The 72089-nt window shown below is 43.0% G+C and overlaps 1 protein-coding gene, 1 long non-coding RNA gene and 1 other non-coding gene across 3 annotated transcripts in view; 2 read left to right on the forward strand and 1 right to left on the reverse strand.

Moving 5' to 3' along the window:
- Positions 1–12183, forward strand: part of Cpvl (carboxypeptidase vitellogenic like) — a 104274-nt gene extending 92091 nt beyond the window's left edge. The window contains exon 12 of the mRNA XM_029478808.2: positions 12063–12183. Within this exon, the coding sequence (XP_029334668.1) occupies positions 12063–12173 (111 nt within the window). The 3' untranslated portion in view covers positions 12174–12183. The remainder of the gene's footprint in view (positions 1–12062) is intronic.
- A 1346-nt stretch (positions 12184–13529) lies between these two features.
- LOC115031405 (small nucleolar RNA SNORA17) lies at positions 13530–13665 on the forward strand. The gene has a single exon (XR_003837045.1). It is a non-coding gene; the product is annotated as a small nucleolar RNA SNORA17 (small nucleolar RNA).
- Positions 13666–18490: 4825 nt separating this feature from the next.
- On the reverse strand, positions 18491–28334 carry LOC147003978 (uncharacterized). The gene is made up of 3 exons (XR_015047516.1): positions 28227–28334; positions 26609–26765; positions 18491–18919 (listed from the first exon to the last, which is right to left on the reverse strand). It is a non-coding gene; the product is annotated as an uncharacterized LOC147003978 (long non-coding RNA).
- Positions 28335–72089: the final 43755 nt, after the last annotated feature.

Here is a 72089-nt window from a genome sequence, read left to right on the forward strand (position 1 = left end):
AGCTTTCCAGCTAGAAATCAGAGAGCACAGCTCTACTCCTGAAACACCAGCAAGTGGTCAGACACATCACAAGATTAGATGACTCTACTGCTCAGTGGAGTCCACATTACAGCCTCGATTCACAAAAACCTTTAGCCAAAACTTAAGCTAAATTTCCACCTTCAGTTCTTGCCATTCATTTTTGGTTTACAAGTAAGCCTTGTTCTCAAATCACTGGGAGACTGTTGATTTAGATTTGTAGGGAAAAAAAAAGCTCTTATTTATTCAGAGCGTCAGCTTCCTTTCTCAAAAGCTAGCAGTTTTATTCTGTGCTGCAATTATGGGGGGTTTGGTGTGTAGTGATCTTAGATAGTAGTGCATCTGTGTTCCTCTCTGACAGAGAAGGGCTTGTATGGGGCAGTGTCTGCTTTAAATGCCAACCAGAGTGTTGGTTCTCAACCAAAGCACTGGCCAGGGGCCACTGGACACAGAGGATTTCTTTCTTTTCATTGTTGCTCAAATACTATAAGAGGCTGGTAGATTTCTATGCCAAAGGGGAGAAAGTCTATTGTTTCAGCCTGTGTAGTCTTTTAATGAGTAAACTTAATGGTTTTTTTCCCCCCAGTTATTCCACAAAGCTTATTAGCGTAGGACAAGGGTCTTCTATGGCTTGTCTTCAAGAGGTTGCTGAACTTAGAAGGAAGAAAAAAAAAATCATGTCTTTATTTTTACTAACCCTTTGCTGAAAGAGTATTTCCTTCCATTATGAATTATGAAACTTGGCATTTCCTTTTACTTTTGAATGTAGGAAACACATCCCAGTGGTGCTGGCAGTGTCTTTGAGTACCTCACCAGGAAAGAAGAGCTATTTTCATATCGGATTCACTGTCACAGATCCTGCTTTTGACATCTGGACATGACTTTTATGCTCACCATTAGTTGAAAGCCACAGCCTTACTAAAGTGCATGGGACAGTGGCTGGGACACGCCCTTCGATGGCATGCTGCTCCCAGTCACCTGCTTCCTCCGACTTGGCCCATCCTCTCAGTAGTGCCATTCTCACTAGTGAGGTTTCAGACTCCTCAGTAGATTGAGTTGTCTGTTTATTTGTTTAGACCTGAATCCAGATGTCCATTACTTCTCCAGTGATTTGATCCATCACCCAGGGACAAAGGCATCAATACTTGAGCCTTTTGAGGGATACTTCCTATCTAACCCATGCTATGCCTGGGCAGGTCACTGCTCTACTCCCTAGCTGGGTGACATCAGGCAAGCTATTTGACTTGTCCCAGTGCTTCCCCACCCATGACACATTAGATTTCTTAAACTGGCTGGCACGGATAATAGTGTTCATCTCTGGTCTGTTTTCCCTTGCATGAGCATTGTTATTGTTGTGTATACACTCAATATCTCAAGACTTAGTCTTAAAGAGAGAAGGAAAAATTCACAGGAAGATTTGGTATTGCGATTATTGACATAATGTACACTGATTACTTTGCATGCTGCTGGACACCCAGTGAACACGTGGTATTTGCCTCTCTTTGTGTGGACGTCTCCTACATTAGTCTGTTTTCGGTGGGCAGGAAACTCCCCTCTGTGTTCATGGGGTCAGTCACTGATATTACGTGTTAAAAGTTCAAGCGATTAGATTACTTCAGTAATGCTTATCAGATTGACCTGGAGCTGTGTCCAGTTATTGCTTCTCTGCGGGGGGGGGGGGGGAGGGTTGAGAAAACCATCTCTATTTGAATTAGAGGTAGGGAGAGCCGAGGTGGAGTTTGCCATTCATTTTTCTATAAAGTGCTCCATTGATAAAAATGTCTAAGTTAAGCAAGAAGTTAGTTATTTCCTATTTTCTTTTAATTGCCTGTTTGGAGATAGGGGCTCACCATATAGCCCACACTGGTCTCAAACGTACATTCCTCTGGCTCCATCAGCGCTGGGAATACAGATGTGTCTCACCATGCCTGCATCCAGTATTGAATTATTTCCAAACCCTTGAGTCTCCCGGTTCAACAATGATCTGAAACACACCTGTTGACAATAAGGGAAGAGCACCCAGCCTTTCATTTTCTTTTCATTTGTACCAAATTTCTAACATATGGCGGGGGGGGGGGGGGGGAAGGGAACTGTAGCAGGCAGCGGGCAAGCATCAAAACAAGAAAGCGAGCTCCCTGGGCTTGCACTGTCCAGGGTGGGGAGCTCCGTATTTATTTTTGTTTCTACTCTTTATTTTTTTACACAGCAGCCTGAGTCCCAAGGTTTAGCTTCTGGCAGCTCTGCCTTCCTGGAGCTGCTGTGTGAGGGGACTTCCAGCTTTGGTCTTTGTTTCAGCTCTGTTGCTTTGCGGAGTCCTTCCCACCTACTGGGTTGAGACAGGACCTAACCTCATCCTCTCTCTGATGGGAGACCAGAAAAAGCCACAAGTCTCCCACCAATCCCTGGTTGAGAGCTTGGCAGCATCAGTAGGCATTTTTTTTTCTTTTTCTAGTTTAAAATTAAATAGTGAAGGCATGCTCCGTAGTCACAACACTGTGGGAAGGTGAGACAAAGCAGAGATCAACGCCATTCTCTTTGCTGGCAGATTAAGAAATCCAGTGTTCCTATAACCCTGGCCTTCCCTCCCCAACTCCCTCCCTACTACCTCTGGAAGGAAACTTCTTGTGTTTGAAGTTTATCATTCTCTTCCTCTGCTTATTTGTGTTAACAATCCTTTATATACATAATCTTTTTCTACAAGTATGTGTTTTGTCTTTCTGTGCTTAAGCCCACATAAAGGGACCAGTTGGTGTGTGTTTTGTGGTAATATAACTTGTGCCAGCCTACACTGGCCTGGCGAGGTTCTCCCACATTGATGAACTCAGTTCTGCTGTTCTTTTTCAGTGCATGATCCGGTTGTGTTATTTACCCATCTATTGCTGGTGGACCCTTAGGCCACTCCCAAGGCTTTGTGCCTACAAATGGTCTCACTGTGAACATTCTTGCTCCCAACTCCTTGTGCCTATGACATGACTAGATAGCATGTGTCTTCCACATTGGTTGTATCCTTGAGTCTAAGAAGGTCGGGTTATTGAACACTGGTCTTCTTCCTTGTTATCTTTTACTTACCTGGGCTTTTTATGTGAGGGAGGCTTCACATCTTCTCTGTGTCTTAATGCTTGCAGTTAGTATTCTCTTCCTCTTGCCTTCCTGCTGCCTACTTTTCTGGCCCCCATCAACTGCACTGACTGTGGAACGCCCATGTCTCCGGGTGCTTTGGTTGTAATAGTGTTTGTTTCTTTCTATGTATCTCCTGCCAAAGCTGGATTCTAGAAAAAGTAAAGTCAGAAATGGCTTCCTTCAGCGCCCTTCCAACTCAACTCCATCAGCCAGTGGTTCTGCAATAAAAACCAACTAGTCAGTAATAAGAAACAACTAGTCAGTAACAAGAAGCAACTAGTCAGATCATCGGGTTCAGCTGTTCCTTGCAGCTACAGCCCAGCCTTAAACAGCAGGAGAGAGAACCCGATTCTTTCTTTCAGAATCCTTCTCATTTCCATCATCTGCCCATCCAGACAAGGAGGAGACAGGATCCAGCTGGTTTGCTCTGCTGAGATCCTACTTTGCCATAAGCCTTACCAGAAAATGAAGGAGAGCCATCATTGCCCGTCCCACCCCCCACTCCCCCACCCCCACACACACCCGGTCCATCTCTCACATCTGCTTTGTAGTCTCCTGCTCTTGTTGGCCTGGTTCGATTCATTCCCTAATGCTCGTCACAGAAACCGCAGAGAACTACTTAAAAAGCACAGCAGTGCATTCATACAAAGCAATAAAAATAGTGCGACGTTTAGGGGAGCATTGAAACGCCATCAGGGCTTTCCCACACTGAAAATTCCCAAATGGAACTCAGTTGCCTTGTGGCAGTGTTCTAAAGGATGCCGCACAAGAGCATGCTAAATTTGTATTTATAACTGCCATTGTTTAATTCTTTCCTTTCCCAGGAGCTCCTTAGCTGATCTAAACTCATCCGTTGACCCTTGCCTCAGTACTTTTCCAAACTGCAAGTCTGGTCGTGCTTAAAGCCTCCAACTTGACTCCCTTGGCTGAAGTCTAAACTCTACTTGGCTTAAAGAAGACTTGCTCAGACTACAGACCTGCTCCCCTCCACCCCACCCCACCCACCCCCACTTCCCAGTTAGAACCAGGAGGGACAAAGCAAGACACCATGTCACAAGTGCTGAGCCTAGCAAGCCCCACGGGTTCTCACACCTGCCTGATTAAGTGCTTGCTGCTTGAGCTACTGAACTATCCCCCTTTGCCTATCAAAACTCAGTTCCCATGCTCAGTCCAGGAAGCCCTCCTTGATTCCGCTCCTTCTCTAGGATTCTGATTAGGTACATGCCCTATTGCATGTACTACGCTGGACACCACTGAGAGCCAACTTCTGATGGACATGAAGGCGCTTGAGGCTAAATAACGTGTCATGGTTGGTTACACACCACTCACCATAATCCCTGGCACTGAGTGCATTCAATCCAAACTGCTTCCGTTTCATCCTTAGACCTGTCTCTCCTCTCCTTCCCTTCTCCCTCCCTCATCCCTCCTCTCCTATGACGTGTGCATTTTTGTGTGCATTTTGATACATCTCCCAGTGAAAGTGATGTCTTCTCCACACTTAGAGAGGGCAGGGTGTCTTCTAGGCACCAGACTAGGCATGCAGAGATAATGAATCATTTAGAACAATCCGGGGCTGTGTTGTTTATTTCAGCCACAGACCATTTCCCTTCTGTGTTCCCCGTTCTGAAACATGGAGTTATGAAAGAACTCGCAGGCTTCGTTATCCTGCTGCTGAGGACAGCATCCTCTCCTTTCAAAGACTGGATTCTTGACTCTGGTTTGGTTTCCTTAGCTAGAAAAAAAAAAGCAATCTGCACACAGAGTTTGCTTCCTGAAAACAAAGGAAACCATAAACAATAGCCACTCCTAAGTCATTAGCCAGCAGCAGCCTCCTTAGCGCCCTTGGTTCTCTTTCATTAGGACTGCTTAGCACAACAAGAATGCTTCTAAATTAAGCTGTCTGAACTGCACTTAGTTAATACTCTGGGAACTAATTTATTGTATGATTTAAAATATACACTGGCTAGCAGATCTATTTATTGATATATTACAGCTAGGCAACAATGCATATTTTCTCTTATCTGTTGAGTGGCTTTTAATAATCTATTGAAATTTGAGAGAGAACCATTTCATTAAAGGGGAAGTAAGTCCTGTGAGGTCTACCATTTAAAGAATTGTCTATCCATGGAGAATGGTTTTTAAAAATTAATGGCATTTTCGGGAACCAGCAAAGAATTGGGTTTGCTTTTTAAACTTTTTGTTGTTTGGATTCAAAGTGTAACCAACAGTTCCCGAATCACTGTGGAGAAGCTAAACCGAGTCAGACAATAAACAAATGATGGAGAGTCTAGCAGGGTGACTGCCACGCTGTTAGTTGGACCAAGGAACTCCCTCTCCTCACAGTTTTGGGCTCTGCATTCAACTGTTTTAGTTCAGGAAATGTCATCAGGAATATTCTAACCTTTAGCAAATTCTCCACCCCAAATCTCTGAGACCCAGGAACAGTTGTGGATTCTGGGATCTGTGTAGATAGTGGGTCAATACTACAGTTAAATTCAAATACCCTGGTCTGATGTTACCCTGAACAGCACAGTTTTGGAGCCTGCTCAGTACTCTACTGTAGATGCAACCAGCCAGGATGTGGTGGATAACCTTGACTCTCCTTCCTGCCAGTTGCACCAGAATCCATGCGGCAGGTATGGACAGGCAGGCAAGCAGGTAACAGGTCTTTTCATCTTTCTGCAAATACTTGAAATCTAGCCCATCTGATTTCCAGAGGCAGGGTTTCGGTGAAGTTTGGGGCCTTCTAACATATGTTTCAGTGAACATTTCTTAGTGTGATGGTAAATTTCCATCGCAGTGACAAAACCACCTAGAGAGAACTGAGTTAAAGGAGCAGAGGCCACTCCGATCACACGCTCAGTGGTCTGTGAACACGGTCAACCTAGAGAGACTAGAAGAAAAGCAAAACTGTATACTTCATGGTGACTAGGAAGCAACAAATAAACAAACAAACAACAAACCAGGAAGAGGCCAGAGTCCAATATTCCTTTGAAGGCAAGAGCTCCAGTGATCTTTCCTTCCACTGAGACCTCTTAACCTTCCCACTGTGGCGACCCTTTAATACAGTTCCTCATGTTGTGGTGACCCCCAACCATAAAATTACTTCTGTTGCTACTTCATAACTGTAATTTTGCTACTATTATGGATCATAATATATGATGATATATATATATTTGGAGATAGAGGTTTGCCAAAGGGGCTGCCAAACTCTACCCACAGGTTGAGACCCACTGTCTTAAAGGCTCTGAGGGCCAGGGACTAACCCTTCAACACATGAGTGTTTGGGGAATACTTTATATCCAAACAACGGCACTTAAGTTTACCTTGAAAAGAGAAGACGTATGCCAGAATGTACTGTTTGGGAAGTACAAAGATGTAAGAGAGCCATTGTCTGGGAGTTTATCAAAGGCCTTCGTTTGCACCGTTTGTCAGGCTCTGTGGTCTTGCCTACACTTCAGCTAAGTTTATGCCACCAAGTCTGGAGCTGGGAAACGAACAGTCCATTTGGCTCTTCTGATTCTGAAGGAAGGCCCACCCGGCACAGTCCTGTGAGGACCACCCCATCCTGCTTTGGGCTGGAAGTAAAGTCTGGGTGGGTTGGCAGGCTCACAGTATGTGATAGCCAGGGCACTTCGAGCCATCTCCACTGTTAGAGGACACGGATGTCTCAGCTGCCGCCCCCACCCCCACCCCCACCCTCACACAAAAGAAACAAATACAGATCCTGAGGTAAGATACTGGGTAAGGGTAAGAATGGGCTGGGTTGTGCTTTCTTCCTTCCTACGGATAGCAAATATAAAAACTGGAAGCTTCAGTCACTTTTTAGTTGCATCAAACATTGTGTTATAAAGTGAAGCTTCGAAAAAGGGACAAGGCAGAACAGTTTCTGGCCACTCTGTTAAGACAAGTAAGGTCTTGCTTCCTTGCCTGCTTGTCATTTGTCTGTTGTGCAACAAGAGGGGGGTTGGCACTACCTGTGGGGGGTGGGGGGAGGGGAGGGAGAGAAGGAATGGGATGGATAATGGGTCTGGCAGTGGAAGGAATAAGTCAGCCCCCAGGGAGGGCGTTAAGTAGAGCATGCTCATGGAGGGACGCTCTCCTGAGCCCAAGGGCAAGAGGGATCCCTGATATGGGAGTCAAAATACATTTGAAGATTAATATATATATATATTATATATATATATATTAACTATATATATATATATAGTGTGTGTGTGTGTATGTATATATATGTGTGTGTGTATGTGTGTGTGTGTGTTAATTTTACTGCTGCAAATCCTTCTCTTACTCTGGTAATTAAAAGGGAAAATATTTATTTGACCATAAAAACTTCAGACAATAGTGCCGCGGCCAATCGAGTGCTTATGTTTCTCTATCAGCAAATGGAGTGGAAGACGTGTGTTGTAGACAGGCTACCAGCTATTCTTTCATATGCACTCTCTTTGATTTCTTTTAATTTTTTTCCTTTTTTTGGAAATTTTTTTCTCACATGCTACCTCCATTAGTTTCCCTTTTCTTTATTCCTCCCAGTTCCTGCCCACCTCCCCTTCCATCCATATCCACCCCTTTCTGTCTCTTATTACAAAATAAACAGGATTCTAAGGGATGATAATCAAGTCAAGTATAATATAATAAAAGATAAGATAAAACGAAGACCAACACATGGGGATTGGACAAGACAAGCAAACAGAAGGAAAAGAGCCCAAGAAAAGGCACAGGAAACAGAGACCTGTTTGTTTGTACACTCAAGAATCCCATAAAAACATTGAACTGGAAGCCATAAGATATACACAAAGGACCTGTAGAGTAAAAAGAGAGGAAAAAGTATAAATAAAATAAAGTAAAAATAAAAATAATAAGACAAAATTTAAGAAAACAAACAAAAAGAAAGGCCGGACATGATATTGTGAGACAGAAACCTCCAAAGGCACCATGGAACCCTTTCCTCCTTAGAGTGACCAGCCATCCCAGATAGTCTGACACTTTTTATATTTAAAACTAAAGTCCTATATCCTCCAAATCCCTCAATCCTGAGCCAATGGGACACCTGATGACCTGAAGTCTTACCTCCATTTTACAAATAAGAAAATAAAGGTCAGTAAATACCCCAAACTGGGCTCAACCCCAGCTGTGCCAGGCTCTGGGTTGCTCTGCACTGAACGCCCTCCACACTGCACTGTCCCTTTCCGTGTCAGCTGACACCAGTGTCCAGGGAGAGAGCAATGCTGATGCTGACGTTAGTCCCCATCAGGACCACAGAGTGAGCGAGAGGCTCGAATGATGATGCAGGAGATGAAAACTGAAGTGAGTGGGAAGCTCTCTCATAGCATGCTGCCAACCTGGCAGGTAAGGCTGCGCAACCCGATCTGTGGGCCTTTGCCTCTCAGCTATCATGGGATATCTGAAAAGCAGTCTGTTTCTTGATGGTAAGGGTCCGTCTGTCCTAACACCTGATCACAAACTTTGCTTTTCATCTCATCTGTGATGTCTCTTCCACATTCTCTTTGCATCCTTTTATCCCACCCAATAATTCAGAGCCATTGTGTCCCCCATTATAATTTACTAGTAACGTATATTTTTACTATCCACCCACAATTAATATTTGCCTAAGAATCAGGGCACAGATATCCTAATTTATAAAGTAGACCTGGTTTGGTATTCTTGCCACATTCCAAGCATACAAGGAGACCTTTAACTGTTTTTGCTCAGTTTACAACACTTTTGTGTAAATGGTGTCTTTTCCCCGTTATTATTAATATTCATTATTTTTGTCCATCATTTAGGGATCAGTTTTTTTTCTTCTGCTTTATGAACAACCTTTAACATCCTGTTGCCAAAATATGCCCTCCACCCCTATCTCTCATTTCCTTGAAAATGTCTCAGTGAGCCTCTGTGTGTAAAGAGATGCCAGGCTGGCAAATCTTTTAGAACACTGGGGACATTTTTTAACGCTCCAGTTTTCATCATTTCTATAATTAACCCTCCTTCTTTTCCTGGGAAAATGGTTTTCCTTTTTAAGAATATTTTATTTCGTGTGTGTGTGTGTGTGTGCCTGAGTGTATGTATATGTACCATGTGTGTGCCCGAGGTTGTCAGCAGAGAGAATCGGCTCCCCCGAGTTAGAGTTACAAGTGGTTTTGTGTTGCTCTGTAGGTTCTGGGAATCGAACCCCGGTCTTCTGCAGGAGCAGCTGGCATCTTTGATTGCTGAGCCAGCTCACCACCCCATCCTGTCTTCAGTTTCCAGCACCAGACTGTTATGTGCTTAGATGCCATTTTCTCTGTATTTATCTGATTTAGCTTGAGCTTCCCCAAACTGAGAACAGGTAGCTTTTATAAAGTCTGAACAATTATTACCAATCAGTATTTCATTTGCCTGGTCCCTTATGTTTTTATCCTTGAAGTCCAGCCAAGAATAGTCAGCTTCTCTGATGTCCCTGGCCTTTCTTCTCTGTTCTTTGTACGCTATGCTGCTATTCACCATGCTTTAGCCTGGATGTTGTTGACTAAACTATTAACACGAGCTTCTGTTTCTAATGTATTTTACTTTTAGTATGTCTCATCTACTATCATACTGTCTGTTCTCAGTTTTAGTTTTATTAGAATTTATTTTTGTTATATGTGTATATGAATATATGTATGCATTGTATGTATCGAATGTATTATAGGATAAGTTTGCCTGCATGTTTATGAACCTTGTGTGCGCATGTCACCTATGAAGGTCAGAGGAAGGTGTCATAACTTTATTCAGCTCAGTGGTGAGCAGATTTCAGTGGAGCTGACAGCTGGATTTCTGAGGCTTTCCCGTCTCTGGCTCTTCCTCCTTCTGCAGACACTCATGGATTTAATGGGAAGTTTACCGTTTCCCAGTGCCAAGCCTGCACTTTCTTTTCTTTGGAGGTTTTCTTTGGGTTTTGCTCTTCCTCATACCCCTCAGACCATAAGGTCCTTTCTCTTATACCCATAACGGACACAACTCATACCAAAGCTCCATCTGGATTCCTCTAGGAATACGTAATACTGTGTTAGCTACATTTGGATCCACTGAGGCATCTAGAAGTCACATTTCACCTCCTGTTCAATAATCATTGCTAATCTGCAAGTGTATGATGGGAAACCCCTAGGATGGCTCTTGCTGTGTGTTGCTGAAGCAACCCTGCCTTGATCGGTGCACTAGTTATCTTGAACACTTCTTGCTTCACTCATAGTTAGAGGTGTCTGCTGACGATCCGTGGCTTGTTTCTGATGCTTGTCTTCAGTTACTTTAGCTTTTCAATGTGACTTTTTCTGAGTGTATATTTATTTTGGTTTGACCAGTAGTTACCATCTGATAGCTAGAAGCCAAGATTTCATAGATAGGGTGTATAATGAAGGTAGTAAAAGGACTTAAGTTTAAATCAGAAAGTCTAACTAGTAGGTGTCAGCAACTACAGGGATGAGGACTAGGCAGCCAAAGGATCAGCTGCTGTTTGTTTTGGGACAATGAAAATAATCCACAATTACCTACTAGTGATAGAGAATGCACTAAATGTGACTGGATCTTATACCTTAAAGTGATTAAAGATGTAATTTCATGTTAACTATATTTTTACTGGAGCTAAAAATAAATCCCAAAACATCTAATTTGTTCATCGCAGCACATCCCAGCAGGCCTGTATCATGTGGTTGTTTGCCATTTCAGCTCTTCTCTATCTTATCCCATTCCTTGATGAGTGGGGCTGCATATAGAAGTGCATGCCTGTTGTTTCCTGAACATTAGGGAACAAATTCCTCTATTGGCAGTGCATCTCTGTACCCCTGCACCCCTGCATCCCCTGCACCCCTGCATCCCCTGCACCCCTGCATCTCTGTACTACTTCATCCCCTGCACCCTTGTACCCCTGTATCCTACATCCCTGCACCCCTGCATCCTGCATCTCTGCACTCCTGCACCTTTGCATCCCTGCATTCCTACACCCCTGCACCTGTGCGTCCCTGAATTCCTGAATCCCTGCTCCTGTGCCTACTCACCATTGTCAGTCCAGGAATCTTTTCCCCCAAAGATTCCTGAGAAGTCTGCCCTGACATGTTTGCATCACAAGCCAGTTGTGACTTCCTCTGTGTACTGGACTCTGAAAAAAGCCCCAACTGAGAAGCCTCTTCTGCTAGGTCCACATCTGTAGGTCCAGGGAGGATTGAAATAGCTTACTAAAAACTACCTTAGAGTGATGGTTTAAGTGCTTGCATAACCCTTTTAAAATTCATGGCACACTATGACCCCGCAGAACATCTGGAACACATGAGCTTAGAGGCTCCCAAAATACATCATTTCTGAGGATGAGGCTATTTCCATCTGTGGAGCCTTGAGATTAATCTTGTCACATTTACATATGTAATCACAAGCCTACCACATTTGGTCGCTCACCTCTGGGAGCTGCTGAGTGACTTGCATCCTTGATTTGTGAGTGGTGAGACTTAGCTGGCTAATTAAAAGACAGAGTATGCTCTGATCAGGTGCCACCTGACCTAGATGGGAAAACCTTCCTACCTCAAGCTCCATCCAGGTAAAGTTTAAGAGCGCAGCACTCGCTCTCAGCTACACTCAGGAGCAGTGAAGTGAGAAAGAGAAGTGATTTGGAAAAAGATGCAAATTGGTATAAAAGCTAAGAACTGGAACTGAAAAACTTTCTGGACTCTAAGGTAACTTATCACTAGAAGAGCATACAACTCCCAGGCTTGGGGAAGGGAATGCTCTGTATTTATTTCTGTTTTCTGTCTGGGGACAGAACTCAAGGACACCACCTGCTAGGTAAGGGCTCTACCAGCTGTAGCAACACCATTCTGAATGTCACATATATTTAAACTAGAGCTTAATCTGAGTTTATACTTTCCATGTATTGAAAATATTTATTTCCCTGTGTAATTTTGTCTTTGCTCTCCAAGGTAATCGTCCGAGGTGGAGGACACATTTTGCCCTATGACCAGCCAATGAGATCTTTTGATATGATCAATCGTTTCATCTATGACAGAGGATGGGAACCTTATAATTTATAAGCTACTTTCCTGAAACAGGAGTCTCAATCACAAAAGAATATTGTTTTTTTAAAAAAAACTAAATATATCATGTAAATTAAAAATGTATCATTTTTATATTTTCAAGGTACTTTTTAATCAATAAAAGTCTCCCTGAAACAAGTGACCTTTTGAATAACAGTGAGGGATCATGAAGCACACTTACGTGAAAATCATGTGTGTTGATTTATGGGATGAGAAAAATGGGGTCTGAGGCACTAATGGAATATCTAATCCCTTCCAGAGCAGAAAGTGCAATAAATTGATAGACTCGTAACAGCATCTGGTTCTGTAAGTACTAAGAGGGTTTAACCTCATGATACATCTGTCCTAGGGACTCTATTATTGTTCTTGGCAGCCAGAAACATCTAAGGAAAGGTAGACTAACTTTGGCTGGAGGTTTCAGTCCATCTCAGCAGGAAAAGCAGAGCAGGGCTCAGCCCCTGGCAGCAGGAGTGTGTAGAGAGGCTGTTCACATAGTAGTGGGCCAGGAAGCAGAGCAGGGCTCAGCCCCTGGCAGCAGGAGTGTGTAGAGAGGCTGTTCACATAGTAGTGGGCCAGGAAGCAGAGCTAAAGCTGGGCTGGGTCACATCCATCCCAGAGTTCCTTCAGAGTTCACCCCTGGGTCCTCAGAGCTGAGCCCCAGACATCCTGGGTTCCACAGCCTCCAGAATGGGTTTAACCACCTGGTAAATGATTGTTCACAACATGAGCCTGTGGAGACACTTCAGATTCAAACTGTAACAGCCTCTGATGATGCTGATGAATATTACAGAAAAAAAAAAAAAAAAACAGCTGAGCAGTTCATCCCAAAGAGAGGATGTAGGTATAAGAGTCTCCAGAGGGGATTTTAAACACAGGAAATCTCCTCATAGAAGTTACCTTGCAATTCTCAGAGACAGAAACCGTCCTTGGAGAAGAATGGTCTGTCGCTAACTCTCTGTAAGCAGGGACTCTGATGCACAGAGAGAAATCAATCTACCTTCTCTTTTTTTTTTTTTTTTTTTTTTTTGGAGTTTGTAAGCTTGGTTGCGTTGCACACATTCAGTAAATAGCCTGTAGGGCACACTAGATGAGTCATTTTAAATTCTCTGCTTCCTGCAATAATTAAGGAGCAACCTAACTTTATGTCATTGTTAGAAGTAAAATTTAAGCTAAGGTGTTTGGGAATATACATTCACTGGCGTTCTTCTGACTAAACTGTCACATCAGGGCTTATTTCTCTTTGGCACACGTGTCTTTGAAATTCTACAGCATACTTAGGTTTTGAGCATGCATCACTCAGGTATGATTTGGCTCACTGGAGAATTAATTTTTTCCCCTTTATTTGAAAATAGACCTGCTCCTAGAAACACTGCAGGTGTGGCTGCCTGCTATGTCACATGTACATCAGTAGGTGGCAGAGAGGAGAGACGCTACATCTATGTTGAGTGTTCTGATTTGTGAATAGATGAATGTTTAGTAGCCTAAGACTCCCTGAAAATAAGGAAAGCCTTAGATGACCCTCTGGTGCCTGGAGGCCTGAACAGGGAACCTGAGATGGTCATCAAGGCCCAGACGGGCTCCCAGGATGGAGTGTAAGCTGGAAACTAGAAACCCTCCCGGGACCATAGGCCTTTGGTGAGAATAAACCCAGGAGAGACAATCCTCCATACCTTGGGGTGGGCCAGGAAAGGAGCAAGCCCAAGATGACTGCTAGACAAGAGCCACGGAGCCTGGACAGAAAGCTAGCCTAAGATGTCCAGTGCCTCACAGGCCTGCAGGGTAGGCAGACCATACCCAAGATGATCCCTGCCCAGCACCATAACACATGAGCAGGGCAGAACACTTCTGAGACCACTCCTGAGATAGCCTCAGACACTCAGGCCACCCCAGGCACACTAAGAAGAGCAAGTAAGTAGTAGAGAAATGGGACATAAAGGGAAACAGAAGAACGTGGTCACAGCAAGAGGGGCAGAACTGGAGACTCGAGGGTAATTAGGAACAGCCTGATTCGAGTTGCCAGTAATACCTCCTGGGACCTTGGCTTGTGCTGCTACTGGAGGCCACATCTTGTACATAGCCCTGCAGCAGTGGGGTCTGTTGTCACTGAAGGCCAGGCAAACGTCTCTGATCTGAGCTGCCACAAGCCCTGTACATCTCTGGAGTTGCAGGTGAATTGCCCCAAGGATACAAGCATTGGAGCTGGCCCTGTCCTCCCCTTGACCCCTCACCACCTGTGGAAGGTAGGAGACCTGACCCTGGGGTCATCAGAGCTGGAGCGCTGGCCCTTCCCCTCTCCTGCTGTAGCACTCAGGAGAGCAGACCCTGCACCTTGTCTAGACAGCATGGTAAAAATGGCTCTGGATATGGGCATTGTGGGTAAGCTGTCCTGAGGGTGTGAGTGTGGGAGAGCCAGCCCTGCCTCCTATCTGCTGTACACTAGTGTTGAGGGAGAGATCCCCTCCCATCCCTTTTGCCCTTGCCACCTGTGGTAGGTGGGAAAGTTGGCCCCAACAAGGTCATGAAAGCAGGAGAGCTGTCCCTGCTCCTCACCTGTTGACCTGGGCAGCAAGGTAGAGCTGATTCTGATGGAGAGGGTGGAGGTGATGGGGAGGGGGGCAGAGTCAGCTGGCCCTGAGGATATGAGCTCTGGAGAACCAGTCCTGCCTCTTGTCTGCTGGGTGATGAGGTACAGGTGAGGGAGAGACACCCTCCCCTAACACCTTTGTCCCTTGCCATCTATGGCAGATGGGAGTGCTGCCCTGGGGTCATAAGAGTATGAAAACTGGCCATGGGCCTCACCACCTGCTACACTCAGGAGAAGGGACTCTGTATCTCAGCTGGGCAGCAGGATAGAGCTGGTCCTGGTTGCTGGGGGTGGGGTGTGGTTAGTGAGCTGACCCTAAGGGTGTGAAAGCAGAAGACCTGGGCGCTGACCAGCTCAGATACCTCTCAGCACCAGACTCAGGGCTTTGAATAGACCCATTCCAACATGGACTCCATCAATGAACTGTGCAGGAAGGCTCTGGTGCAGTTCTACAGATCCAAACTACAGGATTTTTGTCAGACAAACATCTATTTTCTTTTTTTTAATGTTTTAGTGGTTATAATTTTTTTATGAATTTCATATCATGCACCCCAATCCCACCCACCCTCCCTGTGCCCTCCTACCCGCTCCCCACCCTTGCAGCCTCCCCCCACCCCTGACAAAATCTCATTGTGGAAGCTGTAGTGTGTCAGAGTGTGACCTACAATAAACCCTTTGTCCACACTTCTTTGTCCTCCCACTTTTTCCTCCCCTCCCATCTGGATCTACCCCCTTCTGTCTCTTATTAGAAAATAAGCAAGCTCCAAAGGAATAATTAGGAACTGATATAAGATAAAATACACTATGACAAAACAAAAAAACCTCAAATATTGGAGTTAGATAAAAACAAACAAACTAAAGGAAAAGAACCCAAGAAAAGGAAGAGACCCACTTGTTTGCACACTCAGAAAGCCCCATAAAACCATTAAACTGGAAGCCATAGTACACACACACACACACACACACACACACACACACAGAGAGAGAGAGAGAGAGAGAGAGAGAGAGAGAGAGGGAGAGAGGATCTGTAGGGTAAAAAGAGATAAGCAAAAAATATTGAGAGATAAAATTAAGATTAAGATAATTTTAAAAGAAAGAAAGGAAAAGCCCCGACAGGCCATTATGAGACAAGGGAACGCCAAAGATACCACTAAGCTCCTTCTCTGTGGGCATCTCCTGCTGTGCATGCGTCCTGCCTGCCCTTAGGAGTAGTTTGTTTCCCCAGTGAGATTCCCTTGGAGAAAACTAAATTTCCATTTGCAAGTGGTTATCAACTGAAGCAGCTTCTGTGTTAGGGGTGGAGGTGTGTGCCTACTTCTTCCTTCAGCTCTAGGACCCCTGGGGCAGACCATGCTAGACATGCTAGACCATGGTAGACATTCAGTCTACCAGTTGTTTAAAACTGTGACCACTCTCAGGCTGCCTCAGTCTCTGTGACTTCATATAGCTGACGATCATGTTGATTTAGAAGGACTCGTTTTGTTTTCTTGGTGTTCTTTCCCGCTTGCATAAGTGTAAGTGACTCTTTGACTTTCTTCTTCCTCTTCTGCATGTTTCCCTGAGGAGGGAAGGGTTGATGAAGACATGCCATTTAGGCTCAGTGTTACAAGGTTTCTTACTCTTCTCACAGTGTCTGGCTGTTAAGTTTTTATATTTGTTTTCATTTGTTTCAGGAGGAGACTTCCCTGCTGCTGGCTGAGCAGGTCATTGATCAATGAGTATAGTAGAATGCCATTAGGAGTCATTTTATTGCTGCCTTGCTTTTATTTTTGTTTGTTTTTGGTTTTAGAACAATAGTATTTGGTTTTACCCTAGGTTCTAGGTCACTCAAACAGTGTTGGGTATGGGTTCCATCTTGTGAACGGTGTCTAAGTCAAATCAGATATTGGTTGGTTACTCCCATAAGCCTTATGCCACTATTGCACAAGCATTTCTTGCAGGCAGGACACCACTGTAGATCATAGTTTGTGGCTGAGTCGGTGCTTACATTTCTCCTCTGACAGGGCAGAGTTCCTTCCTGTACCAGAGACACTAGAACAAGGGGGTAAAGGTTCTGCCTAGGCCCAGCTTGACGTCTCCATGTTCAGTGAGCTGTGTAGGTGTTGCCTTCAGTAAGCGGGCCTTGCTGTCGGTTTGTGGAGAGCACCTTAGAGTCTCAGCACAGCCTGGGTTGTTTGGGAATTGCCATAGACGTCTTTGGCAAACGTCTCAATTAGATGCACTCCAACTCCAGTCCTGGAAGTTTCATTTGGTGACAATAGACAGCCAGTTGGAGCTCTGTCTCTGCTATTATTTGGTGATTTCATTTAGGTATTCTCCATAGATAAGTCTATTTTAAGAAGCTTTTACTGTATTAGGTTTCCTCTTAAATACTCCTTAATTTTAGTTGTCTCTCTCTGCATTTCCTCCTTCATGCCCCCTCCCCTTCCCTGTTTGATCCTCCCATTCCAGTCCTCCCTCCCTGTCCATCCACAGCTATCTTTTCTATATCCCTTTCCTAGAGAGACCTATCTGTCTACCTCAGCCCTTACTGTATATCTAACTTCTGCGGGTCTATGGATTGTAGCCTGGACATCATTGAATTCACCACTAAGATTAGCACATATGCAAATACATAACATACCTTATCTTTCTGGGTCTGGTTTATTTCACTCAAGATTTTAAAAGCCACAGTTTGTACTTGCTAAAATCCTGGGATTATACTTTACATTTTAAATTTCTCGTGCTGTACCTGATTTATTCAGGTTTTTGTCTTCTTTTCTTTTTGAGTAGCAGGTATGTTGTTCATTGTGTCCATATAAGTCATAAAGTCAAGCAGACTTCATTATCCCAGAGAGCACAGGGAAGGTGAATTGTTTTGCCTGTAGCCTATTCTGAAAGATGCAGTGGGGAGGTTGGATTTGGTTCCATGACCATGTAATGGGAAGGGTACTGAGCCTGGCTGAAATCCTGGGACTTTGTCTCAGTGACCCTACCATGTACTTGGTACCAAACACTTTTCCTACCAAGAATGTACTGTTGTTGTGTGCATTGTGGCTGTTACGATATGTGTAGTGGAGATCATAGGGATTGTCTCCATCTCTTTGTTCTCATAACAGGAGACACGAGGCAGTATTTGCTTAGGGAAGGTTAGCTTGCCATGGCCCCTGGAAATCACACTCATCAGCCCTTCCAATGGAGGTGAATCTGTAGATAATTAACTTTAAGGTATGTGTGTGTGTGTGGGGGGGGGAATCAGCCAAAATTAAATATGAAAATTCCATAAAGAATCCTGCTTCTCTTTAAGCTAACTAAAAACTAAAACTGAAAATAAAGGGGAAAGGTTAGCTCAGAGGCAAAAGAAAACCGGGTTGTTAGGGTTAACTGCAAGGAGTCATTTTTCGGTATTTTACAAGTGGGGTGACTTCCCCTTGCGAGATGTCCAGGGGTAAAGCTCTAGAATGTCTATATATTTGTTTCATTTTGAAATGAGAGCATAAATAAGCTCTCTCATATTGAAAGCTGATGCTCACTGTGCCCTTCCAATCTATAAACCTGTGACATCTACAGAGGGTGGCTGTCATGGGGAAGGGCCCATAGAAGCCACTTCTGGAGTTTCAGGGTCCAGCATGTTGCCAGGAGCTGTACTTTATAGGAGACACAACATCACCAGAGATTAATTTCTTCAAATTAACTTCATAAAAGCTTCCCAATCTTTGCAATACTTTGCTCCTTTCTCAGTGTTTGGATATTTGTGATCAACAATTATAGTACTTTGTCATGAAAACTGTGGTCCCTATATGAATGAGAACACACTAATAAAATATATCTCATCCGGTTTTCACCTTGTTATGGCTTCGGAATAAAAGTGAAAAGGGACAGTCAGAAGAATGTCAATCCGTAGTCATCATGGAAGTCTACGATGGTTCTGCCACACAATCAGCTTAACAAAAACACTCTTTGCAAACTGTAGCCCTCAACTCTTGGTGGGGAGGAGACCAGTGGGTCACTGTGTCACTCCATTACTTTGTGACAGCATCTCTGTTAGCCAGTGGCCAATTGCAGCACGCCACCTCACATGCATTCTTCTCAAAGGAGGCTCAGCTTTGCCTTGCAAGGGAGAGAGAGAGCGCAGCGTGCCACAGTTAGAGAGGTGCTGCTTTTTTCTCAAGACTTGAATCTATAATGAGAGAATGTAAAAACAGATGTTTGCAAATGTTTCCATTTTGCTATAAGGACATTACCAAAACAAAAGCAAACCCTTAAAATCCAGAACAATTTCAACAAAACCTTTGCACGAGAGAGACAGGACGGGGAAGGTCTCTGTCTGGTTAGTGTGGCTCCGCAAAGGAGGACCGGCTTCTGCTTGCAGCCCGCAGCTTTGTAAAGTGGCCTTTGCCATTGCTGTGGACTTCAAAACCATGCAAGAAAATAGACAGAACACACGACTAGACACAGCTGCCACATTAACTCAAGACTGCCAGGCTAACTCAAGGATTTCCCCAATGGCAAAGCATAGCCACACACTGATCCCATTAAAGGTATGAACAGTGACATTCCAGAATGCAAACACTTTGTACCTTGAAAGTCAAACACATTGGAAAGAAACTAGATATTTCATATATACATATATGTGCCTGTATTTGTGTGTGTGTGTCTGTCTGTGTGTGTGCATGTGTGTATGTGTGTGTGTATGTGTGTGTGCATGTGTATATATGTGTGTATGTGTGTGTGCATGTGTGTCTGTGTGTGTGCATGTGTATATGTGTGTATGTGTGTATGTGTGTGTGTGTATGTGTGTGTGTCTGTGTGCACGGTGGGGGGAGCCTGAGCACATACCTGCCTACATGATACACTTGTGGAGGACACTTGGTGGTCAGGTCTCTTTCACTGTGACGTTCAGGCCATCAGATTTATTTGCAAGAGCTTTTCCTGCTGAGGCTTTGGCTCACTTTTTACTTTACTTTTTAAGTTTATTTTTGTGAGATAGGTTTTTATTTAATTTGATTATTTTATTGTATTGAGAAAGAATCTCACTATGTAGCCTTTCATGGCCTTAAAGTTCTGACAATTCCTCTGCCTCTGCTTCCCAAGTTCTGGAATTATAGATGTGAGCCACCATACCCAGTAAGAACTTAGATATTTTAAATTCCATATTTATTTCACCTTCTGCAGTCTCTAGTTCAATTAACATGTCCTATGTTTGTATTATCCATATGTTAAGAATGTAATTATATACTTGACTATACCATTAGTGTTTTTGTTTTGCGGAGCCAAGTGAACAAAAAGCCTCCTACATGTTAAGCAAGTGTCCCACCAAAAACTGCACGCATAAACAACCATGTATTTTTAATGAAAAGTCTTAATAGCAACAATGTTTGGACACTGCTTTTTAGGAGGCAAAAAAAGACTCTAATTTAAAAGTCGCTTTAAATTTAGTGCTGATTTTCTGACATTAAAAGAGGACAGGGAGAAAAGGAGAGAGTGGGGAGGGAAAGAGGGAGGGAGGGGAGAAGAGGGGGGAGGAGAGAGAAAGGGTAGGGAATGAGGGAGGGAAAGGATGGGCGGGAAGGAGAGAGGGAGACAGGGAGGGAGAGAGGGAAGAAGCAGTGGACACACTGTTTACTTTGAAAGTTGTCTCCACTGGACTCGGAGAAGCTACAGAGGCAATGCTATATATGTGAGTGCATTTGAGTTATGAGTCTCTGCAAAGTTCGAAGATGTCTCATTTAACGAATGCTGCCAAATTATCTTGTGTTGTGCCACCAGAAATACAATACAAATGGCCAGAAAACAAGTCCTGGATCTTGTCGTGAGTCACAGGTGTGTGACTAAAACACCTGAGGAGCAGAAAGTCCCGTACGGCTCCCTTTACCCCTCTCTGCTCTGCATCTGCTGATTCATAGGCCGTGGTGTTGTGTCAATCTTACACTGTTTAAAAAATGTCCTGTTCTTCATGCAAGGTGCTTGAGGGGTAACGGCTGGCTGGGGACTCCTCAGCTCCACTTAGAGAAGGAGCCTGTATCTGGGGGATGACATAGAGCTACTTGCACAAGTGTGTTGACTTTTCTCACATAGTATCATGGTTGTTGCTATTATAATGCTGGAGATTTAAAAAGTATTCAGGAAAGAAAAATAACCCTGAGCGTGACTAATTTTTGTTGTCCTTAGCATACTGAGCCTAGGAATTAAGCAGGGGCTGATGTGATTCATATCTACTGGAAACCAAGAGAAGACATCCGCTCAATCATTTTAGCAGGACTTTTGGCAAGCTGGGCTGTATGATGTAGGGCCGAGTGCATCCCCTGGGCTCTGGCTGCATGAGGAAGGCAGGGCTGTAGCTGCTGCCTCAATGGATCTTACAGGAAGTGTTGTTGCAAATCTTTGGGGGTGAATACTCACCTTTTTCTTAAATGTTTAAATTGCAAATTGTGATAGTAAATAAACAATTTCACAGCACACGCAACTGAGTGACGGCTGTGAACTTGTACCTATGTTTCAAAGACTGGCATTTGTGGGAGAGATGGGGAGCCACTACCAAAATATCACACACATACACACACACACACACACACAGAGAGAGAGAGAGAGAGAGAGAGAACCTCCAGGAAGACGCTGTGACTAGAAGAAAGGCAAACAGATGCATCAGATGCTATGGCAGCCAGCAATCAAAATCTTCCCGTCACACACTAGTGTGGAATCTCAGCAGAAGGATGAAGGGCAGAGTCTGCCTGTTGTTGACCTGCAGTGGAAATATTAGAGAACTTCCCAGTGGATATTTTCAAGCAGAACTCACGTGTATATCTACAAATGTCTTAAAATAGCTGAACTTGTCACACATGGAGAAAGAGAGGGCAGAACAGGAGATACTCCAGGACGGAGGGAGAAAGCAAGTGACACACACAGTAGAATTGCCTATAGCAGTCAGCCGTGCTCACAGACCTTTCTCCTGCTGGGTCCTTCTGCTGCTGCACACCGTGATGAGCCACACTAAACCAAGAGGCAAAACTTATTCCTTGTGACAAGGACCTAGGGGCAAATCTGGCCTAGTGCCCTGCCCTTGAAGCCTTCTAATGGGGAGAAAGTGTTTGTGGATACTACTTCAAGAATGACTCCAGAGCCTGTCCTCCAAGAGAGGAAGCTCCAGCGTGGCTACAGAGTGGAGGATGGAGTGTCTACTCACGCCCCAATGAAGAAGTGTGTGCTGCCCAATACTGAGCCTCAGCATTGCTGTGCAGGAACAGTGAGGCTCTGTCTCTTAGCTTTCTCCTCTTATTCCCAATAATTTTTTAAAATATGAATTCACAAATAACTTCCCTAAACCCCTTTAATTGAGAGAGGAAAGGCATCAGGTCCACAACCAGCTGACTGAACCAGCTTCCAAGTAACCTTGGCTTACTGGTCCCCTTCTGTGCCTATATACCCAGGAAAAGATCTGGAAGTTCACCTACCACATGGTATTGAGAGAGTGCGAAGTGATGTTTCTGTATTAAAATCCCCACACAGGGGTGGGTAGGTGGCACAACAGCAGCAGCTGGCACGGGCTGTCATTTACCAAGCCCAGTCTCCCCAGGGGAGAGAACTATTCTTTAAGGAGGACATTTTTGAAATGGCCCTATCCTGTGATTCACTGGAGGGAAGTGACAGAGGATCAGGGGCCAAAATCAACAAAAGTTCAAAAAATATACTTGGCTTTTATGACAAAAGCTTGGGGTGCCTCGGCATTCGAAAATGGGAGTTGACTTTGGACAGGGTGGAGGGGCCATGGGCAGGGACTTGTTTACCCAGGCAGCAAGACCTTCTCAGTGGCTTTTCAGCCATGGTGGTGAGCTGTAGAAGAAATAAGATCTCTAACACATCATTGTTCACTCAAACAAGCTCTAGTGTCCCCCCAAACCCCTTCATATTACTTAGGCTTGAGTCACAGAACAGCTCCTCAGAGGTCTGTTCAAAGCCAGTGAGATACGTGACTCTCATATGCATAGCAAACTCCGAGGAGCCTCCCTTCTGCACAAAAGCTCAGGGCCCTTCGGAAGTTTCTGTTACTCTCACTTGTCAAAGGCTCCTCCTTCTTCTGCCTCTTTTGCCCTCTTCCTCTCCCTCTTGTGCCACTTTGTAAAGAGTTGGTTGTCACAGATTCAAGTCAGAAGCATCGTGAGAGCGAGAAAAGGAACCAGGAATCCTGGAGTTGGAGCAATGGCTAAGACTACTGGTTGCTCTTGCAGAAGACCTGGGTTCAGTTCCCAGCATCCAGCACCCAGGAAGCAGCACCCAGGACCCAGCACCCAGGAAGCAGCACCCAGGACCCAGCACCCAGGACCCAGCACCCAGGACCCAGCACCCAGGAAGCAGCATACAAACAGCCATTACTCCAATTCTAGGTGATCTCATGCCCTCTCTTGACCTCTGCTTGGCCCCAGCACACACATGGTACATATAAATACATGCAGGCAAAATAATTAAATGCATAAAAATAAAATAAAATACTTCACAATCTTTGTGTTCAAGCATTCTGGCCTTGTACTTGTGGGCTAAAGAAAAAGTGATTATTTTCTAGCAAAGATAGTGTGTGGGACTTAAAGCCCCAAATTTTATTCCCAGCGTAAAGGTCTTTCCCCTTACATCTACCTGGATAGGTCTCATACCCGGACATCAGGAGACCTTGTTTACTGGAGAAGAGACTTGAGATTACAGAGAGGACTCTGTTCCTCAACAAATGACCGGTTTTTTTTACATTCAGTCTAGCAGTTGGTTAAAACTGTGACCATACTCAGGTTCCCAGGTGACCCTGTGGCTGGCCTTTCCTCTCAGCAATGACCTTGTCTCTCTCTTGACTGAGAAGGCCAAAGGAATAGCCTGACCTGAGCTCACTGTCTACAGCTCCATGTGTCCATATGGAACCAAATCTAACATAAGCAGATATGGCATCCTCTGTCTTCCTCAAAACCAGCAGCGTCCTGGCTCCTGCTGAGAACAACCCTCTTCGCATAGCTGCCAGCCTCCCCTTGTGCCCAGCAGGTGCCATGCATGGTCTGTGTGTTCTCTGGAGTGCCACACAACTCCTAGATGGTGTCTTGCTGCTGGCCACTCCCCAGCCCACTTCCACCCACCTAGACCATGCTGCCATTGTGCTCTAGAATGCTCAACACAAAGACACCCTGGCTCAGTGACTGCCAGGTGCTAACAGATAACATCAAGCCCCCTGGCTTGGAAGTCCTTCCACAAATTGGCTCCAGCTGCCATCTTTTAGTTTCTCCTACCTGCAGTCAGGTGAGATTATTTACCCGCAAGCACACCCAACTTCCATTTCTATCTTGCTTTTGACTGTCTATTGATCATGCTGTATCCAAGTAAATTGACCTTCAAGATCTAACTGGATGTGAGATACCTGCTTCCTCTGTCCTCCCACCCCTGCCCAGTTTAACTACTTTCCCATACACTGCTTCTCTGGTGGAACTCGAATGCTTGCCCTCTGTCTAAGCTCTTGGGCGTTTTCTGCCCCACCCTCACTCCACCCCATCCTTCTCCATTTGTGCAGGCTGCTGTCTTCACAGCTCACAGTCCTTCCTGCAGGAGGAGAAGGGTGAGGAGCAGCAGGGTTCTGGAAATTGATCTGACTTTTATTTTCCATAAGCCAGAGGCCCAAGAGGAAGATGGGGTTTGAGGAATCAGAATGAGTTTGAAAAACAGGTGAGAACACCAGACTGAAAATAAGTCTCTCAGCAGAGAAATTCTGTGCATCCTCTTCCTGGTGGGGCCCAAGATGGATTGGCTTCAGGAGAGAAGGAGTTGTTGGGGGAGGCTCTAGAGAGTCAAGGATTTCAGCCTTGCCCAGGAACTGCAGAAGGCCACCAAGTAGGCATGACCATGGGGACTGGCACGGGTAAAGACCTCATTAGCAGAGGCTGCTCTCCAGGTCCAAGGCTCTCTGGCCTTGACACAGCCCTGGGCATGTAGGCAGGGTGGAATAATTGAGATAAGTCTCCTACTTGCCAGTGTGAACTCAGCATGTAAAGGGATATGGTGTAAAAATGAAAAGATGTAAGTTTCTTCTCATCCAACTTGTGGACTGATGTATTTAATACACAAGTTGTAGCTATTTCCCTATGAGGAAGGGAACTCAACTTTATTGGACAATATTAACTAAATGCTTACTGTGAGCTAGGCACTGCTGTAGATAGTAATGAAGAAGGCTGTAGATTCCTCCTGAAAGACATGACAATTGGTGGAATGTCACTATTCTAATTATACATATCTACATATATCATATATATACATATTCACATATACATTATATATATATATATATATATATATATATATATATATATATATGTGTGTGTGTGTGTGTGTATACCAAACACACTGATGAGAGCTGGTTATGTTTGGATGACAACTGTCCCACCACAGTGGAAGCACTTAGCCTCCCATTGGTGGATCTGTTCAGGAGGTGGGGCCTAGCTGGAGGATGTGAAGTCTACCAGCTGCAGCTCTCTCTACTTCCTGACCCCTGTAGTAGTATCATCCCAAGATGCCTTACTTCTGGTCCCAATGCCATGCATTCCTCTTCTCTATTTTTTTTTTCTTCTGTCACAATGATGAGAAAAATAATTAATTATAAAGAACATATTGTCAGGGTCAGTGGAACACAACAGTTGTGCAGGCCTTCCTGATGGCGGACATGGGCTTGCAGGAATGACCAGGTTCTGCTTATAAGGGGAGCTGTACATAGCAGACACTGTGGAACCAACAATGGAAGGGGTCCCAGGCCCTGGGAAGGTTGGGATGGCAGGACTGTGGGAGATGGCTGGTCACTGGTGAAGGTTTAGGACTTGTTTCCCTCCCTACTCACCCTTAGAGTACCAAGTACACAGTATGAACTTGGGAAATAATTATTCAATAGAAGATGGACTGCATGTGGCTACTTATGCCTCATTGAAAATAATACATAGCACAAAAATGTAAGTATGTGGAACTTGAAAATTTACCCATAAGCTCACAGCATAAATAGATCCACTTTTAAACATTCAATATGCTTCTTCTTGTTTTAATTTGTAGAGTTTTCTTTTTCCATATTGAAGAGATTGTGCTCTATTTTCCTCACTTTAACATGTATGGTTTTTTAAATTATATTAAAAGTGTTTTTCATACATATTTTGACCAAATTCTTGTGTCCCACCCAATTTCTGTCAGATATTTCTTCACCTTTCTATCCAACCATCTTCATGTTGTCTCTTCAAAAAGAAAAAGAAGGAAAAGAACAAAAAAAAAATGAGCATCAGACACACACACACACACACACATATATATATATACACACAGAGAGACAGAGAGAGCGCACATAGAGACAGTTGTTCATTTGAATTACTCCTTTATTCACACAAATCTTGGCTTCAGCAATTTGGGCCGAGTTCTTCTGAGGCCAACAGGATACTCAGCCACTGAATAGGAGGAGGAGCCTGCCTGTGGCCACCAAACCATTACTGGAGGTTGAGTGACAGCACCAAAGACTGGCCACTACCTTAGGAAAATGCTTGCTTCAGGACGCACAGGGTTTGTCATCATTCGAGAGACCAAATCTGTGAAAATCCCCTTCTGGGTTTGGGTTGAACCTTGGACTCGGTCCTAGAGAGCCATTCTCTTCCTCAAGCCCTTGTATTTACAGCTAGTGTCTGCCCCCAGCTGTTCCTAATTCTGCCATGGAGTGACTCAGCTTGCTTCAATATCTGCAACTTGTGACTTCTTAAAGGAGCCAGGCAATATCATTTTTAACAAAAGAAAACAGATCACCCCCAACTTGTATCACCTACGGTTCCCTCCATAAAAACAAAACAAAACAGAACAAAACAAATCCATAAAATATACTTACTTTCAGTGTGTAGGTAATAACTCTCAAGTTTGGAGATAAAAACGTGCCTTTAACACAAATCAGGGTGCAGTGGAAGCCTCGTGTTCTTCTGTGTGCTTTGGAGACAGCCTTCCAGAAAACTGTGGGGTCTGTGCTGAACGGAGTCAGGAGGCGTGTTCTAAGGAACAAAGGGGAGGCACTGTTAAACATTTTTCAGAGCAAATGCAAATTCTACAGGTGAACCAACATTTTAATGGTCTGAAGATGTATTTTGGCTCTGGTGCAACAGTTTTTGCCCATGAGCAACAAACAAATTTATTCAAGACTTGCATTATTTTAAGGAAAACAAACCAAAAGCATGGCAAAATTAATGGGAGATTGAAAGAGAACCCCATTCCCTATGAGTGACAAATAGTCACCTTGGCCAAGATGATTAGAGCCAGATGAAAGATGGACCCCAGGTGCCTAGGTGGGCGGGACGTCCAAGGAGAGAGCAGCTTAGCTTCCCTGGCAAAGCAGAGAGACTTTCTTATTCTCCCTCCCCCTCCCCCTCCCCCTCCCCCTCCCCCCCCTCCCCCTCCCCCTCCCCCTCCTTCTTTCCACTCTCCATCCTTTCTTCCTTCCTTTTTTTCCCTTTCCCCTCTTCTTCCCACCTCATCCCTTCCTTCCTCTTTCCCTAGAGCAATGAGGCTCTTCTAAGGACCTTTTTAAAAGTGAAGAAAGGTACTGTACAGAGGGACTGGAACAGGTGTGACAGCAGAGTTGCCATCGCTTAGAATCAAGAGCTAATCTGGTCAATCTCCCCAAACCATGGAATTCAAAATAACATTTCCATTTCCTAGATAATAAAGGGCAGCCATAGCTGTCTTGCAGCCGCGTCAGTGGGTTATTGGATGCTCTGAGCCTAACCAGACCTGCAGAGAACCCCCAGTCTAATTCCATCATGTCGATTCTAATGTCATCACACAGAGCCTCTGGCAAGAACCCATTTTCCAATTGCTAATATCCTTTCCCTCCTGCGCTCATTCTGCCAGAATCACTCCCAGCTCAGTGTCTGAATCTCCCCAGAAAAGATCATTTCTTTTCTTTGGCAAAATGGTTTCCAGAGGACAACTTCCATGGGGAAAACATGAATTTAAAGCTCATTCATTGCAGTCAGTACAACAGAATTAAAACAAACAAACAAACAAACAAACAAAACACTCAAGGCATTGGTGCTGAGGGAGATTGCAGGAATTCTTTGCATAAGATTTTTTTTTATTATTATTATTTCCCTTTTAACATATTGGCGACCACGCCCATTTAGGGAAGGACAATTTGGTAATGTTCTAATTCAATCCAGAAGCCATTCAGAAAAGCAACATGAGGTGAGGACTAGGAGGACCTAGCTTTGCTCCTGCGTAGTCCTGGATCCATAACTCCTAATAGAGGGCCTGGTTCTTGGCACTCATTTGTTCGTATTTGTTATTGAATGAACTGGGGTATTTTCTAATGGGAAACTGTGTTTAAACATCTTTTGGATTTTGTGGTATACCATGTGAAAACAGAGCTGTTTATCTACCTTGAATTAAGGGCAATCTGGGCTAGTTCCACTCTTAGAAGACAAGGAGGTCCTTAGAATGTTTAAAATCCAGCTTACTTAGAATGCATAAACTTCCTCTCCACATTAGGAAGCCAGCCCCGTTTCCATGCCATGGAACGTCAATGTAGCGTCAAAGCAGAACGCGAGGCACTCTCAGAACTTGTGGGTTCAGTCTCGCTGGAAATGTTGTATGATTGTCTCCTCTTTCTCTCAGTGGCTGAAGGAGACAGTTCTGGATTTGGGTAGAACATAATTCAAATTAGATATGCTAAGAAGGTATTTCCTCAACTCCCCTCCTCTTTGGGTACATAGAAAACACCCGGTTTTAAAATCTATTCCTCTTTTCTTTACCGGAGCCAGTGGTTAAAGAGCAGAGTGTACAGTTCCAGCCACTGAGTTCTCCTTGCAAGGGCAGCTGATGCCAGCATTAGAACTCCAAGAATGACAGGCCCCATGCCAGATGAAGTGGGGCAGCCCTTCTTGAGCAACTTTTAAAAAGTCTGTCTCACTTATAATGAACTAAATAAGTCCAGATTGCTGTATGAATTTCCCCCAGAGAGATGAGTCTGTCTCAAATGTACTCATAGATGAGTCCCTGGTACCCTAGCAGCCAAATGGGATAAGGATGGGAGAGATAGAATGGAGTCTTCTGAACAAAAACAGATGGAGACTCAGAATCTAGAAGTTTCTTTGCCCCTGACCTAGTAGGCCTGTGTCATAAGGGCAAAGCTAATACAGTGATCATGTCAAACCTGGGACTCTGAGGGATGGTCTTGCATGTTACAACTTATGTGTGAAATCCTAGTGAGAAAAATGAAAGCAGTAAGTAATCTCCAGTGTGCCACCACGGCTGGCGGAGGCACTTTCATTCCTTCTGTTTTGACCGTTTAAAACCTATTTCCAATTGGCTTGGTGATGTGGTCTAAGCCTATAATCCTTACTACCAGGTCGGTTGTGACAAGAACTTCACAAGTTCAAGACCAGCCTGGTTAATTTAGCATGATCCTGTCTCAAAATAAAAAAAAATAAATAAAATAAAAACAGGCTTGGGATTAGATTGGCCTGGTCTATGTGCAGTTCTAAGTTTAATCCCCAGTCATGAAAAAAAGTGTTAAACATGCAGACGATCCAGTTCTAAGCTCATGTGTACATGTAGCCACCTAGAAAATTAGCCAAGCAGGGTCATCTTATCTTAGATGATTGAGGCACGTATTCAATACTCTGCCTTCACTGTTCTGTACAGAGTATTAGAAATGAATGCAAAACAAACAAACAAACAAACAAACAAAAACAAAAAACAAAAAAACCCCCAAAACCCCCAAAACCAAAACAAACAAAAAACAAACAAACAAAACAAAAACAAAAACAAAACAAAACAAAACAAAACAAACAAACAAACAAAAGAGATGAATGCAAATGCTAGGTGTCTGTCCCCAGGGATGAAATCCAAAAATGAAAGAAAATGATCCTCCCAAGCCTCCTGACGTTTTAGCTGAGTGTTTAGAAATACAACTCACGCGAATCTTCTAGAATTCAGCTCCGCAAAGAAGAGATGCGACTCAGCCATGTTTAAGCTTTTGGAATCAGCAGTGGTTTTGACTGTTGGTGTGTCTTACCAGGATTAGCTGATTAGTACTAGTAAGTCATTTTGTTATTGTGGCTGACAGTGAACTTGACCATAGAACAGCTTTCCTTTGCAAAGCAGCTTTGGCTTTAACCTTTAAATAGAATTTCCCAATGGATTTGGCAAGCGTTTCTGCCTCATGGGATTGTGTTCAGGATGATAGAACATATATGTCCTTGTGGAGTTTGGAGGAGACTGGAGGCTCATCTTAGGATTTGGTGCCGTAGGCCTATTGGGTGCAATGCTTGCGGATGTTTGAGGATTCCTGCCACACATCAGGTTGCTATGACAGCGTGGACCTGCTGAAGAGAAATCCTGCTAGGAGAAGCCACTGAAAGTTGGCCTGGCAATTGGAAATGCCTTCCCCACTTTGGAACACTACAACAACTGAGGGAACAGGAAGTAGGATGGGAGGAGCACCATCTGAATACCTGAGAGTTGAGAAAGCCAGATGGCGGAGACAAATAACCCAACAAGCAGAGCTTCGGGCACTGTCAGCGCAGAGCTGACCTTCATAGCTGAGGCCTTCTGTCTCCAGCGAGTGGAGGCAGATTACTGCTTATTGGAGAGGAGACTGGTGCAGCCTCAAAGGATGGAGAATAATGGGATGGTCTGGGCAGTCCTCCAATATGCATGTAACTGAATAGGCAGCACTGCCTACAAATCATTTAAAAGATTGTAGCCATTCCACCCATGAAAGGGATGCTGAGCAAGCTCAATAATAAAACCAGCTGAACTGACATGAACTGACAGCTAGCTCTGTGAATAACTCCTTCGCAAGCTGTAGTCACGTGAAGGCAAGGCAGAGGTGGGGCTCTTTATACACCACCAGGTGAATAACCTATTCATTTGATGGTACCCACTGAGGGGAAAGCAGTGCTTACATTATTTCATAGAATGGAGGAGAAGCAAGCCTTGAGGTGCTTAATCCATTGAAAATATAAAGCCAGGGCATACGTAAACAATACTTTCAAATAAATAATGAGCTACAGATGGACACACTCTGGATTCCAGTGGAGCTTAACTCTATTTCTTAACTCAGCCATTCAGCTTCCGGCATAGAAGTGTTAGCATGTGTGATTCCAATCAGGAAGACACAACAAATATTGCCTAGTAAACTGGACCACTCTTTCCTAAAAAGGGAATGTCCTTATTGCTCCTACTGATTGAAAGATAGATACCAACTAACTACTCACTTGGGGGAGGGGGAGTCTCATGAAAATGAAATTTATTCTTTAAAACAAAAACAAAAGCAGAACCCTAGAATGAGGAAGCTTGTACTGTGACATGGAGAGATCTCTATCCAAACATCATTCAGTGTCCAAACAGGAAAGCAGAAACTACTTTATAGATTCTAAGCAGCAGAGAATATAATATAAAGCATTGGTGTGAAAACTGCTGGAAGAGCTGAGAAGCAAATAAAACAGGGACCTCTTACTGAAGTCTGGGAAGCTACCTCCCTCCCTTGGCAGACATGAGCAGACTCTCAATGCTGTCTTGCTAAAACTATGCTTAGGCTGTCACAGCTTGGAGCACACACAATCCAGCCCTGTTACATGTCTTCTGCTCCCATTGTCGAGGGAAGAAAGCAGCCAACCTCTTCTCTGACACTGGAGTCTGCCTTATTGCTTCCACTTGTGGTCATCTAACATGAACTTGGCTGGATGAAAAGGGAACAGAGGAGGTCTGGAAGCCACGATGTGGAGTTAAGAAACCACACAGCACCTCTATCTTAGGCTATTTAGCTACATATATTCCATTGTGTCCACACATCATATTTCAAACTTAACATTATCTGAACCTTTCATATAGATGGAACTAGGTTCACTCTCTATCCAAAAGAGGAAATCATAAATCATACCTCTGGAGGAGGTAGCATCAGCCACTCTATGCCCCTAAGAGCTATGTCCATTCTTCTCTTCTAGATATCATGGCAGCTTGGACATTCTCCTAGCTAAAGGTTGAGTAGGACCGTTAACCACATATGCATTCTGGGCAGGCAGAGGCTGCCCTGTTGGGTTGTTTGTTTGTGTTGTTGTAGTTATTTTGTTTTTTTTGTTTGTTTGTTTTGGTTTGGTTTTTGGTTTTTTTTTTTTTTTTTTCAATTTGACACAAGTTAGAGTAGAATTATCTGGAAAAAGAAACTTCCCAGATGGGAAACACCTCCATCAGACTGGCCTGTTGGCAAGCCTGTGGAACACTTTCATTGATTAATGATTGATGTGAGAGGGCCCAGCACACTGTGGAAGGTGACACCCCTGTGCAAATGGTCCTAGGTTGAATAAGAAAGCAGACTGAGCAAGCCACAAGGAGCAAGCCGGTAAGCAGCACTCTTTTACAATCACTTGCTTCATCAGTTTCCTGCCTTGATTTTCTGCCCTGGCTTCCCTGTGTGATGGACCACAACTGTAAGCTATAAAGCCCTTTCCTCCCTGGTTGTTTTGCTGTGGTTTTTATCAGAGCAATAGAAGGTACGTGGAACAGAGGCAAAGGAGAAAGCACGTGAGCTGCTTCAGTTCTTGTTCTGATAACTGGCAAGAACTCAGCAGACGGATGATGCTCATCTGTGGATAGCACTTGGTAATGAGCTCTCCTTGCTTCATGACCTCTTCGCTTCAGCCTGCACCTTAATTGCTTGTGTCTCCTTACTTTACTAGGGTGATTTTAACCTATGTCTCTTAGATGGCTGAGTTTAAAGGCCTTCCATCTTGGGCTCCTATTCTTGTGACTTCTACTACTGGACACACAAATCTCAGAAGTACCTAGAAGATAATAATCCCAGATTGTGTTTGAATGGGTCCCTAAGTAAGTGAAGTGGAAACTTAAGAGTTCTTTGGAGAATCAGTTGTGTTGGTTGGTGCTTTGCTGGGGCAAAGGAGTGTTTTCCTGAAAAGGACACAGATGAAAGACTAAGGCAGACTTGTGAAGGAACACTCCACTGAAGCAGACACAGGAGAGAGGATGTTCTGCTGAAGCAAACACGAAAAAGGGCACGGGATAGAGGAGGCTTTGCTAACAACACGCATGTATTGGTCTGCCTTACATTGTGTAGTTGAGCTGCATTTGTCAGGACTCCAAGGACTGGGGCTGACTGGATGCATGTGCTGAGGCAAGACTTGTGCTGTAGCAAGGCACATGGAGGACACGTGGGTGTTTGGAGGGTATAAATAGGACTCCACAGAGTAACAGAGACAGAGCTTGGCTTGCTGGTATAGCTAGCTGTGTAACACTTGTGGGTCTTGAGTCTCTGATTCTCTGAGAGAAGCACAGCTGAGAACTTCTCTGTGTCCCTCCAGGTCCCTCCTGCTGACTTGAGCTGAGGCTGAAGCCTGGCTGTCTCCGCTCAGGTCATGTCACCGCTGTTGCTAGCCTGACTCTACTGAACTGGACTGCTGGTGTATCCGAAACGTGTTTGCAAGTGGATTGAGCTGCTGCCTGCTAACCTGTGAACTGAACACAGCCAGGAGTTGCTTCAAAGAACCTTCCTAAACAGCTCCACTTCCCTCGTATCCTCTGACTCACCTAGAACCTAGTTTTGTTGTCATTTCTCCGTCAATTCACATCTAAAGCCTCTTGGGATAAGCAAAGGAAGAAGAGATTTGGACCTGGTTTACAAATTAATCCTTATAATTTGGAAGCATCTACTATATGTGGGCTGCTTATACAATACACCTCAAATTATGAATGAGGCACAGAAGTTCTCCCAGGGACACCCACTGAGTGTGTGTGGTGTAGCTGGAGATGTCTGGATATTTACTGGTCATTGTTTACTGGGCTCCAATTGCAGGCCTCTAGGCCACAATGTACAACCTACCTAGTTACTTCTCAGAGATTCTGTTCAGACATCCCAGCCAAAACAGTAAATCTCTCCTTGAGTGTTGACTCAGTGCAGGGAAGGCAAATAACCGAGCCACCCCTGTACTCATTCCTTTGCCCTCTGTCTGAGTATCCTCACTTGGAATGACTTGTTTGTTGATGAGTAAAAGCAACCCCACTTTCTAAAAGAAAGCCATGAGACTTCTGGTGCTGTTTTTGAAACTTCAATGATCTATTCTTATATTCTGTAACAACTGCTTGGGCCAATGGGATTCATAGCAGGTAGTCATTCTCAGAGCATGGGACCAGGCTTTACTCCTGCACAGGACCTCATGTCAGAAAATGCCTGCTGTTAAGTTCACAGATGGTGTGACTGTTGGAAACAATGTGGCCAATGAATGTCTAACATATTTAGGAACTATATACATTGCAGAATGGAAAAAAAATCATATATTCCATAGTGTAATGAGTTCCATGAAATGATTTTGTTATCTGTTAGTCAACTGTTCTGTCCAGGGTTGGTAGATACCTGTCGGCAGGTTTGTTAGCCGCACCAGCCATGGTGAACATTCATATGGACACAGCCTGTGCCAAATGGAGAAGTCTTATCTGCAAATCTCCCACAGGACATCCTTGCCATCACCAAGTTATGAAAACCAACTAGCGGTTCATGTACTAGTGTGTGTTGCTGTCTCTGGTCACAGCTCCAGCCACACCACATGCTCAGGGTGCATCCCTGAAAGAACTTCTGCACCTCATTCATTCCTGATTTGAGGTGTATTGTATGAGAAGCCCACATATACCAAGTGTGTCCAAATTATGAGGATCAGTTTGTGTACCAGGTCCAAGAAATAAAGAGAGAGAAAGAAAGAGAGAAAGGAAGGAAGAAAGAAAGGAAGGAAGGAAGGAAGGAAGGAAGGAAGGAAGGAAGGAAGGAAGGAAGAAAGAAAGAAAGAAAGAAAGAAAGAAAGAAAGAAAGAAAGAAAGAAAGAAAGAAAGAAAGAAAGAAAGAAAAGACAAAATAAAGGGGTTAGGGATTTAGCTCAGTGGTAGAGCGCTTACCTAGCAAGCACAAGGCCCTGGGTTTGCTCCTCAACTCTGAAAAAAAAAAAAGACAAATGTCTTCTTCTTTGTTAATCTTTAGATGTGAACAGAAGAAAACAATATCGGCTGGGCATGGTGGCACACTCCTTTAATCCCAGCACTTGGGAAGTAGAGGTAGGTGGATTTCTGAGTTCAAGGCCAGCCTGGTCTACAGAGTGAGTTCCAGGACAGCCAGGGCTATACAGAGAAACCCTGTCTCAAAAAATGAAACAAAACAAAACAAAACAAAAAGCCCTACCCCATCCCCCCAAAAAAAGAAAGAAAAAGAAAACAATATCAACAAATCAGGTGTTAGGTGAGTCTAAGTCATCTGGTCATACACTTACTTGTGTCTAAGGACTCACTCAAACTCAATCTAGTATATATTATTCCTACTAGATGATGGATTTTTGCTATCTATGCCAAACGTATGGCATGGTGGGCACTGCTTATGTGAGAATGCTGGGTAAAGTGGCTGTATTTGTTGCTTATTTTGCCAGATAACCAATAAGAGCAACTTAAGGACTGGAAGGTTTGTACTGACTAGCTACCATGACGGCATGAAGTAGCTGGTCGCACTGCCACTCAAGAAGCAGGAAGAGATGGATATATATGTATGCATGTGTGTATGCACACACACATATGTATATATGTAAAGATCATGAAAGAAAAACTCGCTCTCCCTCACTGTGGCTGCTTGTCCTCCCTCTCAATAGTACATCCATTGCTTCACTGGTATTTGAGCCTACTTCCTCAGGATTCTGAGTATACTGAAGACCAGCTGAGAAATATATATATATGCATATGTGTGTGTGTGTATATATATATATCATATATGTGTGATATATATGATATATATGTATCTATATATATTATTCTTGTGTGTATATATACACAAACATATAACATGTAGCATGTAGCATATAATGTGTAACATGTAACATCATATAACATATAGCAGCATTTAACATATAGTTATATAATATTTAATAACATTTATTTTTTAATATATTATTATATTAAAGACAAATTCCTAGTAGACTCCTGTATGTATTATAATATATAAATATAAATGTATATTATATAAATAAAACAAGCATATAAATAAAAATATATAGAACAATATATTTCTATATTATATAAATATTATATTGTATATATTGCTCAGTCAAAAACCAATCTTATTTGTATTTCCCAGTGTGCTCTCAAATCTATTCCAAGAGAGATTTCCATTGCATTGTGTGGGTGGAGCTGAGGGACTCCACAGTTTCTGATCCCTCCAGGATGTAGGAAGCACAGAATTAGTTGTTGGGATCAGGTTTCTACATGCTTCCTAGATGTCTCAAACCAGTTGTCTGGTTTGGGAATTCTTATGAGAACCCCATCAAGAGAAGACACCTGCATTACATAGGCCTCTTTATATTGTCGATTCTGTGCTTTTAGAAGACAGAGCCAAGTGGCAAACTTAACTTCTGAAAGCACAGTGGGCACAGTTCTTTTCCTGGGCAGAGAAGTTGGAAGAACAAGCAAATTATCATAGTGCAAAGCCATCTTTATTACAGGTAATTTGTTTGTGACTCTAGAGGCAATATAGACAGGCAGTCTACTAGCAATTTGTCTTAGTTAAAGTTCTGTTTTTGTGAAGAGACACCATGACCCAGGTGTCTCTCATAAAAGAAAGCATTTAGTTGGAGGCTTGCTACTAGTTTCAGAGGATTAGTCTATTATCATCATGGCAGAGAGCATGGTGGTGTGCAGGCAGGCATGGCACTGGAGAGACAGCTAAGAGCTATGTCCTGATCCACTGGGAGCAGGCAAAGAAGGAGACACTGGGCCCGGCTTGGATTTCTGAAACTTCAAAGCCCGCACCCTGTGACACTCCTCCTCCAACAAGGCCTCATCTCCTAATCCTTTCAAACAGTTCAACTAGGGACTAAGCATGTAAATGAACGTATGGGGCCATTCACATTCACACAATCACAAAATTATTAACTTATGGAATTGGAGAAATCTCCAGGTCTAGGTAACACATACCTGAGTTGTTCAGTACAGAGTAGTAGATTCTGATCCAAGTCCCAGATCAGAGTCAGTTCCTAGACAGAAATTCTAAAGCCATTGACTCTCAAACTGTGACCCAAAGTATTAGCAAAAGAGGCACCTGGGAATTTGTTTAAAAGGTGACTTTCCCTGCCCTTCTGAAACTCACAGAGATTGCAGCCAGTCAGGTCTTAGGCATGTGCAGCAGCCCTCACTGAGTGACATCAAGGCGCTCTTGGCACTTTGGGCAGAGCTGTTGGTCTTCTGGGTTCCTCTTCCCCTTAGTACTAAATTGGAAAAGGTCACCTTACCAGGAAGTTTGCTTTTAAACAGCAGGAGGGTTGACAATACAGGCTGTGTTGCTTCTGCTCTGTGGGACGTTACAAGGCACCATGCTGACACGTGTCTTAGTGACATACTAAGCAGTAAGAATAAATGCCTTAGATCCCTAGTGGGACACATACACACCAGGGGGCAGGAGATAACGCTGAAGAAAAATCAAAGGCTTTGGTTGGTGACATTAAAAAGGTCTAGTGGCCTGGGAATATAACATTTCCTTCAAAAGCCAAAGAGTTACTGTGCTTTGTACTGTCCCTCAATAACACAGAGCTTTGTATCTCTTTTGATGTTGAAGATAACATATCTTCCTTTAGAGTATACTGCTCAGAGAAATCTGACTGACTCAGGAGGCTTCCCCTGTTGTATAGGCAACAGAGAAGAAGCTCAGTGACAGTACTGGAGCTGTTGGCATTTGTAGGATAGTATGATAGCTATTCTCAGTTGTTAACTTGGCCACATCTGGAATTAACTAAAATCTGAACAGTTGGGCACATCTGGGAAGGATTTTTTTTTTCTTCTTAATTAAATCATTTGAAGTGGGAAGACTCACTTCTAATCTGTGTCTTTGAGGTGGAAAGATCCACCTTTAATTAGAACCACACCTTCTGCTGGCAGCCTATGTAAAGGACATGGAAGAAGAAAGCTTGCTCTCACTCCCTTTGCCTGCTTGCTCTCCCTCTCAATAGCAAGTCCATTTCTCCACCGATGTTCAAGCCTACTTCTTCAGGATTCTGGGTATACCGAAGACCAGCTCAGATATGCTGCCTCATGGACTGAACAGCTATTGGATTCTTAGACATTCATTGGTAGATGGCCACTGTTGAACTAACTAGACCACAGCCTGTAAGCCATTGAAATAGGTGAAGGAAAAAAAATCAAAGGCTTTGGTTGGTGACATTAAAAAGGTCTAGTGGCCTGGGGAATATGACATTTTCTTCAAAAGCCAAGGAATTATTGTGCTTTGTACTGTCCCTCAATAACACAGAACTGTAAGTTTCTCTCTCTCTTTATATATTTATATCCATATCTATATCTAGCTCTATCTTTACCTATATGATCTATATCATGTATATCCATATATTTATCTATATGTATATCAGCGTGAAAGTTCTGTAAAGAACCTGGAAGCTCAGACTTCATAAATCATTTTTTGGGAAATATTTATATAATTTCTTCTCTTTTAGTAAATAATAGCTATGTAGACAAAGTATACACATAAGTCTGTGGGTTCTGCTCTGTTCCTAAGAACTACCTGCCTATGGGGCACAGAAATGCAGCAGAAGGCCACAAGGATGTGTGTGTGTGTGTGTGTGTGGTTGTGTGTGGTATGAGCATGGTACATGCATCTGGCTGGGGGGTTACATGTGGCTTATAAAGCAGGGTTTGATCAGAGGCCTGGTGCAATTTGGTAAGTGCAGGCCCTGTGATTCTCTGGACATCTAAGTGGAGATATAGGTTATTAAAACAATACATGTGAGATAATGGCATGCAGAATGGCTGTTAGAGGTCGAGGTGGTCAGATTCTGGATATATTCTAATGGGAGATCACACAATATTCCTAATGGTAGGACATACAGTGGGAACAGAAGAATGCAGCTAAGAATGACTACAGTGTTTGGTAGAGTTGGGGCATGGAGACTGTTACCTGAACTCAGGAGAATGCAGGAATAGACGGTGTAAAGAAAAGACCAAATCGGAAATGATTTACTCAACTCTCCACGGTCTTTAAGCAGAAATGCCAAGCAAATTTGACACACAAGACTGTTTAAAAAGAAATCGAGGCTGGGGACTACTTTGAATCATAGGGTGGAGACAGTGCTTAATGCCATGGAATAAGATTTGTCAGGGCACCGACAGGATTCTGGCTTGAATACTGAGTCCTGGGAACTCCAAGGCTTTATAGAGATGGAAGGCAATGTGAAGATGTGTTGTCTTCCACTGTAGAGATGGAAGTCAACAAGAAAGTCAGGTGACACAGGGAAGCTGTAAGGCCAGAATAGGGCATGATGTCATCTAGACCAAGTGAAGGCAGGGATTCCAGAAGAATGGACAGAGCTGCTGGCAAGCAGGATACAATGAAGACTAAATTCTCATCACAGTATAGAGCAAGGGTCATTGTAACCGGCTAAGAGCAGCTCTGGGGATGTGTAGGGCTAATAACCACAGCAAGAGCAGACAGCAAACAGTAGAGAAAGAAAGACAGAAGAGAGCAAGCTTAGACATTGTGGTTTTCTAGAAATTTTAAGGTAAACAGCAAACAAATATGGCAATAGTCAAGACAGCAATTGTTCGTAAGGGATTATTTTGTTTGTTTCAAGATATGCAAAGGATTTTTTTTTTTTTTTTTTTTTTTTTTTTTTTTTTTTACTGATAAGAAAGACAGTATGCTTATGTGTTAATAGGAATTATCCAGAGGAGCAATCAACTGCTTGGGAGAGAAAGGAGTTACTTCTGTTACAGATGCCACTTGTACATTGCTTAAGATTAAAAAAAAAGTATCAAATTATATATCCAAATTATAGATGTACCTATTCTTTGACCTATCAGTTTTACTTCTAATATTCTATTTTGAAGAGACACAATTATCTATATCCTATTTATTATAACATAACTAATGACAAAAAAATCTAGGATAAACTTAAATGCAGATTTATCATTATGATTAAATCCACGATTGGAATACTGTGTAGCACTGAAAAAATGCTAAAGATGATAATCTGGGATAATCTTTAAGAAATAAGATTATATTAAATAATTAAAGAGTTCAGACTATATTTTCTTGTGTGAATAAAGCAGGGACCAAGATGTAGAATTATGCATGAAATATACTTTTATACATGCATAAACATTCCTTCCAGATCTTCTGGAGATTCACCTTGCACCCACTCTCCTTTTCTCATGTCTTGTTTTGTTTTTTTTTTTGTTTTGTTTTGTTTTGTTTTGTTTTGTTTTTTGAGACAGGGTTTCTCTGTGTAGCCCGGCTGTCCTGGAACTCACTTTGTAGACTAGGCTGGCCTCGAACTCAGAAATCCGCCTGCGTCTGCCTCCCGAGTGCTGGGATTAAAGGCGTGTGCCACCAGGAGTGTCTTTATGAACAAAAACAAAGATGAGAGACCCTGGAGGGCTCCATGGCTGACTGGTGGTGGGAAAGTGGTAGCTCCAGAACAAACAAAACCAGGCTAGCCTTAGTGGGAAGATGCTTTTTAAAAGTGGACTCATGAAACTGGGAAAAAAGGAGATAGATTGCAGAATGGCCTGTGCTGCTTGTCCTGCTGGGAGTCAGAGAGCTCGCAGGGCAGTGGTGCCGCTTGTAACCTACATGCTCATGTTTCTGCCTGTTGGAGCCAAGAGGAGGCTAGCCTGGAGCTCCCCTGGAAACTTCAGTGATGAACCAGGGCAGGCTAGCCCCCACCATGCAGCTGCTGATGCAAATACTGCTTGTCTTGCTCAGAGGCAGATAGTCAGGGGTGGGGGTGGGGGGCGAAGGGTAGCAACAGTACTGCCCTATGGCAGCCGGGAAGTTCATATATGGATGCCTGTGGTCCTACAGCAGCCAGGGGCTTTGTTGATGTCTGTGACCCGTGTTACCGCCAGGTTAATGTCCATGGGCCAGGCTGCCACCAGGACCATGTCTGGGGTCCACGGTCCTGCTGGGGGCATGGCATGTTGATGTCCACAGCTCTTGTAACCACTGGAGCCCATGCAGATGTTCCTGGTCTATGCTGTCCCCCTGGGGCCATGTTGATGCCTGTGGGCCAGGCTACCTTTGAAGGCCACGCTGGTGTCCATGATCCATGTTGCCCCGGAGACCATGTTGATGTTCTTGGCCTGTGCTGAGGGTTATGTTGGTGTCTGTGGCCAGCGCTACAGCAAATGGCCATGTTGATACTTGTGGTCTGTACTGCCACTGGAGACCATGCTGAGGTCCGTGGCTTATGATGATGTCAGAGACCCATGTAGGAGTCCGTGATCCATGCTCCTGCTGACTGTGAAAGGCAAGGAAGCTACTTTTGCAGTTATGACTGCAAAAACTCAATGACTGCAGACTCACAGTTGAGACAAAGGGACAATGAACTGTTCTGTGGCACTCCCACCCTCAAAAGCAGCATTTTATACAGGAAGCCATAGAAGAGAACTCCTAAAAATTGTGATAAGGTTGCTTGGTGTAGCTCTCCACAATGAAAGGCTTCTGGCAGGGCTGCGAGTGGGGTAGGACTCAACTTTCTTTAGGGGGCTGGCCACTGGGAGTTTGACCATATTCCAGTGAGTGTATGAGCAACACAAATTGGACTTGTTTCGGTTAGTTTCTTCTTCTTTTGGAGGGAGTGATGGTCACAGGATGGAGCTGGGAGGACTGGGTAGTGAGTGTGATGGGTGAACATGATACAAAATTCCCAAGTAATCAATAAAAGTATCATGTTGGAAACAAGAATCATATTTATTACTTTTATTATGAATAGAAAACTTTTTGATTTCAAAAAAGAGTTAACAATTCTGTGTCAGTTATTTTGCTAATGTAAAATATATTTTCCTATATACAATGTCTAAGGGGAAATTTCACTGTCTTCTAAGGCTGTTTTAGAAGATAAATGGGAAAAGATACACAATAAATCACTCTAATTTTTTTTTAAACTGAGCCAGTAAGTAGCAAGGTCTTTATTCTATAACTGGAAATTTGGGACTACAAATTTTCATTACATATACCCAATGCAAAAATTTTTAGTTTCAAATATGTCTCTCTCGGGCATGCTACAGAGAGTCGATGAGAACTTGTTGTTTTGAATCTGATAACTAATTACATGGATGCCAGCCCTCAGCATTTGGTAAATGAAATGTAAATCCAAATCCTTAACGAGGCTCCCCTGTTGGGAAGATGGGTTTATATCCTTCTGTAGACACACATAGGTGTTTAACACAGCTGGACGCCTTCCCGCTTTACTTTTAGCTTATTGGACAGAATACAATGTTGCTATGAACTAAACCAGAAAGCTCCCTTCATACATCTTAGCATACAGTTTAGTCATGTTATACTAGCAGAAGAGATGGTACCAACTGGAGATTAGAGGAAAAATGAGAAGAGTAATTCCCAGAAGCAGAAATAGGCCCTGAATCTAGTATTTAAATATATGGCTATATTGTACTAATATATACATATATTGTATTAATATATATATATATATATATATATATATATATAGAGAGAGAGAGAGAGAGAGAGAGAGAGAGAGAGAGAGAGGCATCAAGGTTTGGGAAGTTAGCTGTTCCTAAAAATTTAGCACGTGTCTGTCCTGGGCTTCTGTGATGGACAGTAGAATCCTACCCACTTGTGTGTCTGCTGGGCAGAAAACACAGTTCAATGCCACAGCACATTCACGTGCTGATCTTGATGGGTGGCAATGCCTTGCATTTACTTCTAGAACACCAGACAAGGCTATATATCTAGCAACATTTCTACTACAGTCATCAGCTTTGCAGTTCTAGTCCCGTATGCAACACAAACTCAATGTAACACTAAATGTTACAGACTGTTATCTATTTAAGCCCTGCGGATTCTTATTTCCCTACTTTAGTGAGTTATTCATCAGCTTCACCATAGTCATGCTCTGAGCTAGGTGCTGTTTGTCTCTTGTTTTGCAGCTAGAATGCAAATGCATCATGGACTTAAGAGTCTCCCTGGGAAGTGGTCAATCACTGCAACAAGCCCACTGGAGTGGGAGTAATATATTTTCAAAATCCATCCTGACTTTTTCATTAATATTGGCTAACTTGTTGATTTCTCTGGTTTACTAAAAGGCAATGATATGTAGGGAATGTATATGTTTTTACACTGAAGTACTGTGACTTGAAGGCAAGATCCACCCACCTTGACAGGCTTCTCAGATGAAAAAGGCAGAAACTTGGTTTGATGACAAAATGCCCATCCATTTAGATTCAACCTAAAATGAATTAGAGGAATATTCCCACATCTGTGCAGGACACTGCAGACCACTGCTACTAAAAATAGTAGCGCAGGCATATGGTCCTGGGGTCTCCTTATTAAGACACAGGGTTGAATAGATAGGTCTGGAATGGGGTCAGAGTCTGAATTTTGACATGATCCTGATATATGTCGGTGCTATGGCCAACAGTCTTCAACCTGAACACTAGGTATACAGCAGAGGTCTGCATTCCTGGCTACATGTGACAACCAAGTGTAAAATCGTACATATGCCAGTTCCGATCCTAACCAGCAAAATCAGCATCCCTAGAGATGAGATTTGGCCAGTGCCCATTTGATGTTTTTAGGCTCTTCAGGCTAAATGTGATACCACCCCCACATACACACATACAAATCTATATGTTGAATCTGTGGTGTAATAGTTGGAGATTTGGCTTTGGGGAAGTAATTAGCTTTGATGAAGTTACTAAGGTAGACAATCCCATGTTGTGCTTAGTATTCTTGTAAAAAAGAAACATCAGATCTCTCTGTCACTGGGTCTCTGGGTCTGTTTCCCCACTATGCACCTTGTGAGGACACAGTAAGAATACAATGCCTGCCATCAAGAAAAAGCCTTACCAGAACCTGACCATACTAAATAGCCTGGTGGCGATAGACCTTCCTGCCTCTAGGACTATGAAAACACACCTTTTTTCTTTAAGCCACTCAGTTTACTCCAAGGATTTCGTTCCATTTTGTCAGCTTGGCCAGACCAATTATTATTAGGTGAGTCTAAGAAATATGCAACAGATTGACAATCGCTGTTATAAAGGGTTCTGAGGGAGGCATGATTATATCTCTGCTTCAGACATGTGTGTTTGTGATCAGCTCGGTTGCTCAGCAGTTTGGGATCATCCACAAGCTGGTGCGTGCCACTATATGTGACCCCTGTTTCTTTCAGAGTAGCATTCCAACACATGCTCATGGTTTTAACTGATAGTGGTTACATAGGTTGCTTTCAGTTGGAGGCTATTAACATGAGGCTACTGTGACTATTTTCTTATAACTAACAACAACAACAACATGTCTTTGCTTCTCTTGGGCAAATATGTAATGTACGGTATTTCTAGATGAGGGACATGCACAGGTTTAGCTTTACAAAGAAACTGAAGAACGATTCCCTGATACATCAGTACCTTTATTTTCCTATCAGAAATGTGTGGGCATTTAGGAAGAAGCAATGCAGATTAGGGAGAGGTGTCAAAAGTCAGGTTCTCTGTGAATATTTTTTCACTTAGTTTTGATATTGAACTGATACAATTTAATTAAAAATTACAACTAAAAATATCCCTAGAACTGAAAAAAAAACAAATTCAACATGCATCTAGCAGAGTGATACTACATTCACGTGGAAGCATTCTGGATTTGTGTACATCTGTGAGCTCATGACTCTCAGAAAGAGAGAGGCAGAGGGCTGCTGAGTTGGCTCATTGTCACCGTCATCTTCCATCAACCTGATTGGAACAAATTTGATCCCTGGGACCCACATGGTGGAAGAAGAGAGTCATCTCCCACAGGTTGTCTTCCCACCTCCATCCTGACGCTACTACATGTGCATGCGCCCCTCCCATAAATAAATGAATAAAGAGATCAAGTGAGGAAATGACAGTTGTCATCAACTGAAATTATGGCCACATTTCCATCTTTGAAAATTGATGATTAAAGGGTCGAATGTTTCCTGTTCCCTCAGGACAAACTGTTTCTCAGGGCAGCAAATGCCCCAGCTAATTGGGGAAAGCTCCCCCCCCACGCGCCCACCTCCTCCAGGAACAGCACCTAATGAGTCTAAAGAAAAAAGGGAACACTGAGTGAATTGTACTTAGCGTTTGCAATCAGTATCAATCGAGACAAGATGGTGAGGTTGGATTGGCCCTGAGATGAATGAATGAAGAGAAATATGGTGTCTGGATCACATTAAAGTTGCGTCCCACAGAGCACTTTCTGTTTACTCAGAGGATAACCTCACTAAGCTGAACCCTTGGAGGGCATTCTATAACCCAGACAGAAAGATCCAGAAGACAGCCATCATCCGGCAAATCTTGCAGAGTCCAGTCCTGCCAAGTCCCATTGTTCCCAATGACTAATTACTTCTGGTCTCTGTAACCTGGTATGAGTTTCTAGGACTGGTATCAGTGGGGCCATACAGAGTGGTCTTCAGTCTTGGTGGCACCATATGGCTTGTGCCTTTGTTCATAATGCTAAATGAAATATACCATTGCACCCAATATGTATTCTGGAATATACATAATTTGTAATTATCCCGGCTTTTAGTCCTAACTTCCAATTTACAGAAAATACAGAGGATGAGAACAAGCAGGGGTGGAAAATATGGAGAAGCAATCAGACAGATACTGAGCCGGAAAATAAGCACACTGTTTTAGATATTAAAATACCTAAGCAGCATATAATACTTAATGCACATTCCTGACCTGGCTCTGGGTATCCAGGGAAATCTGAGTATGGTCTGAGTATTACATACGATGAAAATTTATCACCAGAGAATACAGCTACTGAAAGAAATCAGGCAGGGCTGGGATCTGGATGTGGTTTGTTCCACCAAGTCATTACCAGTAGAGCACCGTGGGGGCTTGGTGGGACATTATGAGAGTCACTTAGATCCCAAGAGCTCTGTCCTCACAGGGGGATCTGTGAATTTCAGGGGATCATGGGTTAATAATCATGGAGATGGATTCTTCTGCTTTATCTCTCACTCAGAATCTCTTCCACACAGGCTCACATCCCTCTTGCTCTCCCGGCCCCCCACGCACAGCACAGCATAGCACATGCTCTTTATTGGAAGCTGAAAAGATGCTGGCACAGTGAGCTGGTACCTCCCGAGCTGTAGGCCAGAATTAGTTCCTTTCAGATTATACAGCCTTAGTTATTACCTCACAGCAATGGCAAACAGACATTGGCAGGAAGGTTACAGCTTTATGGTCTCTCATTATTTCTAAAAAAGAAAGATCACCGCCAGGCTAGAGAGAAAGCTCAGCAGCTGTTAAGTATTCTTGCTGTTCCCCCAGGGTCCTGAGTTCAGTTCCTGGCACCCACGTTGGAAGAGCCACAACTCCCTATACATAATTCCAGATTCAGAGGTATCCCATTCCTCTGGCTATTGTGGGTACCTGTATTTGAGTGGGCACATACAGAATTTTCAAAATAATAAAAAATAAATCTTAAAACGTCTCCTGTATATAAAATGATAGATATAGATATGTTCTAGCTAACGGATGTGATACATCTTTAAATTATTTTGTCATTTATTCTTTGAGAATTTCATACATTTATAAATATGTTTTGATCATATTCTTCCATCATTACTTCCTTCTAGCTCCCTCTAAAATCCCCCACCCCAACTCCCTCCAAACTTTCTTCCTCCATATTTTGTTACTGATAATTCCTTGAGACCAAATGCTGCCCATATGTACATGGGTTTGATATCATCTACTGAGGCATGGACAGCCTACTAGCAGCTATGACCCAGAGGAGAGTCACCCTTCTCCTTTCAGCAACTATTCACTGTCCTTCTCCCCCGAGGCTGTGGCCTCAAGCCCCATCCCACTCTTTATGTTGGAATTCTGACTAGCTTGATCTTGTCCAGATCTTGTGCAGGTAATCACAGTGACTGTGAGTCAATGTGTGCAGTAGCCCCATCATGGCCAGATTTATCACCTCCCAGCTCCCCTCCTCATCGATCAGTTCTTATATTGTTTCTGAGCACGCTTCTGCAATGTTCCCTGAGCCTTGGGTGGGGGAGGTGGACATAGTGGTTCATCCGTAGCTGAGCACTTATGGTTATTGATACTTGACTCCTTGACCATTCTCTTCATTAAACCTTTTACTTATTGGGAAAATAGACTTTTTGAATCAGAGTTGAGAACAGATCAGATCTATAGGTGTAAATAAAAGTACTTAGAAGGCAGTATGGCTCTCTTAACAGAATAATAGTAAATTATCCCTATAGTACTGAAAGTACTTGACAAGATTCATAACGTCAGAAATCCTCCCTGCAGGACTCAGAACTGATCAGAACATTGTTAGCTATCCCCATAACCAATATTCCTCTACTATTGCACTGATAGGAACATCTAGTCTGGCAGTTTGGTATTGTAGCATGCAGGCTCTAGCACTGTGTAACACCATTGGTGTCTGGCATCGTGTAAGCTGGCCGACAGGTCTGATCATTCAAGGTTGATATCTCCATGTTCTCCATCCAAAGTGAACGATGTATCTAGCAAAAGAGTCTTATCATCTAGTTACGGTGTAAAATCATGAGCAATTACAGTAGCCTGATTTGCTTTGAGCAACCCTGGTTCCTCTTGTCAAAGAACTCCTAGGGAGGTATCTTACTCATGACACGCAGATTTTTGACTAATGGCACATGTCTCCTGGGAGTAGTACTCTCTGCACATACAAAGTACTTCTGCTAAAACTCCCTTTTGTGTATTATAGTTTTTAAAATCAGCTTACACACTAGTAGGTTTCTGCAAGACTTCTTCATACATCTTTAGTTTAAGGTAAATCACTCCACTCCTCTGTTTTCCCACCCCCATTCCGCCTTATACCTTTAAGCCTGTATAAAGCTATACTTTGATAAAGTGTAGATGTAGTAGTTTTCAATTGCCGTCATAACAAACTACTGAAAGTCCTGGTGGCATAGAGCAATATGCATTTGTTATGTGTAGGTCAGAGGTTGTAGCGGCTAGTTTTGTTTCAACTCTATATACTCCAGAGTCATTTAGAAAGAGGAAAGTTCAATGAGAAAATGCCCCCATCAGGGTGGCCTGGATGCAAGCCTGAGGTACATTTTCTTGATTGATGTCTGATATGGGTGAAATCATTTCAATGGTCACTGTGGCCAGTGATACCTCTGGATTAGTGGTCCTGAAAGCTATAAGAATGCAAGGTGCACAAACCATGAGAAACAAGTGAGTAAGCAGCAATCTTCCATGGCTCTGCATCGGCTCCAGGTTCCTTCCCTGGTTGAGTCCCTGCCCTGACTTCCTTATCTGATGGACTGTGTGATATGGAATCATAAGTGAAATAAACTTTTCCTTCCTTGAGGTGGTTTGAATAGGCATGGCCTCCATAGACCCATGGGTTGGAATGCTTGGGCCCATAGTGTATGGCACTATTACGAGGTATGGCTTTCTTGGAGTAGGTATGGTCTTGTTGGAGTAGATGTGGCCTTGTGGGAGGAAGTGTGCCACTGTGAAGGCAGGCATTGAGGTCTCCTATGAGATGTCATATTGAGCTACACTCAGTGTGACACAGTCCCCTTGTGCTGCCTTCAGATTAAGATGTAGAACGCTCAGCTCTGCCTCCAGCACCATGTCTACTTGGATGGTGCCATGCTACTTGCAATGATGATAATGGACTAAACCTCTGAACCTGTTAAGCCAGCTCCAATGAAATGCTTTCCTGTATAAGAGTTGCTTTGGTCATGGTGTCTCTTCACAGCTATGGAAATCCTAACTAAGATATTCCTCAAGTTGCTTTGGGTCATGGTATTTATTCACAGCAACAGCAACACTAATCCAGGCAGAAACTGGCCATGAGTCTCATTGAATATAGTCAAAATATGGGTAGAGATGCTGTCCTTTAGTGGCTCAAAGAGCAAATACATTTTTCCTGCCTGTTCCAACTCCTAACTGTTCCCTATATTTCTGGCTCATCACCCTTGTTTTTTCCCCAAGTCAACAATGACTAGTCTTCATTACAGCTCTCAGAGATTTCTACCTGCCTCTTCCCTTTCCAGTCTCTTCCCAAAACTCTAGGATCTTTCCCCTTTATTACAGTCAACTGATAAGCAACCTTGATTACACAGACCATCACTCCCTTACTCCATGTGATTGAGTTTAACATATCTTTAAGTTTGAGGAGCAAACACTAATTGCAAACATCTTTGAAGGGCCACTGTCCAGCCTCTCATGCTAGGGGTGCAGTATTTTATATTATTTTTTTTGCTAATGTTTATTTTCTGATTTTCTACAATGCATATATACTGCTTCCACAATAGCAAAATGCTAGTGTAAAATAATATACCCAGTGATGCTACTATAAAGCAAATGACTATCCATCGATAGTAAGGATGAAGAAAATATTGAGTTTTGTGTGAGAATAGACACTGATGGCTATAATCATATTTCAAAACACTGTAGTTCAAACAATGTATTTGAAGGGGAAGGTTAGTTACTCTGGAAAATATTAAGTACCAAAACTGGCTATGGAGGGCTGAAGAGATGACTCCGTGGCTAATTCTACTCTTCCAGAGGACTGGAGTTCAGACTTCAAGCTCTCCCACACTCATGCTGTGGCTGATGGGCAAGCAGGAAAAGAAAGAGGACTCAGTCTGGAGGTCTCTTAAGCATAGTTTGAGTTCTGGCTCCACCAGTCCCTGGCAGGAGAGACAGGAGGAGACAGACTCTGGGATTCTCTACTTGAAATTCTTAACTCTTGGTTCAGACTTCAAGCTGTCCTAGATCACCAAGGTGGGCAGGGTGACTGAGTTCCCAGCATCCAGACTAGATGGGCCACAGCCATCTGATACTCCAATATCCTTCTGACATCTAAGGGTATCCCCCTCCATACCCCCACCCTCCCCAACACAAAAATAAATAAGTTCTTTAAGTGACTCCAAAATTCATGACAAGGACACTTAGGTCAAAGATTCACATGAAAAGCACACAGAGAAATTGTTTTAAACTGTTAATTTAAGTCTCAACTGTGTGGCTGTCTAGCTGGGTGACCTTGTACCTGTTACTGAATCTTTCTTTTTTGCTGCAGCTGCATTATCTAGGGTAGGATGGACAATGAGCGTTCCTGGAGTGGTTGTTGGGGATTTAGTGATTACTTCCAGAGGCCTTAGAGCTGTATCTGGCACAGGATTGGCGCTGTGGTGCCAGTCATTAATACTTGTTATTCAGGCAGATGTTTGTAGCCATCTGTTTTGGGATGGAAAATGACTCTGCAATTTTAGTTAAGCTAGCACTTACATGCTATCACCTCCAGGGATAATGGGGATCACATCATGATTACCAAAGGGGCTTTTTCACCTGAGCATCTCTGAGGTGTTACCCTGAGGGTTTTACAATTGATGCTGTTCCGAAGGGCAGAGTTCCCAGGAATCACCCCATCAACACTAGTATGGTGACAAAGCGAAACTTTGAAGAGTCAACAGTTATTTAGCCCAAATCCTCAGCATACTAAAATGGTCTTCTCAGCTTTGAGGTTCTAACATCTGTATCCTGGTGGAAGGAAGAGTCTAGTAATTTGTTAGTTTGATAGCTTTTGGAACTGTGAGAGACAGGCACAGGTTCCATATAAACTATCCTTCTTGTTGTGTATTAATATTAAACCATCTGGTATCCTGAGTTGAGACCAGGCAAGCACAATGTGAAAACCTATGGTCTACTGTATAGCATACAGGCTTTTAAATAACATGTTTCCCTAACACAGTGTGTGAACTGAATAGCATTCCAGTAAAGAAATGCAACTCAAGGCTTACATTTACAACTGGAAAGAAAGCAACACTTCAGAATTGTTTGGAATTGGTTCTAATGCTTTGTCTTTTTTTTCTTTTTTCTTTTTGGTTTTTTGAGACAGGGTTTCTCTGTATAGCCCTGGCTGTCCTGGAACTCACTTTGTAGACCAGGCTGGCCTCAAACTCAGAAATCCACCTGCCTCTGCCTCCCGAGTGCTGGGATTAAAGACATGCACCACCATGCCCGGCCTAATGCTTTGTCTTAATTCAGCTCCCAAAGTCTCTAATCCAGACCTGAGGGTCCCTGCTCATAGCTGACTTCGATTGGTAATAAAAAGTTGTCATACAGCTAATGGCTGGGCAGGAAGATGGAGTGGGACTTTTAGATTGTGTGGGCAAGGGACCATGGGAAGAGGAGAAAGAGAATCACAGTAAAGGGCAAGCAGAACGATGAAACTTAAAGGCTCGCCTGGGGGCCACTTCCCCAATTGGGCTGGTGTAACAAAGATGAAATATAGATTTTAAAAGATGTTAACTCTCAGGAATACTGGAGGGAAGTGTTTGCTAGCCACAGGGAGGTTTGCAGGTGCCCAACCATTGAGCTACTCAAGGCACATTAAAATTAGCTGGCGTGTGCGTGTGTGTGTGTGTGTGTGTGTGTGTGTGTGTGTGTGTGTGTGTCTTTCATTTGTGAATGCAGAGAGCTCTTAGGCTGGTGCAGTGAGTCCCTCCAGGAGCCAAAGTGGTTTAACTAATACACCGCTATACAGAACATGTACCTCAATGACCATCAAGCCAGGCTAACAGTCTTTTATGACGCCCTAGGACAATTGTAAAACCTTGCAGGATTTCCTAAAGCCTGAATTGGCTACTGTGCTCTGTAAGTCCCCAAAGATTAAGATATGGCAGTGAGGAGCAGCCTGCTATAGGATCACCTCCCTGTCCTGCACGATCGTTTCATACCTCAAAGGCCACACTGACACTAAGACCCCTCTGGAAATGCTAGCCCCACCCCCACCCCACCACCGTATCACCACACAGGGCAGGAAACCCATGTGCAGTGTGGTCAAAGGATCTGGAGTATGAACTTGTGAAGGCACAGAAAGCCTGGAGCTAAGCCTGTCTGATCAGATTTCCATCGTGAATACGGTTGGTGAAAACTGTGTGTGCTTAGAACTCAGGCAGCCCAGAGAAGAAGCCAATATTTTTTTTCTCTTTTTTTTATTATGTATTTTCCTCAATTACATTTCCAATGCTATCCAAAAAGTCCCCAATACACTCGCCCCCCAGTCCCCCACCCACCCACCCCCACCCCTTGGCCCTGGCATTCCCCTGTACTGGGGCATATAAAGTTGGCAAGTCCAATGGGCCTCTCTTTCCAGTGATGGCCGACTAGGCCATGTTTTGATACAAATGCAGCTAGAGTCAAGAGCTCTGGGGTACTGGTTAGTTCATAATAATGATCCACCTATGGGGTTGCAGTTCCCTTTAGCTCTTGGGTACTTTCTCTAGCTCCTCCATTGGGGGCCCTGTGATCCATCCAATAGCTGACTGTGAGCATCCACTTATGTGCTTGCTAGGCCCCGGCATTGTCTCACAAGAGACAGCTATATCTGGGTCCTTTCAGCAAAATCTTGCTAGTGTATGCAATGGTGTCAGCGTTTGGAAGCTGATTATGGGATGGATCCCTGGATATGGCAGTCTTTAGATGGTCCATCCTTTCTTCACAGCTCCAAACTTTATCTCTGTAACTCTTTCCATGGGTGTTTTGTTTCCAATTCCAAGAAGGGGCACAGTGTCCACACTTTGGTCTTCGTTCTTCTTGAGTTTCATGCGTTTAACAAATTGTATCTTATATCTTGGGTATACTAAGTTTTTGGGCTAATATCCACTTATCAGTGAGTACATATTGTGTGAGTTCCTTTGTGAATATGTTACCTCACTCAGGATGATGCCCTCCAGATCCATCCATTTGCCTAGGAATTTCATAAATTCATTCCTTTTAATAGCTGAGTAGTACTCCATTGTGTAAATGTACCACATTTTCTGTATCCATTCCTCTGTTGAGGGGCATCTGGGTTCTTTCCAGCTTCTGGCTATTATAAATAAGGCTGCTATGAACATAGTGGAGCATGTGTCCTTCTTACCGGTTGAAACATCTTCTGGATATATGCCCAGGAGAGGTATTGCTGGATCCTCTGGTAGTATTATGTCCAATTTTCTAAGGAACCGCCAAACTGATTTCCACAGTGGTTGTACCAGCTTGCAATCCCACCAACAATGGAGGAGTGTTCCTCTTTCTCCACATCCTCGCCAGCATCTGATGTCACCTGAATTTTTGATCTTAGCCATTCTGACTGGTGTGAGGTGGAATCTCAGGGTTGTTTTGAGTTGCATTTCCCTGATGATTAAGGATGTTGAACATTTTTTTAGGTGCTTCTCTGCCATTTGGTATTCCTCAGGTGAGAATTCTTTGTTCAGTTCTGAGCCCCATTTTTTAATGGGGTTATTTGATTTTCTGGAGTCCACCTTCTTGAGTTCCTAGCTGCGCCCTAGCTACCCCGGTGCTGGTCTGACCAGAAGAGACTTGTGGCCCTACTCAGGCCGGATTTCTGCCTCCCCTACCAAAGCAGTCTCAGGTCCCACGTGGTTGGACTGGAGCAGAAGCTGTGTTCCACTCACCAGAAGTCTCAAGATCCTGTGGCGGGTGTCATGGGTAGCTGGCGGGTGTCAGCCAACCCTGCGCTCTAGCTACACCTGTGCTGGTCAGACCGGAAGAGGCTTGTGGCCCTACTCAGGCCGGTTTTCTGCTTCACTATCTAATGCAGTCTCAGGTCTCTCGCGCAATGGGATTGGAGCAGAAGCTGTGTTCCACTCACCAGAAGTCTTTTTTTTTTTTTTTTAATTTTTTTTAGCAAATTGTATCTTATATCTTGGGTATCCTAAGTTTTGGGCTAATATCCACTTATCAGTGAATACATATTTTGTGAGTTCCTTTGTTTTTTTTTTTAATTTTTTTAATTTTTATTACATATTTTCCTCAGTTACATTTCCAATGCTATCCCAAAAGTCCCCCATAGTGCCCCCCACTTCCCTACCCACCCATTCCCATTCTTTTGGCCCTGGCATTCCCCTATATTGGGGCATATAAAGTTTGCAAGTCCAATGGGCCTCTCTTTCCAGTGATGGCCGACTAGGCCATCTTTCGATACATATGCAGCTAGAGACAAGAGCTCCAGGGTTCTGGTTAGTACATCATGTTGTTCCAACAATAGGGTTGCAGATACCTTTAGCTCCTTGGGTACTTTCTCTAGCTTCTCCATTGGGAGTGGGTAGCTGGCGAGTGTCAGCCGACCCTGCACCCTAGCTATCCCGGTGCTGGTCTGACCGGAAGAGGCTTGTCAGAAGCCAATATTGAAAGACAAAACCAACCTGCGGGAGAAGGCAGAAGCAGAGTCTGGCTTCCTCCTTGATGTGGTTTGTTTGCGCCCCTCCCAAGATTCAGTTCTGGTTTGGGTTGCACAGGGATAGAGCTGCCTTTTCCCTCTGGAGGGCACAGCATTCAAAATTTCCTCTTGAGTAGAGTGAAGACGCTCACTATATGGTGAAACATGATCACTTTGATCTTGGGCTTCCTAGCTCCCACATCTATTATCAGTAACTTTCTGTTCTCTTAAACTCCCCAACCCCTGCCATTTTGTTATAGCAGCATAGAGAGTCAAAGTAAGGCTTCCGGGACCAGCACCAGGGTAGCTAGAGCGCAGGGTCGGCTGACATCCGCCAGCTACCCACAACACCCGCCACAGGATCTTAAGACTTCTGGTGAGTGGAACACAGCTTCTGCTCCAATCCAATTGCGCGTGGGACCTGAGACTGCATTAGTTAGGGAAGCAGAAAACCGGCCTGAGTAGGACCACAGGCCTCTTCCGGCTGGACCAGCACCGGGGTACTGCCAGCTACCCACGACCCCCGCCACAGGATTTTGAGACTGCTGGTGAGTGGAACACAGCTTCTGCTCCAATCTTTAAACAGTGACAACGACAACAACTAACCCCAGAGATTACCAGATGGTGAAAGGTAAACGTAATAATCTTACTAACAGAAACCAAGACCACTCACCATCATCAGAACCCAGCACTCCCACTTAGCCCAGTCCAGGGCACCCCAACACACCGGAAAAGCTAGACACGGATCTAAAAGCATATCTCCTGATGATGGTAGAGGACTTCAAGAAGGACTTTAATAACACACTTAAAGAAATACAGGAGAACACTGCTAAACAGGTAGAAGACATTAAAGAGGAAGCACAAAAATCCCTTAAAGAATTGCAGGAGAACACTGCTAAAGAGTTACAAATCCTTAAAGAAAAACAGGATAACATAATCAAACAGGTAGAAGTCCTTAATGAAAAACAGGAAAACACATCCAAACAGATGATGGAAATGAACAAAACCATACTAGACCTAAAAAGGGAAGTAGACACAATAAAGAAAACCCAAAATGAGGCAACACTGGAGATAGAAACCCTAGGAAAGAAATCTGGAACCATAGATACCAGCATCAGCAACAGAATACAAGAGATGGAAGAGAGAATCTCAGGTGCAGAAGATTCCATAGAGAACATCGGCACAACAATCAAGGAAAATGTAAAATGCAAAAAGATCCTAACTCAAAACATCCAAGAAATACAGGACACAATGAGAAGACCAAACCTACGGATAATAGGAGTGGATGAGAATGAAGATTTTCAACTCAAAGGACCAGCAAACATCTTCAACAAAATTATAGAAGAAAACTTCCCAAATCTAAAGAAAGAGATGCCCATGAACATACAAGAAGCCTACAGAACTCCAAATAGACTGGACCAGAAAAGAAATACCTCCCGACACATAATAATCAGAACAACAAATGCTCTAAATAAAGATAGAATACTAAAAGCAGTAAGAGAAAAAGGCCAAGTAACATATAAAGGCAAGCCTATCAGAATTACACCAGATTTCTCACCAGAGACTATGAAAGCCAGAAGATCCTGGACGGATGTTATACAGACACTAAAAGAACACAAACTCCAGCCCAGGCTAGTATACCCAGCCAAACTCTCAATTAACAAAGATGGAGAAACCAAAGTATTCCATGACAAAACCAAATTCACACATTATCTCTCCACGAATCCAGCCCTTCAAAGGATAATAACAGAAAAAAACCAATACAAGGACAGGAACCACGTCCTAGAAACAACAAGAAGGTAATCCCTCAACAAACCTAAAAGAAGACAGCCACAAGAACAGAATGCCAACTTTAACAACAAAAATAACAGGAAACAACAATTACTTTTCCTTAATATCTCTTAATATCAATGGACTCAACTCCCCGATAAAAAGACATAGACTAACAAACTGGCTACACAAACAAGACCCAACATTTTGCTGCTTACAGGAAACTCATCTCAGAGAAAAAGATAGACACTACCTCAGAATGAAAGGCTGGAAAACAATTTTCCAAGCAAATGGTATGAAGAAACAAGCTGGAGTAGCCATTCTAATATCTGATAAGATTGACTTCCAACCCAAAGTCATTAAAAAAGACAGAGAGGGACACTTCATACTCATCAAAGGTAAAATCTTCCAAGAGGAACTATCAATCCTGAATATCTATGCTCCAAATACAAAGGCAACCACATTCATTAAAGAAACTTTAGTAAATCTCAAAGCACACATTGCACCTCATACAATAATAGTGGGAGACTTCAACACACCACTTTCACCAATGGACAGATCATGAAACAGAAACTAAACAGGGACACAGTGAAACTAACAGAAATTATGAATCAAATGGATCTGGCAGATATCTACAGAACATTCTATCCTAAAACAAAAGGATATACCTTCTTTTCAGCACCTCATGGTAACTTCTCCAAAATTGACCACATAATTGGTCACAAAACAGGCCTCAACAGATACAAAAATATTGAAATTGTCCCATGCATCCTATCAGATCACCATGGACTAAGGCTGATCTTCAATAACAAAATAAATAATAGAAAGCCAACCTTCACGTGGAAACTGAACAACACTCTTCTCAATGATACCTTGGTCAAGGAAGGAATAAAGAAAGAAATTAAGGACTTTTTAGAGTTCAATGAAAATGAAGCCACAACATACCCAAACTTATGGGACGCAATGAAAGCATTTCTAAGAGGAAAACTCATAGCTCTGAGTGCCTCCAAAAGGAAACTAGAGAGAGCACACATTAGCAGCTTGACAACATACCTAAAAGCACTAGAACAAAAGGAAGCAAATTCACCCAAGAGGAGTAGATGGCAGGAAATAATCAAACTCAGGGGCGAAATCAACCAAGTGGAAACAAGAAGAACTATTCAAAGAATCAACCAATCAAGGAGCTGGTTCTTTGAGAAAATCAACAGGATAGATAAACCCTTAGCCAGACTCACTAGAGGGCACAGGGAAAGCATCCTAATTAACAAAATCAGAAATGAAAAAGGAGACATAACAATAGATCCTGAAGACATCCAAAACACCATCAGATCCTTCTACCAAAGGCTATACTCAACAAAAACTGGAGAACCTGGATGAAATGGAGAAGTTCCTAGACAGATACCAGGTACCAAAGTTGAATCAAGATCAGGTTAATGATCTAAACAGCCCTATATCCCCCAAAGAAATAGAAGCAGTCATTAATAGTCTCCCAACTAAAAAAAGCCCAGGACCAGATGGGTTTAGTGCAGAGTTCTATCAGACCTTCAAAGAAGATCTAATCCCAGTTCTTCACAAACTATTCCACAAAATAGAAACAGAAGGTACTCTACCCACCTCATTCTATGAAGCCACAATTACTCTGATACCTAAACCGCAAAAGACCCAACAAAGATAGAAAACTTCAGACCAATATCCCTTATGAATATTGATGCAAAAATCCTCAATAAAGTTCTTGCTAACCGAATCCAAGAACACATCAAAACAATCATCCACCCTGACCAAGTAGGTTTCATCCCAGGGATGCAGGGATGGTTCAATATACGGAAATCCATCAACGTAATCCAGTATATAAACAAACTCAAAGACAAAAACCACATGGTCATCTCGTTAGATGCAGAAAAAGCTAGATGCAGAAAAAGCATTTGACAAGATCCAACACCCATTCATGATAAAAGTCTTGGAAAGATCAGGAATTCAAGGCCCATACCTAAACATAATAAAAGCAATCTACAGCAAACCAGTAGCCAACATAAAAGTAAATGGTGAGAAGCTTGAAGCAATCCCTCTAAAATCAGGGACTAGACAAGGCTGTCCACTTTCTCCATACCTATTCAACATTGTACTTGAAGTCCTAGCCAGAGCAATTCGACAACAAAAGGAGATCAAAGGGATACAAATTGGAAAAGATGAAGTCAAAATATCACTTTTTGCAGATGATATGATAGTATATATAAGTGACCCTAAAAATTCCACCAGAGAACTCCTAAGCCTGATAAACAGCTTCGGTGAAGTAGCTGGATATAAAATTAACTCAAACAAATCAATGGCCTTTCTCTACACAAAGAATAAACAGGCTGAGAAAGAAATTAGGGAAACAACACCCTTCTCAATAGTCACAAATAATATAAAATATCTTGGCGTGACTCTAAGGAAGTGAAAGATCTGTATAATAAAAACTTCAAGTCTCTGAAGAAAGAAATTATAGAAGATCTCAGAAGATGGAAAGATCTCCCATGCTCATGGATTGGCAGGATCAACATTGTAAAAATGGCTATCTTGCCAAAAGCAATCTACAGATTCAATGCAATCCCCATCAAAATTCCAACTCAATTCTTCAATGAATTAGAAAGTGCAATCTGCAAATTCATCTGGAATAACAAAAAACCTAGGATAGCAAAAACTCTTCTCAAGGATAAAAGAACCTCTGGTGGAATCACCATGCCGGACCTAAGGCTTTACTACAGAGCAATTGTGATAAAAACTGCATGGTACTGGTATAGTGACAGACAAATAGACCAATGGAATAGAATTGAAGACCCAGAAATGAACCCACACACCTACGGTCACTTGATCTTCGACAAGGGAGCTAAAAACATCCAGTGGAAGAAAGACAGCATTTTCAACAAATGGTGCTGGCACAACTGGTTGTTAACATGTAGAAGAATGCGAATCGATCCATTCCTATCTCCTTGTACTAAGGTCAAGTCTAAGTGGATCAAGGAACTTCACATAAAACCAGAGACACTGAAACTTATAGAGGAGAAAGTGGGGAAAAGCCTTGAAGATATGGGCACAGGGGAAAAATTCTTAAATAGAACAGTAATGGCTTGTGCTGTAAGATGGAGAATTGACAAGTGGGACCTCATGAAACTGCAAAGCTTCTGCAAGGCTAAAGACACCATCAATAAGACAAAAAAACCACCAACAGATTGGGAAAGGATCTTCACCTACCCTAAATCAGATAAGGGGCCAATATCCAATATATATAAAGAACTCAAGAAGGTGGACTCCAGAAAATCAAATAACCCCATTAAAAAATGGGGCTCAGAACTGAACAAAGAATTCTCACCTGAGGAATACCGAATGGCAGAGAAGCACCTGAAAAAATGTTCAACATCCTTAATCATCAGGGAAATGCAACTCAAAACAACCCTGAGATTCCACCTCACACCAGTCAGAATGGCTAAGATCAAAAATTCAGGTGACAGCAGATGCTGGCGAGGATGTGGAGAAAGAGGAACACTCCTCCATTGTTGGTGGGATTGCAAGCTTGTACAACCACTCTGGAAATCAGTCTGGCGATTCCTTAGAAAATTGGACATAGTACTACCGGAGGATTCAGCAATACCTCTTCTAGGCATATATCCAGAAGATGTCCCAACCGGTAAGAAGGACACATGCTCCACTATGTTCATAGCAGCCCTATTTATAATACCCAGAAGCTGGAAAGAACCCAGATGTCCCTCAACAGAGGAATGGATACAGAAATTATGGTACATTTACACAATGGAGTACTACTCAGCTATTAAAAAGAATGAATTTATGAAATTCCTAGCCAAATGGATGGACCTCGAGGGCATCATCTTGAATGAAGTAACACAATCACAAAAGAACTCACACAATATGTATTCACTGATAAGTGGATATTAGCCCAAAACTTAGGATACCCAAGATATAAGATACAATTTGCTAAACGCATGAAACTCAAGAAGAATGAAGACCAAAGTGTGGACACTGTGCACCTTCTTAGAATTGGGAACAAAACACCCAGGGAAGGAGTTACAGAGACAAAGTTCGGAGCTGTGATGAAAGAATGGACCATTTAGAGACTGCCGTATCCAGGGATCCATCCCATAAGCAGCTTCTAAATGCTGACACCATTGCATATACTAGCAAGATTTTGCTGAAAGGACCCAAATATAGCTGTCTCTTGTGAGACGATGCCGGGGCCTAGCAAACACAGGAGTGGATGTTCACAGTCAGCTATTGGATGTATCATAGGGCTCCCAATGGAGAAGCTAGAGAAAGTACCCAAGGAGCTAAAGGTATCTGCAACCCTATTGTTGGAACAACATGATGTACTAACCAGAACCCTGGAGCTCTTTTCTCTAGCTGCATATGTATCGAAAGATGGCCTAGTCGGCCATCACTGGAAAGAGAGACCCATTGGACTTGCAAACTTTATATGCCCCAATATAGGGGAATGCCAGGGCCAAAAGAATGGGAATGGGTGGGTAGGGAAGTGGGGGGCACTATGGGGGACTTTTGGGATAGCATTGGAAATGTAACTGAGGAAAATATGTAATAAAAATATTAAAAATTAAAAAAAAAAGTAAGGCTTCCGGTTCAACCTAACCTCTGTTAAAGGTCAACCATTTAAATAAAGACCCTGTGTTGGTTGCTACCCAGGACAACAAAGCACCCCAGGTGAGCCTCTGTCTAAACCTCACGTTTTCATTGAGAAGACACTCCTGTTGAAGCATGGGCGCTGGCCCTGTTTCCTGAGCTCTGTGTTGTTCTCAGTACTTCCACATATATTTCCCCAAACTCTTACACTGAGCAAGTATGATTTGTCCCCTTTCACAGATGAGAAAATGAACCCCGGATCATGAATGTGGTTCAAGGGCAGAGGTAATGCAGCTGGACGTCATCTCCTTATCACTCCTATTTGTCACATGGATGGTTTATGACAAGCATTTAGCTTTTTATGGCATTTGTGAAAGCTTTGGGGGATATTTACTCTGTATACAGTAAACTGACTAGCCAAGGTTATTTCCATTACCAAGATTGATTTTTAAAAGGTTTACCAGAAGGACTATTTGTAACTGAGAAGGACAGGGCAGGGCAATGGGGAACATTAGAATGTATATGACATCATATTTTCACTGCAGATTTTTAACTGGTGTAAAATTTTTATTGCAGATAAAAACAGAGGGGGGGAAACTGTATGCTCCTCAACCAAAGAAATGCAGTGGCCAGAAAGCTTTCTCCCCAAATTCCTAAGGCTAAGTGTACTATAACAATTCACACTTTGTGGCCATAGTGGCTCATGTTTTTAAGCCCAGCACTTGAGAGGTAGAGGCAGGTGTATTTCTGTGAGTCTGAGGTTAGCCTGGTCTACATAGTGAGTTCCAGGCTAGCTGAGCCAACATAATGAGAATATCTATCTATCTATCTATCTATCTATCTATCTATCTATCTATCTATTTATTTATAAATAAATATATAGATACATAACAGTTTACTGTAAGCTCCTGAAGTGAGGTCTTTTTTCCTCCACTCTGCAGAGTACTATATCAGTGAAGAAGGTGGTAAGAGCATCAATGTCTAAGGTTGCTCCGTTTTATTTTGGAACTGAGTTGGGAGTGAAGGGGGATCCAGGGAAGTGTTTTCATGGATCTATTAGCATTCTACCAACAGGGACATTTCATCTTGCCTGCAGTGTGGTGTGGACTCCATGTCTGTGGCAGAGGTCTTTGATCTTGTGTCCCATCAAGCAGATGGCGTTACTAAGTGCAATCAATGTGCCAACCTTCACAGAAAATTACAGAGGCTCTGAAAAGGGATGGAGACTTCCTCCCTCTCGTTTCCTTTCCTGTCATGTTCCTGGCCTTTAAGTTAAAAAACATTCATTTGGTCTTTTGATGCAATCTGCAAGCACTTTTAGGGTATTTACAATATATACAGTCAATTACTTAAGTGTGCAGAATTATTTCCAACTAAGGAGATTGGCAAGCTAATTCTTTTCAGGGTAGAGCCAGAGTTTCCTCCAGCAAAGGTCTGAATGTCTCTTCCTTATATTGGTTCAACACACTGACACTGGACTAGGAGACATCTACTACTCCGGTGAAGAGGCAATCAGGAGAGCTGACACTTGTTTTTATGATCAGTTTTTGAAAATTCAAAGAATGAGTTGCTCATCCTTTAGATGAACAATCTTCAAATGTATTTCAAATTCCAATGAGCGGAATTATGTTCCACAGAAGAAATGCAATTGAGTCCTTCAAGTTTTAAGCTTGAAAGGATCGTAGAGAGATTTTAACCCAGGCTTCCTCACACCGTGCTAATAGTCCTGCCTGGAAATATAGTGGCATCTACACGTATTTCAGTCATTAATTAAAACAAATCAGATGTTATTTGGAAGAGAAAAATGGCACTTATCTTTCTTTGTATGTGTGTGCGTGCATGTTTGTGTGTGTACCATGACAGCATGTGGATATCAGAGGACAACTTGTGGGAATTAGTTCTCCCCTCCAACCATGAAGGCTCTAGGGATCAAACTCAGGAGATCAGACTTAGTGGCAGGTACCTTTACCTGCTGAGCCACCCTACCTGCCCAAAGTAAGGATGTGTTCCATACATCTCACTGAAGAGAATGGGAGATTACTTCTCACAGAGATTAGAAACCTAACTTATGATTCATGAGAGTTGAGATCTCTTCGCCTCCATATTTGTTGTGAAATCTCTGGTCAATCTGAACTGAGAGAACTGGGTCCTAGAAAAATGAAAGTACTTGGCTCTAGAAAGGCTTTGTATGTTTCCAGGGTTCCTCATTGTTGTGCCCAAGCCTTATTCAAATTGCTATTAGCAAAGGGAGAGAGAAATAAAATACCATTCAGAAAGTCTAGTCAAGAAGAGGCACATCCATCTGCAGCAGGTACACAGACTGGTCCATGGCTGACACCCTTTTTGACTGACTGTACCTGCCTCCATCAGTTGTTAGGCATTTTCAATAGTTAAGTACTATAAATTTTCAGACCAGCCCTGTTGGCACATATACAGGCATGTGTCAATGTGCATCCTCTTGAGGTCCAACTGTAAAACGCTAGAGTCAGCAGAGAGTGACCCACATACACTCTTCAGTTTAACTATAAATCGTTCCAGCTTTTAGCTAACTTCTCTAATTCTACAGAATTAATTAATTAATCCTCAAAACCAGGTGCTTTGCTATTTTCGCATTGCTCTACAAAACCCCTTTAAGGGAAGGGCAATTTTGTTTTGGCTCACAGTTTCAGAGGGTTTCAGACAACAATGGCAAGGAAAACATCCATGGTAAAACAGCTCAACTCATGGTCCCCGGGCATGTTGCTGATACCTGTCACACACACATCACAGTGGACCAGAAAGCAGACTTAACGAGAGCATACCACAGCTGTGGTGAGTATAACCTTAAGAGACTGACCCCTACTGAACCACTTCTGCCAGTGAGGATCCAATTTTAAAAGTTCCACAGCCTCAGAAAACGTCGTCACTAGTAAGGAAACAGTGTCAAAAACAGGACACTTCAAATTTAAAAACTAACACCAGAGCTACGAACAATTCTCACCTAATTTCCTTACAGATTTATATTGATGTCAAATATTAAATATGAAAGTAGGTTGTAAGATTCCTAGATCATTTCAATTCATGTTGTGATCATACATTGCTTTGAATATGTGGAGAAAAAAAAAAAAAGACCATTTTATTTTCTCACTACCTAAAGCCAGAAAAGACTCACACTTTATTTTCTTTGCCTCTCCCTGTTTATGAAGGCTCTGAAAATCCAATATTGGCTATTGAACGACCCTCAAAATGAAGTGGAAAAGGTGACTGGCCTTTTAGACTGCTGGAGCTCTTACTGACTAAATAAATGTTTTAGTGAAGTATAGCTGAACATCGAAAATAATAGAATAGTGCAATGTTGTACTGTAAAGTACATTCACATGCTTGGTTTTTATAAATGACAAACATTTTTCTTCTTACGGAATACTTTTATACCTAGGGTATGTCTGTGTGTTACTAACTCCACTTGATTCTACGGAAGATGACATTATATGACTGCTATAAAATTTCAGCTACACACAAACAGCTCAATGCTGTAACCATAACCAGTAGTGGATTTGCCTTATTTCCTAAGTCATTATGCTCACCCAGCATCTGCATTTCCCTTGGGGATTGCCAGAGTAGCTACAGTGTCCAGATACACAATCTGTGTGTGCCTGCTAATTTCAAATCATTGAGCTTCTCAGAGCTGGGAGAATTTCCCTGGGCATAAAGGTTCAGTGTGTGATGCAGTACCTTGCAGAGGAACTGAGACATACATGGTGCTTGCCTTCTATTGTCTAAGGAGCAGTTCTTAGACAAGCACCATGCACACTGCTTTCACCCATTGATGGTCGTGCAAACCTCTTTGATCCTGCTCACACATGTACTTCCAACTCACCTGGGATCTTGAACAGCATAGGAGTTCTTGAATTTGCTTGGTTTTATGTTTTATTTTTCCTTGTTTGTTTGTGTGAGGTGGTGTGTGTGGGAGGGGGTAGGTTAGTTGTTCTGTAGGTCTTCTTGTGGTGTCCTTGATCCCACTGGCTTGCTCACTTCTATCTCCTACTCTTCCGTAAGAGTCCTGAGCTCCCCCTGGTATCTGGCTCTGGGTGTCCATATCTGGCTCCCAGATATATATCACACTACTGGATGGTGCCTCTCAGGAGACAGTTATGCTAAGTTCCTCTCTGCAAGCATAGCAGAGTATCATTAATATAATAGTGTCTGGCTGGCCCTCTCAACCCAATAGGATGGGTCTCAAGTTGGGGCAGTCATTGGTTGGCTGCTCCCGAAGACCCTGCCCCATCCTTATCCCTTCACATCTTGTAGGCAAGACAAATTTTGGGTTGAAGGTTTTGTGGGTGGATTGATGTCCCACTCCCTCCTCTGGAAATCTTGCCTGTCTACCAGAGGTAGTCATCTCCAGCTAGTCTCAGAGATGTCCCCCCAGTGATTTCCATTCTCACTCTTAGACCTCTCTTGCCTTCTCTACCTTCACCTGATCATCATCTCCACTTCCCTCCTCACCCCCTTTCCTACTGAGTTCTCACTCTCTAGCAACTACTTAGTTTCCCCTTCTGAGTGAGATTCATCCATTGAGGCCTCTTTCTTACCCTTTTTTGTTTTTTTTGGTATCTGTGGATTTTAGCATGGTTATCCTGAGCATCATGGCTAATGTCCATAAGTTAGAATATAACATAGCTGTCTTTCTGACTCTGGGTTACCTACTCAGGATGATATTCTCAAGTTCCATCCATTTGCCTACAAACTTTATGATGTCTTTGTTTTTAATAGCTGAAAAGTATTCCATTGTGTAGATGTACCACATTTTCTGCATCCATTCTTCAGTTGAGAGACATCTAGGTTGTTTCCGGTTTCTGGGTATTACAAATAAAGCTGCTATGAACATAGTTGAGCAAGTGTCCCTTTGGTATGGTACAGCATCTTTTGGGTATATGCCCAAGAGTGGTATAGCTGGGTCTTGAAGCAAAATGATTCCAGTTTTTAGAGAAATTGCCAAATTGATTTACAAAGTGGCTTCACAAGTTTGTACTCCCACCAGCAATGCAAGAGTGTTCCCCAGGCTCCACATGCCAGCATGCGCTGTTTCTTGAGTTGTTTTTTCTTTTAAATCTTAGCCACTCTGACAGATAAAAGATGGGATCTCAGGTTATTTTTTTGATTTGCATTTCCCTGATGACTAAGGATGTTGAACATTTCTTTAAGTGTTTCTTGGCTATTTGAGATCCCTCTGTTGAGAATTCTCTGTTTAGCTCTGCACCCCATTTTTAATTGGGTCATTTGGTTTGTTGGTGTCTATCTTCTTGAGTTCTTTCTATATTTTGGATATTTGTCCTCTATAGGATGTAGGGTTGGTTAGTGAAGATCTTTTCCCAACCTGTAGGCTGCCATTTTGTCCTATTGATGATGTCCTTGCCTTACAAAAGCTTTTTTTTTCAGTTTCATGAGGTTCAATTTATCAATGTTGATCTTAGAGCCTGATCCTAGTACTTGAAGTTCTAGTCAGAGCAGTAAGACAACTGAAGGAGAGCAAGGGGATACACATTGGAAAGGAAGAAGTCAAGGTATTGTTATTCGAAGATGATGTGATACTATACATAAGTGGACCCCCCCCCCCCCCAAATCAACCGGAGAACCTCCTACAGCTGATAAACACCTTCAGCAAAGTGGCTGGATACAAAATCAACTCAAACAAATCAGTATCCCTCCTTTATGCAAAGGATAAATGGGCTGAGAAAGAAATTAGGGAAACAACACCCTTCACAATAGCCACAAATAACATAAAATATCTTGGTGTAACTCTAACCAAGCAAGTGAAAGACCTGTATGACAAGAACACCAGGTCTCTAAAGAAAGAAACTGAGGAAGATACTAGAAGATGGGAAGCTCTCTCATGTTCATGGAGAGGTAGGATTAACATGGTGAAAATGGCTATCTTACCAGAAGCAATTTACAGATTTCATTCAATCCTCAACAAAGTTCCAACACAATCCTTTACAGACCTTGGAAGAACAATTCTCAACTTCATATTGAAAAACAAACAACCCAGGATAGCTAACAACAATCCTGAATGATAAAAGAACTTCTGGAGGTATCATCTTCCCTTATCTCAAGCTGTACTAAAGAGCAATAGTGATAAAAACTGCATGGTTTTGGTACAGAGACAGTCAAGTCCATCAATGTAATTAAATTGAAGACCCTGAACCAAACCAACACACCTATATCCACTTGATTTTTGACAAAGAGGCAAAAAACATACAGTAGGGGGAAACACATCTTCAGCAAGTGGTGCTGTTCTAACTGGCTGTCTGCATGTAAAAATAAACAAATAAATAAATAAGCAACAGACCCATATTTATCACCCTGTATAAAACTCAAGTCCAGTGGATCAAAGGCCTCAACGTAAAATCAGATACACTAAATCTCATAGAAGAGAAAGTGGGGAATGTCCTTCAACACAATGGACAGGAAACAACTTCCTGAAAAAGATCCTGTATTTTTAACTGCTCATCATTAAATGAGTGTGGTAGCAGTTCCTGCATATCAAGGTAGTCATGGAAACAAAGTAGGTTATTGTGTGCAGGTTGCTCAGCGCATCCCTTCAGTAAGTCCCATTTACTATCACTATTGTTACAGGCTAAGCTGCCTGAATCTTAAAAAGTCCCAAGTGGGGCTGGAGAGACCCATCAGTGGATGACAGCATGGACTGCTACTGCAGAGAACACAAGGTCATTTCCCAGCATCAACGTGGCCGTTCATATTCACCCACAAGAATCATCTATAAATTAAGTCCAGGAAATCCTGGAACATGGTTCACACATTTGCTTACACACAAAACCCTCACACACATAAAGCAAATACATATTTTTTAAACACTCTAAATACTCTAAAGTAAAACTGAAATTCATAAAACTTTCAAATTAGAGCGTTTCGAATTTTAGGTTTGAACTTAGGAATGCTCACCTGGCAATTGCCCTCTCTGCCAATATCCACAGAGGCTCACAAGTCCACACGTGCACGCACGCGCATACACGCACACACACACACACACACACACACAGCTCTAAAATATAAACTATCTATAGTCTCAAGCACTTACTTATATTCAGCCTTTGTGATCAGCCCATCAGACATCAGAAAGTGATTTAAAGTACTGTCTGTTCTCAACCTTGAGTATGTCTTTAAAAAAAATCATCCAGTGAACTCATGAGCATACATTGTGACTTTGTCACCAGACATTCTGGTCCCTATCCAGATGCCTGCACCGCTGTTATGTCCCAAAGGGGAAAATGGTGCATTGGCAGATTATAAACCAGTGATTCCCTCATCCACCTTGCAGAATCCCCTCCTTAGCACAAGGAATTTGATTTTCAGACTAGGGATCAGAGAAAGCTCATTAGGGTCCTGAAAGCCAACTTTGGGGAGGTTCATTTGATTACGTTGATACCACGGTAAAAGACCACAGGGAACTCTCTGGTTTCCTACCTTGTCTGTGTCAGGGGCCACACTGTCTATCTGGGGTTGGCTCACACATAGTGAGGAAACAGCTGCCGGCTCTGCTGGCTGCCCTGGGAAAGATCCAGGGCGCTGCTCCAGCAGGCTTGGCTGGCTCCAGCTCCTGATATTCCCACCCCCATCCCCAACCCCTTGCCAGAGGAGCCTTGGACAGAACTCTCCCCTTAACCCTACCTTCACCCTATCCGTGACAGCCAACTCAGTCCAGGAACTGCTGAAGATGTAGCCCAGACTCCTTCAGATCTTTATATGGAAAGGTCAAGGGGATCACAGGTTTTCTAGGGGAAGTTACCCAGTATATCCCTGGCAAGCCCAAGAAGATTCCGTGCCTGGGAGAGAGCCTCTGAGGACCCCTGTAGCATATGTATGTGCCATGGAACCAGCCCCAATTCCTTATGGTGTGGTAGAGATTTGGAGTGCAAGTTTTCAAAGCACACAGTGCACAGGTCATCTTCTGAAAAGCATTCCTTTCATGATCTCCAGCTGAGATTATGTCAATTATCCGTGGAAACATAATCGAAACTTGACTCTCCCAGAACCTGATCAAGCTGGAATCTAGCCATTAACAAAAAGTTTGTAATTACTAGACAGTTTATAGTTATGAGCCAGTTATTTGGATGGAGACAGCCATGGCTTTGCCTTATCTAGCTACACTAGAATAAAGAACTCATACTCACTAAAAAGTGTTTTCCACTAAACTCTTATAATTTTTTTGTCTTGGTCTTTCAGGCCTCTCTGATATTCAAAGAGCCTAGAATTAGTGAGAAAGGAGGCTCCAGGTTCCCAGGCCCCTAAGTCCTCTTTACCCCCACTTTCCAGTGTTTTCTTCAGCATATCCCATTGGAAAACCCCAGCCCTGTCTCAAGATTGGCTTCGTAAGAGAAGTCTCTTGGACTTCTCTTGACTATCTAGACTATACACCATGCAGCCTGATCGCTCCCAGAATGACCGGACAAGACCTACAAAGACTCAGTAAAACAGACAGCGAAATCCTGGATCTCAGAGGCCTTGAGGGGGAATGCTCTTGGCAATGGAAGGGACATCCCTGTGGAGACCTGAAATTCTGCTCTTAGCAGGAGAGACACCATCTGAGGAAAGCTAATATGTGGTCCTTCAAGACATGGGACATGGGAAAGAAGCCCATTTTGCCATACTCCAAGGGTGATGCTGACTATATGATATCATCAGTGCTCACGTGTATGCTGTATAGGTGAATATCTTGGTCCAGATGTTTGCCCCACGCATGCCAACCATATCATCAAAATCGAGGACCTATTTTATTTATTAAAGTATAGATTTCTCTCACTACAGAGTGTAATGTCTACTCTCTGATGAGATCTTTCAAGGAGATGAAAGGAACAAGTGTCTCAAGACATCCCATGAGCTAAGTGTTGGGTGGTACTGCTGAAAAATTGAGCCAGTGCATGTCATCCTGAGGTGTAGAAAATATACCTTATGTCTGTCTGTCTGTGGATGGATGTGGCACCTGTCTATAACAAATTTGATGGCCTATAGCTTAGGTAGGAAACAGGAGGTGGAACATGCAGAAGGAATTCTGGGATAGAGCAAGGCATGGGAGATTCATCTGGGGAAGATGTGAGGAGACGGTCACATGGTACCTAAGCACAGGTAACCAGCCATGTGGCAGAATGTAGATTAAAATAAATGTGTTATTTTAAGTTATGATGTAGTCAGAGGAGAGCCCAACTATATGGCCAAATATATTTTTGATTAAAATATATGGTAAATATGTTTTGAGTCTGAGTCTTATTTCTGGGACCATGGGGCAGGGAGGAAGAACCAGGACTCAACTTGGACACCAACGATACAGGTAGAGTTGAAACTTCCTGAATCCCTGTACTGCATGGCTTTTTAGGCTTCCCCTCCATCAGTTTCTCACTGCTATGCAGGTAACATCCTCAGCACAGGCTTCCTGGAACATCCTGGGGCCCTTTTCCAGGAGCTCCCAGCTCCTCCTCTCAGTTTGCATCACTGGGTACCATCAAGGCTGCCTGGTCAGCAGCCTCCCACTGCCTGGTACCACGCTGTGGTCCAGCTCTGCATCTTATCAGTTCTGACTCCCACTGAGTTCTCCAGGATGCTTCTCCCTAGTGTTCCAGTAGCAGTAAGTTCTCCAAGCAAATGTAGATTTGGAGCAGTTACAGCTCTTTGCTATGGAAGTAGGGGTGGTGTTTGTGGCGATTAAGATTCAAATTCAAGTAAAATTTTAGTATAATTCCTGAATGAGAAATGCTCTTAGTAAATAAACCAAACACCCGGGCATATCATATTATAAAAATGTCTTATCCGTGCCCTGGATTATTTAAATGCCACTCACTTGTAAAGCTGATCTTAGGTCACATACTTTTCAAGAAGGTGAACTTGTGGATGGATGTGGTACCTGTCAATTTTTTTTTTTTGAGAAGGAATCTGAGTGCTGTGTACTAACCTTTAATCTGTAGAGTTCAAAGCATTCTTCCTTGCTAATGTTGGGTTGAGGGTGCCAGCAACACCGACCATCAGAAACTGTGCCTACTAACTAGAAACATGTTCCATTATACCCATTGTGTTAACCACTTGCAGCAAATGGGTTATTTCAAGAAAATAGAATGTGATCGAAGAGCAATTGTCTTTGAGACAAAGCTATGGGTGGTGCTTTTTCACTGGCAATACGGGGCTCCCGATGGAAATGGTTGACACTGCCCCCCCTCTCTCTGTGTGTGTGTGTGCACTCGCGTTATCTTTAGATAGTGGACAACTCCTCTGTCCGTCTTAGAGGTATCTGTATCTATCTGTAAGGGAGGGTAAGTGATTCAGCCACACTGCAGAGCCATATGGAGGTGCCCTTCCTTCCCTTTGCTTATCCTAGCTCTGAGAACATCTGCAGACGGTCCAGAGGTGATACGGGCTCATGCCAATCATTGAGATTTGCTTCCTGCTCTTCCTGATTCCATATGAGGCATCTCTCAGCTTCCCAACTGACCTCCACTTATCTGCTGTGGGAGGTGGGCACTTGGAAGCAGGTCCTTCCCAGGCATCTCTGGGGAGGGCTCACCTATAAGTCAGCAGCACTTGGGGATTGTTTTCTCTGTGAACCCCATATGATCCTCGTTCCCAGCAAGGACAGTGTCTCTGACCAAGACCAGCAGAACTGGCAACGTATGTAACACTGTACCAGAACAGATTCTCCTCCTTCCTGCAGCTACACTCAGAGGAGTCAGGAGTTTGGGGTTGTCACAATAACTGAAAAGTAAACTCCTTGTTTCATTTTAGTAAAACAAACACTTGTGTCTCCATAGTTGCCTTTTATTTGAAGCTCAAAGCAAAACACAGTAAACTGGGTGTACTTCACTATTGACTTACCTGTTTTAGTCCAAAACCCATCTCCCACCAAATTGGGGTCGCTGCTTTACCCATGAAGTCTTCACTTTCTACCTTGCCAGGTTCAGCACATGGCTCCATCACTCCCCTTGGTAAACTGCTCAACAAGAAAATGACATAAGAGAGTGACTAGACTATTTGAATCTTTGCAGATTTCTCCTCTTCCTTGCTCAGTTTCCTAATGTGATCTGTCATTGTGCCTCCCTTCCCATACAGACGGTCAGCCCCCTGAAGCCAGGATATGGGCTCTAATTTTCCACACTGCTAGCACACAGTAAATCCTGAAGGGCTACTTTCAAAATGTTGCTTTGCATGAACAAATAATAAGCAACAGCTATCTCTTGCTTGTTTTCATTCTTTTTTTTTTAAACATTTATTTATTTTATGTATGTGAGTACACCATTGCTCTCTTCAGACACACCAGAAGAGGGCATCAGACCCCATTACAGATGGTTGTGAGCCACCATGTGAGTTGAACTCGGGACCTCTGGAAGAGCAGTCAGTGCTCTTAATGGCTGAGCCATCTCTCCAGCCGGCTTGTTTTCATTCTTATCAGACACTGGCCCTAGGGGAACCCCGGATGAAATGGTGCACTATTGTGTATTAATAATAAAAGTTAGTATCTGACACCTGACACCCCCCTCCCCAACAAATCCAAGCCTGAGCACCTTGGAGCCTGAAAACGTTCAAGATTGCTGTATACTCTGGCACAAAGTAGGCGGGCCCCTCAAGAAGCAATCTCCAAAGGCTCTGTGCAGCGTATTGTATACAGGCCCGGGTTCCGAGGCTATTTGAAGGGCTTTAACACTGCAGGAGAATTCATCTAGCTGAATAGCCAAATCTG

This window comes from Mus caroli, unplaced genomic scaffold (assembly GCF_978045245.1).
Source record: "Mus caroli unplaced genomic scaffold, Mus_caroli_1 scaffold_7, whole genome shotgun sequence".
In the NCBI taxonomy this organism is placed as follows: domain Eukaryota; kingdom Metazoa; phylum Chordata; class Mammalia; order Rodentia; family Muridae; genus Mus; species Mus caroli.